Source organism: Cygnus atratus, chromosome 2, assembly GCF_013377495.2.
Source record: "Cygnus atratus isolate AKBS03 ecotype Queensland, Australia chromosome 2, CAtr_DNAZoo_HiC_assembly, whole genome shotgun sequence".
NCBI lineage: Eukaryota > Metazoa > Chordata > Aves > Anseriformes > Anatidae > Cygnus > Cygnus atratus.
This window is the reverse complement of record NC_066363.1, coordinates 142,043,892-142,115,980: the sequence shown is the minus strand read 5'-3', so window position 1 is coordinate 142,115,980 and position 72,089 is coordinate 142,043,892. Positions and strand designations below refer to the sequence as shown.

Sequence of the window (72,089 nt, the reverse complement as noted above, 5' to 3'; positions counted from 1 at the left end):
CACAGCAGGGCAGCTTGCGCAGGGCGAGGACTCGGCTTTAGCATTTTGAAAGAAAGGGGAAGGTGAGGAGGAGTTTCCTCGTAGCTAGAATCACCATGAAATGGATGTATTTTCTTTTTACTGAAGCTCATAGCTGACCTAAATGCATGCCCTAAATGTCTGAGACAGTAACTACTTACCAAAAAAAAAGCAAACCTGTGATAAGTAAAACATTTTCTCTTACTCATCACCTGAAAGGCCCATGGGACCCTACTCAGAGCAAACCCCTCCCAGCTACACACTGGCTTGGGTGCACAGTGAAGTTCCAGCTATGCTAATTAAGTCCAGTTAATATCTCAGTTAAGCATGGGCTGCATATGTGCAACGGACTGAGTCATTTCTCCTTGGGACTCTGTGCGCTGAATCCTTTTTCTTCTGCGTTACATGAAATACAGCACTTTTTTGTTGTGGTCCTGAAGAAGCCGCTGTGTGCAGCCCTCGGCAGGCAAGGCAGAGAGCTGGGCACACAAACCCCAGCATCACACCAGTGTGTGTAGCACCAGCCCTAGTTGCCTGGAAGCTGCTTTACGAAGCTCTGGGACAACTTTGAGAAATACCCCAAAAAAGCACCTGCAAGATATGCTCACTCCAGAAATACATATATTTATTTTTCATTTAACAGCGCCTGAAACTATTAGGTCAGCAAATAATATCGTTCCTGAAAGTGGAAAAAAAATAAGCCAAACCATTTTCCTTCCAAAGTCTGAAACAAAATTCCTAGGCTGTGAACATCGCCAATTTTTAACCCGCAATTACGTTTTTGCTGTGTTTAAATCTAAACTTATTGCAAACTGCGACTCGTTTTTTATTTACACCATATCAACTCCATACTTAAAACTCAGTCACTATTTCCAGTATGTTAAATTGGTTATACCAGCAGTGCTTTACATTAAGACCTTAAAAAGGGTTAAGGAACTATTTACAATAGGAATGCTCGTTGCAAAGGTTAAGCAGGGAGAAGTAAAAATGCAAGAGCTAGAAATGGTATCATTTGTTTTCAGAACACGAAATTGCCTATGGAAATACTCCACTGCTGAGCAAACCTTTCACAATGACCAGGGTAAAGGATGAGCAAGAGTTTCACTATTAAGAAACGGGACTCAGTAATAGGTCTGGCACTGCTGCATGCCTCCTGTCTGTGCAGGAGATGAAAAGGTGAAGAGATAACAAAGGACTGAAAAGGTGAAAGACACAGAGCTTTGTGCACACTTTCTCAGGATACTCTGGACAGGATCTGACCTAGGGGAGAAAAATTCATCCCTCCTTCAAGGTCCCCCACGTACACCATCTTTTATAAGGTCAGGCTTTACAGTACTAACAGCTTATTACTTTCACTTCTTTTTCACTTCTACATGGAAAATGCTATTATTACTAGAAAAGAATTTGCAGCTTTTCTTCCCCATCTGAAAATATTCTTCCTGATTTGAAACATAGGGAGCATGGAAAAGGTCCAACTACAACCTGAAATACACACCAGCTCCCACGTATTACCACAGCCGGGTACAGCTTTACACTTTTCCGTAATTCCAGAAAGGACCGATCAATTTTCCTAAGGCCCAAATACCTCGAAGGTCAAGAAAAAGGCAAGCATGCTTTCTATAACCAAATTTGAAAGGAATAAAATAATGACATAAAACCACATCACCTGTAAGTGCATTCACTCAGTAGCATACAGATGCTCGCTCATAACAATGAGCTGAGATAGGGGTAAGCTATAGAGAAGACCCTCATGTTACAGAAGGCTACTGGATGGAAAAATACAAACCCTATTTCTAGATAGTACTTCCAAGGCATGCCCAAACCCACTCATAAACCCAAACTCACTTCTTATTCATGCTGGGTGGACACAAGAAAGCCCCTGCTCAAAGACACAAAGCAACTCATTCTTGCGAGCAGCTGTATTGAGAGAAGGCCTGGGCTCTTGGGAGCGTGGGTCAAAGCATCCATCAGCACGCACCTGCCACAGGTGACCACAGTGTTACAGAACAGAGGTCTTTTGGTGCTTTTGGGATCCCTTCATTTGTTGTCAGTGGATGTTTTTGATCATGCAAATATCTGAAAGGAGGGTGTCGAGAGGATGGAGCTGGTCTCTTTTCAGTTGTGTCCAGTGACAGGACGAGAGGCAACGGGCACAAACTGAAGCACAGGAGGTTCTGGCTCAATATGAGGGGGCACTTCTGGGGTTGCCCAGAGAGGCTGTGGAGTTTCTTTCTCTGGAGATATACAAAACCTGCCTGGATGCCATCCTGCACAATGTACTCTAGGTGATCCTGCTCGGCAGAGGGTTGTACTAGGTGATCTTCAGAGGTCCTTTCCTACCTTGGCCATTCTGTGACTCTGTGATGCCTCTAACCAGCTTGCATGGAGCACCAAGGGTCCCTCCCCCCATGGCGAGCTCTGTTGTTGTGCTCAGGCATGATGACTTTAGTCCTGCTTTTACTGCATTGCTGGGAAGAGGGAGAGCACAGACACATAAGATTTCGTGTCATTATGAGTTTGCTCCTTCCCAAAAGACAGGAGCTTTTGCTGCTTTCTGTAGGAAGAACTGCAACTTTCATATGTAAAAACTTTGTTCATATGTGACAACTCAAATCATATCCCAGCCACAGTTAACAATCCAGCACCTACCTCCAGACACACAACCTGCTTAACCAAAACGTGTTTTGGGTCAATGTAAACTGAATGGAAATTCATACAGTAGTGTACCCCATATAATTACAGTGGATTAGATTTACTTTCCCATTTAGTTTACACTGTTGAGCATTCAACAATGCCACAACAACCTTCACCCATGAATAAAGTATGTTGCTGTTGGATCTCCTCCTTGGAGATCTTAAAGAGCAGCTTCCTGGCGCTGTTCCCAGCACAGTGATGTATGGTGGGTGAGCTCCTTGGCTGAGTTGGGTACTACATGAACAATTTAACCAGATTACCTGGATAATTATTTTCATAGCTTCACCTCTCCCAACATCCATATATACAGTTGTAAATAAAATTATGATCAAATAGAAGCTCTCGGTATGGGTTTAAAACAGCTTTTACTCCATGCAAACCTGATTACTGTGTTTTCTCGACAGTTGTACGGAAAAATAAGGCAGCGGGTGACACGGTGAGAACACAGCAATGTCTCTGAATGACTTTTGCAGAAAGATTCTCCTTAGCCTGAATCCTGCTCTTCAACTCATGCTAAAGCAATATTCCCCATTAAAAAACACGTAGGGTGGGAGAGAAAGGTAATACGGCACCAGACATAACACATTATAGAAGTGTATGGTTGCAGCCCTAACTGCATGACCTTGACAAGCAGATGACAAGGCTTAGCCCATTCTCAGCCTAAAAAGAATTAGGTTTTCTGCTACACTTAGGTCAAACCCCTCCAGTTCCCAGTGAATCCTCCGAGATATCATGAGCAGGCACAGAGAGACATGCAGCATATGGGCCACTATGCCACATACTCCACTGGGCATCTCTGGGTCACGTTAACTCACTGGTTTCACTTCTGAAGGTGGCACAAAGCTGGCATTCAAAAGCATCTTGGGTCTCAGAGCTTCACAAGCTCACGGGGGATTTATCCCCAGGGCTGAAAACTCCTGTACAGCTCGGCTGGAGGGAAGGCTACCTCGCAGTGAACAAACACAGCAAGTTCTGATATACTATACCTCATCAAGTAGATGGTTTATCAGGGCTTAAACCTCACTATATGCCATAAACATGTCCTTTAAAAGAGCCACCCATAAACTGGAAACAACACATCCTGCAAGGGGAAAGTGTGGCCTACAGTTAACTTATTTATTCCTATCTAGCATACTACAGACGTCCTGATTTTTACAGCATTACATGTTTTGAACCTTTTCAGTAAAGTGGAGGTTTCTCATTTCAGTCTAACTGCTGTTAATCTGTTCCAAATGTTAACATTGCAAATAAGGTCTGGTTACCATCTCTGCCCCAAGTCGATAATAGGAACAGAGCTGATCAGCATCTGGTTTAGTTCAGAGTACAACTTGCTGCCTAATACTGCAGAATTTGGGTTGGAAGATCGTTGCATTTCATGAACACCACAAAAAAAATTAAACTAACAACACTCACATACAGTCATGTGTCATTATTTATTGCTCTATAGGCTTGCTAAAGATGGAATATTGCATTACTAATTTTGGCAAATTCCGGCACACATAAACAGGCCAAAACCTCTTAACATAAATTATACCAGAGCTGCCTAATGATAATTAAAAAAATTCAGTTGCTTATTTTCCAGACTTAAGATGGAAAAATAGTTTAAAAATAAGACAAAATTTTAAATCAGTTTCTTATTTTGTCATGTACTTTAAACACTTGAATTGTTATGTGTCCGATTCATTGCAAGGTACTTGATAATACAGCACTTTGAATGTATAGAAAACCACAGTTATAATTACAAAATGTCCTAAAATGGATTTATAAAATACAAATTAGTATTTTAAGGGAATACAATCATTGCCCTAAAACTCACAAAATCAGGTTCACATCTACATCAAAATAAAACCTCTTGCTAAGTTAAATCAGAGCTGAATCTGACCCCCAATATACAGAATGATCCATCTGAGGATTAGCTGTGACCCCTCTAAGATTCTGAAACACTTCTTCGTTTTCCTTCAAGCACTTTTTATACTTTATTTGAAAAAAAACCTTTACTGTGTGATCTATCTTTTTGCAGTTGAACCTTTAAAAGATTCTGCATACAATATATTTTAATGACATTTTTTTTTCTTAATCTAGATGGCAGATTATCCTTTATAAACTCAATTAAGACTACAGGATCAAAGGCTCTTGACATGTATAGAAAATAAACCATGAATAAGTAATGAAAGTTTTAGGTTAGTAAGACATTCTAATTTATACCCATCAACTATTCATAATGAAGTTCAATTTGAACAACAACAACAACAAAAATCACCTCAAACACTGAAAGGCTTTTTTTTTTTTTTTTTTGTAACAAATGCACAGAATGGTTAAAACATCTGGAGTCTGTATAAAATGTACATGAATTCTGCCAAATTTACCCTACACTTCCCTGTCACCTTAAGTCCTGACTGCGGTGACCCACATGACATAAATTTCTTGTTACCTGTGAGAAGTGGCTCGACACAGAAATTACTTCTTTCCCCAGGCAGATGTAGCTGGTTGGTCAGCCAACTAGTAATACAATATTTATGATGTTAAACAGGATAAAACTGGTAAGTGCTGTATTAATTTCGTGGCAACACCTCCAAGCAGCGACTTTTTCAGCGCAACAGGTCTCATTGATCCTATTCTGCATTAGAGAAACCTGAAGCAGAAGAAGCCCAAGCTACCGAACTGCTTTCAGTTGCAAAGCCAAGTCGACAACATAACTCAGTAAGTGACAGGCTTCTTCATGCTAATGACAAACGATGCCATCGCCCACATATTAGCAAGATTTCTCTCATCTTAACAGATGGACTAATTCCTCTTCCACTCTGCAAGGGGAAAAATAATTCATCAAAGATCATTCCCAGCAATATACCTCTTTTCTGCATACAGATTTCATCAGAAAGATTTTAAGGCAGATGAGATCATACCCTCACAGGCTGAATGCCTCAGGAGGTAAGACACCTTCCTGATACCACAAAACCCAGCATTTACAGGTGTCTTTTACAGAAAGATGGACATAATAAGGAAACCTATTAACTTCACCTAGCTAAAATCACAGAAAAAATGAAACCCACCAAGCAGGTATGCGAAATGTTAAGCAGGTATGAGAAATAAACTTGTTTTAAAAAGACCTGTCGTTACTATAAGGCATCTTCCTTACCAGCACCAGCTATGTGCCTTTGCCCTCCAAGCCAAGTGACAACACTAGAAGCAACGTGCCAAGGTAATTGATTATCAAGATATGAATATGCATCCATGTGCCTGATATATTGCTCAGTTTATTCAAGCTATCACTTCAGCAGTTTGCTGATGTATTAAGCTCTCCATGAAAGAAATGCAAAGCGCCTAGGCGATGTTTCTTCTCCTTTCAAGCTGCCAAGAGAAGTAAGATTTATGAGGCTGGCCCATCTCTCCAGCTCCTACTGGTTCACACAAAAGCGAGGACTTCTTGTCACCTTTCTCTTCCTCTACACTCCACGGAAGTCATTTTCTATATATCGTTTACACAATACAGAACTTCATTTAAAAATACCAGAAGCACTGTTCCCTGATGTTTTTTCTTTTTGCATTCTTATGAAGGAAGGAGGGAAGGAGGGAGGGGAGGAGGGAGATCTCTGCCAAGCCAAAGTATTTCCTGGCGTCTCCCTTTGCCATAGCCATTACCTGAGCTGAAGCCTGCCCCTGCTAACATCTACACGTGTAACAGCTTTCCTGGGTTACTGTCAGTGGATAAAAGCCAGGATCCAGGCTCTGCAGAGACAGCAAGGAGTTTCTTCCCCTGGTGTATCTGCACTTGAGGACCCCAGGCTGAATTTGGTCCCTGTAGGTGGCTCCGTCTGTACTGCTCTCTCTCACATTTTCGCTTGGGGACTCGCACTTAACAGCCACCACTCCCGAGGCAGCCTCCTGCCTCGAGTCTGCTCTGAAAGCACAGCTTCTCCTCATTCTCCTCTCCTGGGACACACTTGGGAGATGCCTCTTCCTCATAGAGGGAGAAGATGATGGCTGGTATAGGAACCTTTTGCTGCCCAAGCTACACACAAACCCTGGCCCTTCTCCCCAGCTACTGCAGGAACAGAAAGCTGTGCACAGAGAAGGCAGGCAGGCAGGCTGCTCGGGATGAACAGCTCACCTCTGCCTTTTCAGACACAGGCAAAGTTCCATAAAATTTTTGATCCCAGGCAGCCTCTGGCTTTCCCTGCTGTCCGGAGCTGCCTCAAAGCTCAGCAGACCCATTCACGTCCTTACAACACAATGCACGTTAGCAAGCAAAGGGAGCAAGTACAGATTTCTCATTTTTCCTTTCTCTGTAAAGTTCCAGATTTGTTAAGAGAAAAAGATGTAAATGGCTAGTTTTCAATGCTGCCAAGCCACTGCATGTTAAAGAAATTGTAAAGTCCACGTCCTGGTTGTGAAATATCACAATTAGTGTTGTCATTAGAAACCATAAAAGCTCGATGATTTTCAAAATAATAAATGAAAAGAAAAAAATGGTTCACTGAAGCTTTCTCAGGGTTGGGTTTATTTTAGAGAACTTTTGCAAGAGAGAAACCCAACCTATCAAAGCTAATTGGCCACTCTCTCCTACTGAGCTCTTCCATTTTCCAGCCATCAGTGGGCCAGAGACTGACTCAGCAACACGACGGTTGGGTCACTTGCCGGGAATAAGAGAAATTCAAGTTCAAATTCTCTCTTAATCAGGTAGACGACTAAACTTAAACCTTGATCTCCTGCAGCCCGGGGAAATGAGTCAGTCATTAGGTTACTGGTAATCCAGTGTGGATTTCAACCTTGTGGGTACTGCTTTTTTAGCAATGAAAAGGTTTCTGTTTTTTTCCTCAAGTGGAACAAAAACACGTCAAACTTCAATTTTATTGTAAAACAGAATTCTTGCCTTCTGGCCAGTCCTCAATAATATCATTTCCCATTTAAATAGCCTTCTGTATTCAGAGTTCGAAGTGGGACCTCCCTCCCTCCCTCCCAGCCCTGTGGTGAAACCGAAGAGTTAGCTCCACCACTTTCTGCCGCTCCACGGGGACCTGATGGCAGGCGGGATCCTCCTTAACCCTCCTGCCCTTCTGTTTCGTTTACTTGAAGCGATCAGAAGTAGGTGAAGATAACCAACATCTGGCAGCCTTCTGATATTTTTTGTTCGCTGCCAAAGAACACACCCGCAGTCCTCACCCAACACTGAAAAGGAAACGGGACAAAACAACAGAAAAAAACCATCAATCACCCTGGAGCGGGTAGATGTCATCTCTCAGTTCTCGTGCATGTCATGGATGACCACAGTGTAAGGACAGAAACCCTGCCCCAGAGAACCACAGCAAAAGATGCAACTGGTGGGATGTAACAGGAAAGAGGCTGCAGGAATGAAAGGAGCATGAAGAAACATCCAGGCAGCTCCACAGCACAGCACAGCCGTTTTTACATCTTCTGTATTTCAAGTAGACCTTTTACTTCACTAACTTCTATCATTTTCCAGTCTCTGCAGCTGTCCTTGCATTAATTTGGTTCAGGATGTTATTCTTACTGCATTAATTACCAGTCACATCTGGTGCTTTCTTCCTATGGTTTGACACATAGATGGCCATACATGAAAATGTATTTTTCAATGGCTTACAAATACACAGACAGGGACATTTGGACAACTACCCATTCTGCTTCAATTTAAGAGTCTTGCAAATGAAAGATTAAAAAAAAAAAGTTGGTGCCTAAATTTAAGAATCAAATTCATGTCTAAGCACTTAAGCACTTGAATATGTGGTTTGATTTGGAAAAAAAAAATTGGAATCAAGAAAGTACCAGCAAGGCCAAATGGAAGCTGATGACTTGAAGAATTCAATCCCTTACTTCATTGTCTAAGTAGCAATTCAGAAATAGGGCCTCAGAGCTCATTTTAAAAAATAAAATAGAATAAAATAAAATATTTGTATGTACACTGGCTAGAGCTGGAGAAAATAATTCAGATCACTGATCCCGTCTGAACTGGCAAATCGCTGGAATTTTTTTTAAAAAGCACTATTCCTATTATAAAGGCATTCAGAAGATTGAATAACACAATTAGGCATAGAAAGAACATGCAAAATGTTGCTCCTGTCCTAAAGGCATGTATTACAGTGGGGTGACAAGCCCCACCACCCTGGCCTGGGTGCTTTCAGCTTGGAACCCACTCGAGACACTGATCCTGTACTAACATACCCCCCTCACCGGCCTGCTAGTCAAAATTCTGTTAAAATTCCCTTTCTGATAAGTAGTTAAACAGCTGAAACCCAGATACCAGCCAACCTAAATGAACCTTCTTCACAGAGGGCTTCCCTCCCCCGCCACCCCCCCACCCCCCCCCCCAACTTTACAGAAAGGGGCCTGAAGAAAAGCAGCCATAAATCTCTTGCTGGACTTCTTCATCCGATTCTCTCCCAAAGTGATGGCATTATGCATCGATTTGCTCTCAAGTGACAACACCTACATCTCTGCTTCACTCAGTAGATGGCTTGTGTATAGGAAAGCCCTGATGTTCCTTGAAACTACTCTGGTAATAGGCATAGCCCTTTCTTTCACATAGCAAATCAGGCTCAAAATTACTCGAATATAGGAGCTTCCCAAGAGGAGTGAAATATCCGTATTAGCAAAGGTTCCTTCCTCAGTCTGGGCAGTGCCTCCACTTAACTAAATCAGTTTACTTAAAAGCTTATTAGTTTCTGGCTCCATACAGACATCACATTTCTGGGAAGTTTTGATCAAAAAGCCTGGCATGGCTACAATTACAATATTGTTACAATTCACTAACTGTTCTCAGTATGTTCAGAACAGAAATTCTGTGTTCATTTTATATACAATTCATCTCAATTTCAGCCAGCACGACCAAGGTATTTACTTTATTTTCAGAATTTTCATTCTCTCTCTGAACCCTTCAAATATATTTCCAGCTTACAATAAAGCTTGCTAAAAAGTAATGCCCAAACAGCCCATAACTGTTCAAAGAAAAAAAACATAAAGGAATAAGAACAGGGATTAGAGAATTATAAGGACACAGCATCTACTGACTTTCAATAGGCCTATTAATATTTTTTCATGTTTTTCATTCTTGATTCTAAGAAGCAAAACAAACTGCAATGGCTGTCCAGGGGAGGAGGTACTGTTCTACTGGGTAGCTTTCTTATGTGCTGTCCACATCGTGATCTATCCACATTTACTGACTTCCAAAGCCTAAACTGAAACAAACTGTCTCAGACGGCCAGTGACAGCTTTGAGTGTTGTATCTGTACTTAATGGAATAAAAAACACAAACCATCTTGTCAGACACACCACTGTGTCAAGCTCAATTACCTAAATAAACACGAGTAATGGTTAATTTTACTTGCTGCTCACTTTTTCGAAACTGCTTCAGTGTCGATTTTTGCAGTCTCTTCCCTGAAGGACTACATCTGCCTGGTTTAAAGTTTCACTTCCAAACACCATGTCCAAAACTGAAAAGCTTGCTACAGAAGAAAAAAAAAAAGTATAAATTTGAGAAAAAGATCCTTCATTCCTTGGGGAAAACTGGCCTTAAACCTAAGAGGAGTCTTATTTAAGCAAGTACTGTCTATGGGCAAGTAGTATTTCTGTTGCCAATGCAAATAGGTCACGACCTGCAATGATGGAAGCCCATCAATAGTTTTTCCCAAGGGAGCAGTCACTCTCAATGTGTCTTTCTCCACTGACAGCCCTGAGGCAGATGACTCCGTGCTAGCCAAATGGCATGACGAGCCCGAACATCAACAAGGTCATATTGAAAATGGTTAAAATACATAGGGCTGAGGAGAAAGATTTTTTTTCACATTTTTTTTCTTGATACAACCTTACACCTCTCATTGTTTATGCAATGCAAAAATGCATCATACTTTGTGATTTTCCGCAGGGAAGACAACTACCGGACCTATGCTTACACAAGCTGAAAAGGTGCCTCTTCAGCCATCCCTGTGCCCTTGGATAAATGGCTTCCCGTCTGGAAATGTTTTCACTTAGTTTTTCACTTCATGCACTTTCTCCCACACAAAAGATGTCCCAGTGATCGCAAGAACTAAACTACAGACAGCACGAGTAACACATCTTCCTATACATGTGCACATTGTTCAGCATGATAAAATCCACTTACATTCTTTGTCAAGCCCCGACAATGAACTGAGCAGACTGCAGACACGTAGTAGGACAGGTCTGCTGTCTGATGCCCTTTCGGTCCAAGGCAAAAGGCTGTGCTTGACCTCTAGGTGCACTGAGTCAAGAAAGTGCACAATCTTCACAGACTCAGGATCAAACCAGCAAACTGACCCGCCTCTACCCTCAGGATTTTGCACCTAGCACTAGTGAAACTAGCAGGGTTGTACATCGGCATGAATTCTGCAAGAGTCCTGCTGTGCAGAGGCCAAGGGGGAGAAAAGTGAAGTGCAAAGGGCAGTCCCTAGCAGGGGCAGAGTCCTGCAGGCAGATTCACGCTGATTCAACCCTGCCAGGCTGGGTGGAGATTCACCAGCTGGGTCTCTGGCCACCTACTCTGTGGACTCTGGGCTGTGCTGTCCAGTCTCATTCAGCCCTGTTCAGTGGGCTTGGTGCCTGCACACCAGGAATGCTCTCCTGTGGGATCCTACGTGCAGATGAATGGTGTTCTCTTTGAGACTTGTCACAGAAAGTCCTACTGTGGCGTAGAGGTTGAACAGGCATTTGCACCGCTCTTTCTGCATCCTAGACAGGCATTTAGAGGATTGCGCCACTTTATACAGAAGGGAGGACTTTGTCATCACACAACAAACTAAGTTTACCTACGAAGTATACTGATAAAGATTTTTCATTTCACATTCAGTATCAGAAAAACAACTCTACCAGTTATGTTTTTGAAGACGCAGGTAGATTAGTGTCTCCTTATTTCCGAAAACTATTTTCTGGGTTAAATCCAACTTCCAGCTAGTGCTTATCAAGAAGATACAGATCTCTAAGCATCAGAGAGATAAGACCGAGGACTAATTTCAGATACTTTATTCTCCACAAAGACTCAAATATCTGTAATTAAACAACTGTTAGTCCTACAATTCTATTCAAGCACTGAGCAATGCGAGTAACAACAGGTCTGGAAACAGTGCTTAAGCAGTAGTAGTTTTCTAGAGGAAAAAGTCCCAACATCAAAGAACTGTTCTAATGCTCCCCTCTCCAATACCAATGTGAGTGAGGGTAGAACTGTCCTGTCCTTCAGGGTAAGCGCACATTGCACAGCACTGTCTAACTGAAATCTGTATGTTTTAGATTTCAATGGAGTGTTGGTTTCACAGCTGAATACATGGAAGCTCCTGAGTTACAAGAAGAAGAATTATTATTGCAAACCTGACTACAGCTACAGTTGGTGTTCTTGGAAGATGACTGTGCAAGTAACAAGAAGCTAACAAATTCATGCCAGTAAGTCAAGTTTAATTTGCTTTCCTTTTCCCCTCCCTTCTAAAGCTGGCTGAAATACAAGTTCCACAGTAAATGCAGGGACTAGCAAACATGGATGCCATCACAAATACAATGCTGCCAAGAGGAAGTCCTCCGTTGACTAATAACAGAGTTTCCAATAGCAACTGCAAGATATTCTGGGCACTGAACTGAAGAGATTTAGGGATATATTCTAAACAAGATGTGCTTTCTGCGACTAGAGAATATGCATTGTATAACATTTGGACAAAAGGTTCTTAAAATTCAGCAGTAACTTGTATTACAAAGGCAGAATCAGAGGATTTGCAGGCTCTTCGATGACCTTTACTTTAACAGATAACACTAAGCCCTCCTCATCAAGCCTGTTATTAAAGCACAGATGCACAAAATAAAGATACAAGTCATTGCTAAACTTTCAGCACTGCAAAGGCCTCAAATTTTTTCTGTCAACTGAGACAATATGAAAGCACAGCCTTTTATTTTGGAAAGAGGAGATGGCATGCTTGGTAATTTTTTATGCAGCATTTGTTGCTGTCAAAGTACAATACAGAACATAATCAAGTTCATTTGTTAACTAAGTAACCCATTCTTTGAAAACATACTCTCTAACGCAAGACAGCGTCAGCAACGGATTATAAAATCATTTACTAGAAGTGGAAAATGAATTTTGAAAAGATCACATTCTATCAGAGCTTCTCCTCTGTACCCTTTGCTTGCTCAGACTGCAGGGCATTTCACACAGTTACTTCCCCTGCAGATGCAGGAATTCCTTTTTTTTTTTTTCTTCTTCATTTGAGTACAGAAAAAAAATAATGAATCCCCCATTCCTGCAATTCAATAGTTGTATCAAAGGCCACCCGTGGATTTTCGTAAGAGTAATTTACTTTATCTTTGAAGTAAATACAGATTTGTCAGAAATATTTGCTAGGTCAATTTGTAAGCTCAACTATGTGGGAATTATGCCAAGATACAAGCACAAATCAGAGCGCTAAGAAGCAGTTTCAAAAGGATGCTAAGCACTAGTGAAAACAAGGAGGTTCTAAGCAATGAGATGAAATTTGTCACCAAATCACTGAAAACAACAAACAAACTTTACAGAGAAACAGATATATTATATGCCCAAGTCTCACACTTAAATTCCTTGCTATAGGTTGTCTCTGAATAAAGCACTATATGTGACTCTTCAGGAGCACAGATGAGTTCTGCTCTGCTATTTTTTAAAATACCTTGGAGTTACACACCTCTGCTGCATAATTCAAATTCATTGTATAACTGACTAAATATAGGTGAGCTGTTCATTATTGCAAATTCCACACAGTAAAATACTTGAACAGCATGAACAGCTTTCTACAAATCAATGTGGTAATTTTCAACAAGATGAAGCTTTACAATATGCATCCTCTACTATACTACAAAGTCAAAAGATCAACCTACTCAAGCTTCTTTGTGCTACTATATCTAGAGTACTACTTTCAGTAAAAAACATTTGGAAATAATGTCACAATTTAGACATAACAAAACATAGATTTACATTGAGGAAGGGTATATGAGGCAAAATCCCACTGGACAGAACGAATTCTGATTGCTGAACTGTTCTTTAGTCCAAGTAATTTTAGTCTACAGTACATCTTCCCACCATTTTTAATTTTAGAATGAAACCAAATTATTGGAGATGTAGTTAAAATAAAAACAAGACTAATGAGGATTTAAAACTCTAGATGGCACACTCATACAATAAAAGACTATAAATCTGAAAAAAATACATATAGATTCACCTATGAGACTTACTTGGTTTTCCACCTGAAATATACATAATCTATCTGCAAACACTGTTTTCAGGTCAGTTAGTGAACTGATGTCATAAAAGCATCTGCACCACTTCCCCAAGTTAGAACTGGGTAACTTAATACCATACTATGCAGGATTAGCAGTTTTATGTTTCAATAGTACCGAATTGAGTTAATTTGAGATTCTACATATAATTTACTCATGGCATAGCACCCGAATGTCACATGTCACACCATCATATTCACTGCTCATAGTAACGTATTTCATGGATAACAGGAACGAGATTGTATGTTTCCTAAAGACATGGATTCGTGCAACAACCAGTTACACATATTTTCAAGCTTTGAATCCACAGAGGTTTTTGTTGTTGCTTTGTTTTTGAGCAAGAATTCAGCTTTATTACCTCAAGTCCAAGGTCATCAATGCACTGACTTTAACCTACCTGTCGACAGAGCAGGCAGTATAAAATCTGAAACCCATTCAGCTTGGATGGTGACAACAATCACGAAAATGACACCACAATATTTTTATTAGAATTTGTCAAGGGTATGTTGCTGTCATGTAATATGACTGAAGCAGTGATAAATGAAACGACAGCTGTGCAACTGAATTGCCACAGCATGCATATGAACACCAGTGAGAACGATCAGAACTGCAGAATCCATGGGTTAGGGTGGCTGGCTAGTTTTCTGAGTAAATAAGCAAGCTCCTAAAAGACAAACATGATACAGACTTAGAGTGCACTAGATCCTTCATGCTAATGCCTGTAAAAATACTTGCATCCTCCAGTAAGTACAAGGCAGTAGAACAAAGTGTCTCATCCTTACAGCGCAGTAACACTCGGTTACTGCAGAGAAGCTTACATACCATAGCTTGCACCAGAGTGAGCAGGCAGCCATACTGCGGGTACAAAATCAGTACAGACCAGCATGCAGCCCTTTATTCAGATGGTTTTTAAATTCATGATGTGCAACGCACATACAACAAAGGACACACAGAAGGAGTAAAAAAAAAAAAAGTGCCTATGCATATACTGATTGGAGAATTAAGTGGACATGGAACCATTTGCCTGCAAAGCCACAGAGATCAATGTCTTTGGCCTTAAGCCAGTTCAAGACGCCCCTGAAACAAAGTATACAAAAAATTTTCTCCATTTCTACAATACAATACCAGATGCCAATCCATTAATAAAATCATTAACTTCTTCCTCTAATAAAGTGTATTCATGCAGGATAACCTCTTCTTGATATATGGTAAACAGTCACCAGAAAATTTACATCTGTAGCATGCTTTACTTTACATATTTCACTCTTAAATATTCAAATACGATAAAAACTTTTAACAGACATTATTCTACATATATAAATTTGTAACTTCCATTGGCAAGTCCAATAAATCACTGTGTATCTTTTAGTCATTTAACAAGTTTATTTCTACAAATTATGGCTTAAAAGCAGGTACTGTACATACAAAAATCTTGATACTGATGTGCAACTCATTATACTTCTTTATGCTGTCTTCGTTGGTAATTCATTCATTTCAGTGGGTATTTATCACATTTCTCATAGCAGCAATAAATAGTCATTTACTTCTCATAAAACATTATTTTAGATAGCCACATTAATCAATACAAAATTAATTTTTAACAGCATTTGAGTAACATAACCCATAGCTCATTGAAGTTTGATCAGGGAATCTGTGAATTTAATATTGCATGTCTTTGTGCCAACCTAAGACTGAGTGATTTGCAGGGTCTCCAACATGTCTTCCACTGCCTTCAAAGAGTATTTACTTTCTTTCTTACTGCGACCTGCAAACTGGAAAGAAAAAAAATATTTTTTTTTCATATATAATAAACTTCTGTGCATAGATCCTGTGCAAGAAATAGTTCTAAAAAGTAAGTATGACAAAAACAGCTCTAAAATTATTAACTGTATTTCCTACAAGCTCAAAGGCATGGCCTCTTTAATGTTTTATTAAAACACAGTGTTTTTACTACAACACTAGCTATGTTATCCTTCCCCTAGTAAGTCATGAAAAAATATAACAAAATCCTTAATTTCAATCATTTGCTCTGAATTTGGATACTGGGTACTAACAAATACTCCATTTGTAACAGTAACACTTATCTAATGACAGAGATCATCCTGTTGTTTTGTTTGCTCTGTAACCTTTAACACAAATTTTATTTGACTTGAATTTTTGATGTGATTCAATATAGATTATATTCATGATTTAAACAGTAGCAAGACTTGGATTTGATAGCTAATCAAGAAGCTCATCTATTTTCTATTTTTATTCCAGCACGACAGAGAAAGCTCTACTTACCAAAATCTACAACAGAACAATGAAGTCATCGTATAATTACATTTTATGGTTCAAAGTAACTGCGAGTAATGACCTTGTGTTTGATTGTAACCTACTGCTATAACATCTATTTCAGAAAGCATTTGAAATAAAGCCTGTCTTGATAACAAAGAAAAATACAGCTCAATAGATACTACTTTCCAGTGCTATGGCTTTACATTCCCTAAGATACATGCAGCCAAATTTGGGAAAGGAAGGGGAAGAAGGGTAGGAGATGTTGATTACTCCATGATGACTTCAAAAGGGGCTTCCTAACTGTACTGACAGCTCCCGTCGCTCATCAGCCCCATCTAACAAAGGGGATTTATTGACTAGGTTGGTCTTCAGACAAATGAAACTCTCAAGCATTTTAATACACCTGCATTAAAAAACAAGTTTTGCATTTGGGGTTCGGGAAGTGGTAAAGGAATTACAGAAGCAGCAACTATAACTTTCAGTTAGTAAAATAGCCAATTCTCTACCTAATTCTTAACATCTAAACACTCAATAAATTTTCAATTTCGTTTTTTTTTTTTTTTTTTTTTTAATTTCAAATACCACTGCTGTCTTGCACAGTTAGTCTTTGATTTATAATGTGTCCCTCCTCTCTTGTAATTAACTTAATTTAGCAAACTCTTCATGACCTGTTAAGAAAGATTAAGTCATCAGACCCAGGTAATATCACACCAGCAACAAGCTGCAGGTCCTGTTAACCTGCTTTTGACCCCTAGGCTACAATCTAACATTGGGATTCCCAATCAGTACCGGGTTCTTAAAGAAACAGCTTCGGTACAGTAAAGGAAAAACTATTTCAAATTAAATAATTAGGAGAATGAAACACAGCTATTGTGACAACAGCAGTTTGGGCACATATTGAAAACTCCCTATTTTCATACTTCTTGTTTTCAGAAGATGAACTGACATTCTCTGTTTTACTCTAGCAGCATGTACAAATCCATTCTCCAGGCTGCAGTTTCCACAATGCCCTGCAACAGTCAACTTCAGGGGAAAATCAAAGCTTTCATAGCATTCTCCCAGGTGAGAGAAGAAACCTCTGCTTGAATCTGAACTTAATACAGCATCTTCTTTTTCTTCATACTAAACAAGAACAAGATACTTGGGGAGGTCAAAACCCCTTCATACAAACAAACAAATGCAAAAACAGAACTCAAAATCCTCGACAGAAGAATTGTTCCAATTCAAAGCATTTCAGAGACTCAATAAAAAAGCACAGAAGCCTAAACAGACTGTGGTCAAACAGTACATTTGGCAGAACACACAGAAAGCAGGCAGAGGAAAGCTTGAAAATAAGAATTTTACCTATTTTCCTTGTCTTTAGGGACACTGAAAGCAAAACTGACACAAGACATTAGCTTAAAAATGTTACTTGTTAGTTTCAGGAGCTGCTGCCTTCATGATATTGACGTGTGCTTCAAGCTACACAAGCAAAACCAAACTCTGCGTCATAACAAACAGAAGTATACTTGGAAATCTAATCACTTCAAATTTGCCCTGACGAACAATTATTTTGTCTATTCTGCCATTACACAGCAATTTGACTGATTGAGCCGGAATCCATTTCTTAAAATCATGATTTAATTTTCTGTTTCCCAAATGGTTTGTAACAAAATCACCTCTCCAACCATAAATAACATGTGGATTGCTAACACAGAAGAATTTAGCAATATACCCAAGAAGCATGTATCTGGAAAATTACTGTGAGTAGGATCACATTAAAGATTTTTGTGAGCATTAATCAAACTTCCCTGCCTCTGCTGAAACGCTTCTACCAGAGGACATGCTAAACCAATTACCTAATTGAGGAACACTAGAGGTAGCCATAGTTTGTGTCGAGGTTAAAGGAACCGTGTGACTCGTGTCCTCAGCCAGGACAGTGAAAGGCTTCTGCACAGGATTGGCACCGACTGAATAATCCAGAGTTTCCCAGTGATAAAATAACACAAAACTAAGCCTGAACTTTTAACAACTCTTCAAATAATCAGTACTTCTGTAACATTTCAAATAAAAGTTTAATTTTGTTTTTTTTTTTTTTACCCAGTCAATTAAAGTTAAGCGGCCTAGAGAATGATGATGACTTTTTTTTTTTTTTTTTTTTTTTTTAAGAGCATGTGTTAGCAGCCAGGAATTCCAGCTCCAAGAGCAGCAGCTCTAGCTACAAAACCTTTCTGACTTCCTTCATAAAATTACATTTCTCCCAGATTAGGCACAGATGAGAAGTAGTAATCAGCACAAATGGTTACATATTTAACATCAAAATAATAATATTAACCAGGTAAAGCACAGATATTTGATGATCTTAAAAAAAAAAATCCAACCCAAATCCAAAAACTTAATTGGACTGTTCTTTATGACCACATCTTTCTGTAAAGAAACTGCTCTGTAGTCTGACACTGGTGAAAGTAGTGAAAAGTAGTAGAAAGTATTTTCTTTTTACACTCAAATACTCTCTTTTAAAATGACAATAAACTAAAATGTTCCTCTGATTTCAAACAGGAATGCACAGAAAAAGCAAAAATCATGAGCCAAAGAAAATTACCTGTGAGAGAATAAAAGAACCAGCAAAAATATTTAAAGTAAACTGTATGAAAAATAAAAAAATGCAACTATAGCCAGTGTTGGATTTGAAAAAATAGAGCAGGTTTCCAAAATTACTAAGCACGCTGTTTGTACTTGAAGTTCAAAATCCAGACTGAAAATGGGGAAAGATCTCATTGCAAGACAATTGCTCGAAACTAACTTTTTGAATAGCTTCATATTTTAAAGTCACAAATGCACATAGTTTGACTTGGCACCCATGTCAGGATTCAAAATGCATCTTATTCTCTAGAACATGACTAAAGGAAAAATTGCATTTAACAGTGTAAGAAGGTCCAACTAATAAAACACGTCAATGCCAAACTCAATAGGCTTTTAAGGCTCTTATTTCACTTTGCAAAGAACTTTGGATAATGCCTGGAAAGTGTGGAGGATTTATAGCGATAATATAGGTATCTAGCTTAAAACCTGGCTAGACAATCGTCCAGTAATGGAGGAAGGCTGTGAGGGCTTCCACTGGCACCAGCCACTGAGGTTTCATCCTTAGGTCCAAAAGATGACAATTTCCAACCACTCAACACACTAAGGGAGCAACAAATCAGTACTGACTCATACGGGAAACTGCCACCTACTACATCACCAAACACCATTTGCTGTAGCAGTTGGATGTTGCAAGCCTCTGACAAACACTAGAGTGGCCAAACCTTTCTGCAGTCATGTCAGAGTAACAAGCTCAATAGGGTTGGGCTGAGGAAGTCCTGTCCAGCTGTAGTCACTAGAGCTTCTTATTGTACTCCTCTGAAGATGAAAGGGGTGTTCACACCAGTTGCTTGCCAAATCCTAGGTTGAACAGATACACTTTCTGCATAGCTGAACTCCCCCTATGATTCCAGTCAGATATGGTGTTTGTCACTTCATGTTCCAAACAGCTAAAAAGAGCTGCTAAAGTGTGCAATGCATCACAAGAGTATGAAGTCACAAAGAAGTTACGACATTTGTTTTAAATATATAGTCGTGTTAACATGATCTGTTCTGGTAAGCGTCAACCAAAAGTTCTTAACATAGGTTCCAAAACAATTTCACAGAAACAATGGCATTGCACTTTCCAGTAAAAATAAAGAACAACAACAACAGAAGTAGTCATATTAGAGGTAGTGATGCTAACAGGAAAAGCTATGTGGAGGAAAAAAAAAAAGGCAAGCTTATCTGGCTGTGAGTCAAGTGACTGCAAACTATCATAATTAAACTTTCATTATAATTAGAACCTGGAGATGCATATTTCTAAGTCTTAATCGTGGTATGCCACCAACCCGCAGCCAATACTGACTTTACATTCCCATTCTGATGCACCCTGAAGGAGGCCATTTCCCAGAAACACTAATGGGTCTCTACTGGTGCTTTGAACTGGAAACCTTAGTCATAATACTCATTTAAAACATGTGTTCAAGGCCCCTCCAATCTAAGCAGATCATTTTATTAAGATGTAAAACATGGAATAATAGTTTTCACCCCAAATTCACAGATCTTTTAAAACCTATCTTGTTCTGTCAATAGTGAGTCTACTGTGTGTTCTACTCTTTAAGGTTTGCTTTGTTTGTTTGTTTTCTCTCATAAATCCTGCAGGACTTGTGTTTTCCATCGATATTGTGCTTACTGGAATGTCAGACATACTGAAGTCAAAAATAGTCCTCCTTATTTATGGGAAATGAGACACAAGTAGAATTCAAGAAATCAAAGCAAGTTACGTTGATATACACACATCACATCTAACCTGTTGAACGGTAGTTGACAAAAGTGCAGACAAAACTACAGAGTATGTCGAGAGTATCAGAAACCAATTATGTACTAACCTGGTATGCTCTGTTTATTTGATTAGCTGCCCAGCTGGCATATTTCATATTATCTTTTTTCATTTTTGCGCTTGCTTTTGGGTTGGATGCAATATGGCTTGCAGACTAGAAATGAAAGCATAAAAAAATAAAAGCAGTATAACTACAACATATATGTACATGAAATAAACTGAGAGTACTTAGCACCTTTGCATACAGAGCCCCAGTAATAGCAGAAACAGAAAAACTGGTAACTGGTAAACTGCATCCAATTAAGAATTACATAAACTATTTAAGCTATTGTTTGTTCTAATTAAGGCTAAAGTAGACTTAAGCTCAGTTGTGTACTGAGTTAAGAACAGAACCTGGACATAATCAGCCAACCCAATTTGCTTTTCCTAAAGTAAGAGTTACAAATTAGTTTTTCCTATTTGATTTCTTATCAGAGGAGATTAAAAATGCATCATTTGTGTGTCCAGACTGCCATTTTTTTCTTGTGACATTAGAAAAGTTTTAAAAGTAGGTTTTATACAAAAACTATGCCCATCTTCATTTGGAAGAATTACTTAAGAACTTAACTCATCTTGGAGACATTTCCACTTATACAAATAAATCCACTTTGTAAGGAATCTTTGCTATTCTGAGTGCAAAAGTACTCGAGTGCAAAGAACCTTACATTCATCAATGAAAACCTATAGAGATCTCAAGAAAAGAGCATGAAGCCAATGTCTACTTGAGTACTACATTTAGAATTCAAACAACTTTCCCCTATTGCTGCAACTACTTCCAGGAGTGAAAGCAGTGGAAGAAGCAGCCTCTACAAACTCATGAATGTTCTTTCTGAAGCCGAGTCTGCATGAATTAAATTTGCAATCTAGTATGCAGTCATGGCCCTAAGCTGAGGCACAATTCTCTACAGTTTCCTAACTTTGAGGAAGCATTACCAGTTTCCTCAGCAGATGCAGCCAAAAGTCTTTTGGAGAATTTACCATGGTTAAAGACTGTCTTCAGGGACTACAGATGCTGGGCATGTCTGTCAAGAACTGAAGTAGCAGCCACAATAAAAGCTGATCCTAAAGTCTAGAAACAACATTAAAAAGAAACTAAGAGCCAAAGGAAAGATACAGAAATAGCAATGGCAAGCTGAACTTGCAAACATCTCCTAGTGAAATCTGTCAGCCAGCTCCACAAACCTGAAGAAACTGACCAGTCAGTAGTGTACTTACAATGTGCAAATCAGGGTTTGTTCGTACAACTTTCAAGCAGTGACAAAACCAATTTTCTCAAATTCTTGGGTCATATTAGCTCAAAGTGGATAGTCAGATCATCGTGGAAATAACAGGCTCTAAGTCTACCTTACAGACTGAAAATAACAGGCAGGACATTAAGATCTGACAGAGGACAAGTCCAATTGCATGACATTCAACAAGGGTAAGTGCCAGGTCCTGCACCTGGATCATAATGACCCCATGCAGAGGTGTAGGCTTGGGGAAGAGTGGCTGGAAAGCTTCCCAGCAGAAAAGGACATGGGGATGCAGGCTGAAAGCCAGCTGAACATGAAGTGGCCAAGAAAGCTGATGGCATCCTGGCCTACATAAGAAATAGTGCAGCCAGCAGGACAAGAGAAGTGATTGCCTCTCTGAATTCAGCACTGGTGAGACCTCACCTAGAATACTGTGTTCAGTTTGGGGCCCCTCACTGTACGTGGGATATTGAGATGTTTGAGCATGTACAGAGCAGAGCAACTGAAGCTAGCAGAGGGACTAAAAACAAGTCTTACGAGAAGCAGCTGAGGGAATTGGGGTTGTTTAGTCTGAAGAGGAGGCTGAGGGCAAACCCCATTGCCCTCTACAACTACCTGAAGGTAAGTTGCAGCAAGGAGGGAGTCAGTCCCTTTCTGCAGGTGACAACGGATAGGAAGCAAGGCAACAGTATCAAGTTGCACCACGGGAGGTTTAGACTGGACATTAGTAACAATTTCTTCACAGAAAGGGCAGTCGACCATTAGACAGGTTGCCCAGAAGTGGTGGAGTCCCTACCCCTGGAGGTATTTAAGAAATGTATGGATGTGGCACCAAGGGACATGGTTTGGTGATGGGACACAGATGGTCAATGGTTGAACTTCATGATCTTGGAGGTATTTTCCAACCTAGATGATTCTTTGACTCTAATTACTAAACTAATGGCCAGTCACATTCTTGTCAATAGTTCTGTACAGGCTACAGATTCATTTTGAAATTCTAGAAAGTTCTATTTAGAAATTGGACTGAGAAAAACAAAAACAACATTTTATTTTTTTTTAAAGTTATAGTACAGTACTACTCTTCGGCAGTTCAACATCCTGCAGAGAAGAGTGTAACTGCAAATCCTTTTTCAAGAAGTTACCTTCATGTGTTAATTATCATAATTATGTGGAAAACATGGACAAAACTTACAGCTTAAAAGCACTTCAACTAAGGAGACAGACTACAACTGCAAAGATCTGCTTCTTGTAGTTGCAGAAAATACCCAATCTCAATGCACTTTATAAATAACACAAGCAAGGTGGCATCTCATGATGAAATTACAGTGGAGCACAACTGATCTCCTAAATGTGGGGACTTACAGCCATCCAAACTGCCTGAAGATGCATTAGTGTAAGTCACCTATCAATACTATGCGACTGAAGCCTCTGGCAGCACTAACACCCCGAACAGCTTGAGGTAAAGGAAATTTTAACAAATAATAATGATTAAAAATATTTTAAAATAAATTAATCTTTGATAAAGTTGACCTGAAAGATAGCTTGATAGCTAAAGACAGTTAACCTTGGAAAATGTCTACATCGATAGTCAAACTATGTGAGGATATCCATGGTGAAAACAAGAAGTTAAAAAAAAAGAAAAAGACAGTGTTTGAATTTACATATGGGAAGTACATGAAGGAGAGACCTTGCTTCTATAGGAAAGCACATTCAAAAGCAACTGGAAATTACAGTTTAAACTTCTTAATAAAACATTTTGGAAACTGATTTAATAAAGTATCATTACCCTATCCAGGATATGGGAAGCAAGATGCACATCCTGGAATAGAGGTGACAACTTCAATGTCTTTTTACTACTTTTGATCACTGGCATAAAATTATCCATACTCAATATTTAATAACAGTGTTAATAATCTAAACCACTAAGTTAAACCAAAAGGAAGAAAGCCCAGCAAATAGTAAAAGAAAATATACAAGCATAAAGATATTCAAAATGATAACATGGAAAATATATAATCAAGCTCACCATGTAAAGTCCAAACAAAGCTCTCATATTTCTGTTGTTAAGCTTCAGTGCTTGTGCAAAATACTTTCTTGATAGCTCAAGGTTTTCAAGCCCCCCTTGAGTGTATTTAACCTGTAAAAATGATAGGCTCTTGAAAGTTGCATGTCATCCATACCTCTAGCATTCGTTCTTGATTCAAAGATATTATGAAATTTCTTGTCACGTTTGTTTCACACAGATATTTCAGATAAGTTCTACCAAAGGCAAAATACTGGCCTGTGAGAAATGTTAACTCTTTTCAATAAACACAAAAATATTTACCTATAGAGAAAAAAGTCAGTGTTAATTTAATCAGTTGCTAAAAGAATAAAAAGTGATTATTTTGCACCTATTCATACTTACAATATTGGGATAGTCTCTTATGAAATTATGACAAACTCTGACAAACTCTGAAATTATGACAAATTCTGACTGCTATAAATTCATATTAACTCTAAGTTCCTTCAGCATAGGATACACCAGTACAGAAAACAACACAGTGTCTTTCATTAGCTATTCAACTGCAAAATAATGTACAAAATTTAAAGATCACTCCACTATTTTCTACCAGTTTTGCCTGTTATTAAAACAACAAGAAGAAAGATAGCTATTGGAAGACATGCGTCACAGATTTTCTACCACAAAATTATTTAGACTTTCAACTTTCACTGTTAATTCAATTTTATCCATTTTAACAAAACAAATCCAATTAATTCCACGCAGTTAAAGTATAGTTTAGGAAAAAAAATATCATACATCTGAAAAAATGAATACAAATGACTAAAAAACTTGAGCTAAAACTTCAGTGTCCTCTTTCTGCCCAGTGCTCTTTCAAGAAAATAATTCTTACTTGAAGGATTCCAAGATCTGGCTCCACAACAATAGGTAATGTATCATAACTTCCTAGATATGATATATAGTCTTCCATTACTGTGGAAAAATTTTACTTCTCATTTGAAAAGTACACAAACATTTCAACAAGAATTGCTCATTTAAAAGGAATTTTTATCCTCAATAGTTCCTGCCCTTACTCTTATTTATATATTAGTCACATTGAGCAACAAAACATTTTTTTTTAACGTGCAAGCTCTTTGAGAAGTTAACATTCTCTGTGTACTCTCTTACATCTCCTAGGGAAAATTAAAGAAACTATTTTTATTCTGTTTTCACCACTTCAGCAACATAAAAGCAGAATACATTTAAACATAATTGATTTTTCTGAAAATACTTACTTCAGCATATTGCTGACAATACAAGTGGTTGTGCGGATTAGTCATCATAAGCTCCTCTAAGCAGAAGGCTGCCTTTGCATAGCTGAGGAACATAAAAACAGTGGCATATAAAAAACAAAACAATACACAGCTCTCTCCCTCAGTTTCTCTACAGTGCAATAAAAGAAGCCTTACTTTTTTCATAAGTCCATGATTTACGATCAAAAGAAATGCTTTATTTTTAAATGATATTTGAAACCACAAATCACTACTTTTTACATTATAAACAGTGAAAAATATACAAAATGTAATTGTGTAAGTATATATGGAACAGCTTATGGAAAGCATAAAATTTAGCCATTTTTATTAATAAGTGCCATTCTTATTAACAAAAGTAATGAGTAGCATCAGCTATTATGTACTAGAAGACACCTAACACAGACTACAACATAGTCCATGTTTTTTTTTTCTACAAGAAAATTCAGCTACATGATGATTGATATAGCAAGCTATAGATCAGAGCATTTACACTGTTGGTTATCTATCTACCAACAGTCAACCACAGAAATGCGATCAAAAAACATAAGGAAAGTTCTAAAAGTCAGACAGTCCAAATACATGCAAGAAAATAGCATTATACCAGTCCAAACTGGCAACAACTTATCGTTGCAAAAGAAGAGGCGGCTAGTACTTGTTCTTTATATGAAAGCTTTCAGAAAGAATTACAAGACAAGCTTATAACAACTTTGTTCGAGTTAATAAAAATCCTAGCTTCACAATATTTTGACTAATAGGGTTTCCTGCAGAATTTGCATCTTCTACAGACATCTAATAGCACACAGAGCTTAAATGACAGGAGTCCAAAATACAGAGAGACAAAGTTTATAATGCCAGTGTTGGTAGATACTTAATATCAGAGTAAAAGCAATCTAGCAAGTATGAGAATATTAAACTACATAATCAGCCAAGTCTTATTTCTTAAAATAAACTTTTTTTTTTCTTTTTCCTATGAACGTTGTAATGGTCAGATATATATATCTCAAATGAGATATATCTTATTTGGAGATAAAAGAATAGTAGCTCCACTCTCCAAAACAGAAGCCGCAGTCCTCCTATCAGGACAGAATGAGGACTATGTAAACCTTGTAAATGTAGGCGTGTTTATTAACAACAGTAACAGCACGGTGATTTCACAAGCAAAAGAGAATTTATGAGACTGATAAAAGAAGTGATGAAATATTTCCTTTATTTCTAAAATTAATATTTAGTTGCTTTTTTAACCAAGACTGCATTTTTTCTCCAAATCAAAATAACTGTAATAATACAAGATGATCATAAAATAAAACTACAGTGAGCAGAGTCAACTTTTTCAACAAATTGGAGAAAGTTCAACTCTTTTTTTTTTTTATTACAAACCAAGGCAAATACAAGCAAAACCAATTTCCTTCTCAGGCTTTATTATATGATTTTGTAATAAAGATTACAGAAAAAAAAAAAAAAAGCTGACAAAAGCTGTAAAGGAATACGTATTCCGTTTATTCCATTATAGCCATATTCCAGCTCCAACAGATTTGACAGCTTAAATATATTTCTAAATATATATGTATACATAATATTAAATTTCTATTTTCTTGGAAAAGTTGGTGAATTTCTCAGAAGAAATGGAAATCTCGGACATCAAAATTCTAGATTAATCCCAAAGTCAGCATTTGAAAGAGTTTAATAATTATTTTTGAGAATGGGGTGGAAGGAGAGACAATGGGGAACAAATTTTTCATCGCAGTGAGAATGGCTATTTCTTGAGAATTTGATTCTTTTACTACCCTCTAGAAAGGAAGGAAGGAAACAATGTGATATAATTTAGGCTGGGCTGAAGAACTAAAGTTGGGGGGAAATACGCCTTTGGGTGGGGGTTAGAATTAATGCCGTGATATTAGAAAACTTGCACTAAGGCTTTGAGCTAATCCTCTCACACTGGGATTTCCTCCTGTCACTACAGCAATAAAAAAAGCTAACAAAAACATTAAATATCCAATAAGCAAGTTACTACAACATTCAGCATTCTTGATTGCACTGGGTTTTGTACCCAGGCGACCAAATTCCTCTAACTCTGGATCCATGTTTTATTTATTTATTTTTAAAGGTTACTAGAAGTTCTTGCAGAGGTAGGCTAAGAGAAAATAAGAATGTTACATACAAATGATGTGATAAATTGTTTTTAGAGGTAAAGAATTTAAAATCTATAACTAGTAAAAAACATCACTTGAATGAAAAATTATAGAAAATGCATACTGCTCATTGCCACACTTAAAACATTTCTTTTAAAATAGTGGATTTAAAAAAATGACTGAGACATACAGGTAATTAAGTAAATTGCTTCTGTTTAAAAATCAAGTATCTTGTTAAAGCACTAGTAGTCAGATAAGGCTGATTCTGTGTTAATTATTTCCTGACAAAGCTGATATTGGAAATAAGACTGTATACTTTCTAACACTAGTCCTTCAAAACAATCACCAAGGTCTTTGATTTGCACAGAGAGCATTTCAATTTAACAGTTTTTATGTGGACTTAGCAAACAACTTACTCATGCTCATTGATGTAAAGTTCTGCAAGTTCATGCCAAGCTTCCTGGTCTCCAACAAATCTGTACAGAAAAAGGCAAGAGAGGAAAAAAAGTAAAAAGAATGTGTGAAGGGATTCTGTAAATGACCAGCCTGGAAGCAAAGCGTAAATCAAATGCAAATTCCATTTTAATTAAAAAGATTTATCAGAATAGCAAAACACAATCCGTATTCTTGTGAGACACTCACTGTTCCAGATACTCATTCAGCTCTCGGATGGCCTCAAGATTTTTCCCCTGGGCTTTTCGAATGGCAATCTTACGCTTTCTTGCTGCCTATGGGTTGACATTAATAAAGGATTAAGGTCTCATAATTCCCTGGGTTTTTGTAAAGAAAGCAATTTGACTGTGCAAATTATTATCTCAATACCAGCGGAATTCCACTGCAGAGCAACTGCTAGGTTGGAGTTTATAAACATACCCTATGACATCCCACTGAGAGATTGAAAACCTCTTCTTACAATCACATTATGTATGCCTTTCTTTGGAAGTACAAACTGTATGCATTATTTCATTCAAATAAATGACTGTCCAGATTCCAATAATTACAAAACAGCAGGGGACGCTAATCTTCAGCCATTCCAAAGACCCCCACCTTGCCATTCACAAGGTCCATGACTACAGAGGAGAGATGGGGACTGGGTTTTAGAGAATCCCACAGACGCACCTTGGTTGCCACTTTATGGCTTTCAGCCACTTTTAAAGATTCTTGTCAAAGTGCTGAATGCCATCTTTTAATTCCTGTTGAACATGCACCAACTTCATAAGCAAGCTTCTCACCACTTCTGAAGCACAAAGTAGGCTTTTCAATGTTAAGGGAACATAAAGCAGCCATTTCAATGGCAAAAGCAAAGAGTACTCCAATACGTAGGTAGAAAATGTGTTTCAACATAAAAAATATAAGAACAAAGAGTTAAAAATTATACTGGCTAGAGAGTTTTAATAGCTGATTATTCTAAATTTCAGTCCAAAATTCCAGTTTCTGAAGTTTTCTAGTTACAGTTCTCTAAAGGCAGAAAAAATTCCTGACTCTATAAAACTCCCTACCTCTAGGAGTTTTAAATCAAGGTGCACTTCAGGTGTAATTCAAAACAACAGACATCCGTCTTGCTAGCAGTCTGACACAATTTGACAGCACTACACCTCCACCAGCCTGAAAGTCATCAGACAAGGGGTCTGACAGAACGGAAGGAAAAACAAATTCCAGCACAAATTGCCCCAAAGAATGAACGCCATCTGGGACACTGCTCCATGAGATAATATTCATGAAAAATTTGTATGCTTTTCCTGTGCCATTGCTCATTCCCCTCATACCTCTCAGCTCATTTCGTACTGTATGAAGTGGTTACACAGCTGGGTACAGCCTTACAGAAGCCTTGACTGCACGGGAACAGACACCTCTTCCACAAAAACTCAAAACATTTTAATCTTTGACATCAAGATAGCTCTGAAATTGGTTTCTTCACGATGTACCTTCCTAAGGCAACAGTCACATTAACCCTGTTGGGGTTTCTGTATTTTTACGGTATTTTAAACATGACTGTTCTTTTATGTAATTTATCTTTTAATCATCGTTTGACAATGTTAATTTCTCCTGGAAGAGCACTGGAGCACATCATTTACGTAAACTAGTTCAAGCTGGTTAGTAACCCAAGAAACCAGCATAACTAGAAGTGCTTTTAATGCTAACTGTCAGCTCATTCTTTCCTTTGAGCTCGTCCCCTTCACCTCCCTCACAAACACATATTCAGCTCGAATTCAGTGAAAATGACTCGAGCTAAAAGTATTTCACTCTTCTGCTTAAACACAATGCGGAGGTAGAAAGAAAATCCGTAGGCAGGATCGGGAGACAAATGAGGACACAGGCAGCGCGGCGGGTTTACCCACAGTCACTCCGTTATCCAGCACTGCTTTGTCAGACTGCAACCTGTGAAATTACATTCATCTTCCTACTTTTACTGGGAGACGTTTGGCTAAAATCCATAACCAGCTCAGGAAATTTTAACTGCTGACCACATCTATCACTCTAACAATAATATACACTGCTTATTTTCTTGAAGGCTTTTAAAATAAAGATAATAGCAGGATTACACTTTTTTTTAATCTTACAAGAATCATCTCACATGTTTATCAAATAGCAACTACTACTAAACCAAAAAAAAACAAACCTAAAAGACAAAAAAAAAAACAACTACATTGCTCCCTATCATGTTTTATGAAGAGGTGGTCTCCAAGCATTTCATAAAGCAGGTCGTTATCCCTGCCCTGGGGGAAACGCTGGGGCAGTGCCGAGCTGCCTGCCCAAGGCTGGGATTACATAGCTCGGTGACCTGCTCGCTGAGCAGGAAACCTGAAAGCAGGGAAAAGTGGGGATAACAAGTATACGCAGCCAAAGGAGCACAGCGTGCAATTACAGCTTACGAAGACACAAGTTTCTTTTGCAGGTGACAGACTAGCTACTTCAAAATGTAGCTTGTAAATTGAAAACTCAGTTGTTATTTGCAAAATTATAAGAAAAAAAAAATCGTAACACTGGAATCGTCAAAAATAACCTGCGTGAGAACTGAAATCATCTGTTTAATATATAAAATCAATCAATGCATCCGACAACTTAATTTGCAATGACAACCAGGCACAGACTACATGTAAGCCATCCTCCCTCTTCATTTCTAACGAAACTCCTTCAATCGCATGCAAACAAAGTCCTCCAAAAGCGTCTGCAAACAGATTCTCTCCATGGGTGCTTTATTTCTTGACCACAGCACTCCCAAATAATGTAAATCACTGGAGCCTCAAGATGTTAATTTACAAAAAGCTACAATTATTTCTAGTCACAAACTTAAACTGATGTTTACCTATAACAAGCATGTCGTGTCGTGTAACCAAATATTGAGGATACAAGGATTAGCCATAATTACCAAAACCTGATGGTAGCACTTGAGAGTGAAATTAATTATATGCCCATTTGATTGAGTTTATTTGCTTCTAAACTGCACACAGTATTTCCTCAAAGTAACATTTTTTATTTCATAGTTGAGAAAAGTAGTATTTAAAACTTCCCACTTAATTCCCCTTATCAAAAATAAAACAGCATCGGGGCTTGAAATCTGCACTCACTTCAACCACAAACACACCTTCAAAACTCCTGGGATAAATTAATTTATTTTAGGAGAACTCTTTGTAAACTAAGACACACTGACATTCAAAACGGTGCTGACATTCAAAGGAAAAATCTGGGAAATGGATGCACAATGTGTTTTGGAGTGACAGAGAATTTTTGAAGGCATTTAAAATTGCTGGGAAGAAATCAATGATGCTGTAGAGTTGTTTTTTGTTTTGGTTTTTAAAAAGTAATTTACAGCATTTTTCAATCACATAAATAAAATTAATACAAAAATGTTCTGAAAACATTGCCAAGAGACATTCACATAGATGTTCAGCAGAAGAGACTGAAAGTATTTGGATCTGTGACTCCTAGGAGTCATAAGACTGTTCGAAAAAATAAAGACCTAGAAACAAAATAGTATTGCTTTTATCTGTATTCACAAACTACTCCTCTATCTCACTTTCTAGCTTTTCTTAAAAGACCATAAAAACTATCAGTTAATTTTTTAAAATAAAGACTGAAATCAATATGATTCCAATAGTCCCTGCTTTAAGAAAAACAAGTATGAAAAGGCCTAACACCTAAAACCAGACCTGGGCAATTTTGTGTGTTGTAAACTTCTCATCTTTCTTTTTTATTTTTTTTATTTTTTAATTTATGCTGTCTCTGACCCTATCCAGGTCCCTGTGTGCATCAGTTTCCTCCTCAGTGAACTGGGCCTCACGTGCAGGATGCTTCCTGAGCATCTTGAGGAGAGTAGGCTACATAATGACAAACATAGCATCATTTTCTTCTTTATTTCCATCAACTTAAGCCAACTGTTTTACTGCGCAGAACCACTACCAATGCTAACAACCACTCCACCAGACAAAAACTAGTCACTTTTAAGAAAAAAGGCAGACTCCCAGCAGTACTGCAGAAGATTTTCATACATGCCATTCGTTACCTGCCTTAATATCAGGTGGTTTGAAAAAAAGGTCACGTCATATATTTTATTAAAATTTCAGGACTTTGTTTAGTGTAAGTCTCACATTTCAAAATATAAGCTCATTTTTGTGCCTTTCTCAGCTCATTTTGACCTACTGCAAGAGACTAAAAGACTGCGGAATGCAGAGTACAAACCTGTGCAATCATTAACTTCAAGTCCACTAAGAATTGTCACAAGAGACCTATTTTCAACTACCAGATTTGAGATTACTTTGAAATCTATGTAGTGTACTAAAACAGTTGCAACAATTATGTTTAAAAAGATAGCAAAATAACATTCAAACCTTACATCTCAGTTCTCCACTTCACAACGATATGACTCTTAAGAACTAGTCTGATACGAAAATGAACTCAATCTCCTTCCACCTTAAATTGAAAAAGGAAAAAAAAAAAGAAATTTCTATGCTGCAACAAGATATGCAGTGTTTGACCGTGCAGAACCTATGGCATGGAATTCCCCCTATCAATTTTCCAGGGTTTAAAACAAAATACTGAAATGGTTATTGGCTGATTCTGTAAATCCAGCATTCTTAATGGAAAGATATATGCCATCTTAAAGAAACACTTATACCGTAATCAGTATCATCTGGCCTAAGGTACTTTAGTATGTCACATTTATTAAACAGTGAACCTTTCCAAGCTATTTCTTTTAAAGACTAATAATCCCCAATCTGGCACAAGAACTAATCCTCCATTTGTCATGATTCTTTTTAATTAGCATTAAGTAGACTCAAAGTGAAGTGAGGATTTGAACATTTATCAACTTCTGCATTTGATTAGTAAAATATACCAACAGAGAGTCTAAGATCCGTCTAATTTCATGGTTGCAAATAAGGTACTAGGAGGAGAATTGTCAAGGACTGACACGTCTAAGAAAGGAGCAATTTCCTATTTGTTTCACTGCTGCAACGTTAAACAAATTATATATTGCAACTTAAAATAAATTCATAGTTTTGTTTTTGTTAAGGATTTAACAACTTAGAAAAGGGTCACTTGGTCTGAGTTTGACACATTAAAATAATTTCCTTCAAATTGGAGTATGCAAATCAAAAGTGTAAACAACTACAACAAAGATAAAGGGAAGGAATTACATGGACGTCAAAAAATACCACATAATTTGAATACAACCACCACAACAAATATACTGTTACCAGACTTTTTATTTATTATTTATTTTTTAAAGTTAACCGAGGAAGACAGTTAAATCAGGCCAAATCTTGCAAATGAATCTATGCAGGCACAGAGCTACTGACTTGAAACTGCTACTTTAGGGATAACGTCGAGTGTAAGTAGCAATGGTCAACACAATTTTTTACAGGGTTCCAGAGAGGAATCCAATAAACTCATGTCTGCCACCAGCAGACAGAAAATTGGTGGACGCTATAAAGGCTAAAAACTCATGCCTGGAATTGAAAAACATTAAAAGTGTTATATATCAAAGAAGAGTGAGCAGTTAAGGCAAACAAAAGTAAGGCTTCCCAGATCTACTGGAGGTCTTTGAGAGAGTCACCAATGGTCTGGATGAATAAAGATCCATTTAAAAGTCAACTTTGACTTCAAAAAGAATTTCAAAAAGATAGACACAGACACAGACACAGATTTCTAGGTTGGAAGAGACCTCAAGATCATCGAGTCCAACCTCCGACCTAACACTAAGTACTCCACTAAACCATATCGCTAAGCTCTACATCTAAACGTCTTTTAAAGACCTCCAGGGATGGTGACTCAACCACCTCCCTGGGCAGCCCGTTCCAATGCTTAATAACCCTTTCGGTAAAGAAGTACTTCCTAACATCCAACCTAAAACTCCCCTGTCGCAACTTTCGCCCATTCCCCCTCGTCCTGTCACCAGGCACGTGGGAGAACAGACCAACCCCCACCTCGCTACAGCCTCCTTTAAGGTACCTGTAGAGAGCGATAAGGTCGCCCCTGAGCCTCCTCTTCTCCAGGCTGAACAAGCCCAGCTCCCTCAGCCGCTCCTCGTAAGACTTGTTCTCCAGACCCCTCACCAGCTTGGTCGCCCTTCTCTGGACTCGCTCGAGCACGTCCATGTCCTTCCTGTAGCGAGGGGCCCAAAACTGAACACAGTACTCGAGGTGCGGCCTCACCAGAGCCGAGTACAGGGGGGACAATCACTTCCCTAGACCTGCTGGCCACACTGCTTCTTATACAAGCCAGGATGCTGTTGGCTTTCTTGGCCACCTGAGCACACTGCTGGCTCATATTCAGCCCACTATCAACCAATACTCCCAGGTCCTTCTCTGCCAGGCAGCTTTCCAGCCACTCATCTCCCAGCCTGTAGCGCTGCTTGGGGTTGTTGCGCCCCAGGTGCAGGACCCGGCACTTGGCCTTGTTGAACTTCATACAGTTGACCTCAGCCCATCGCTCCAGCCTATCCAGATCCTCCTGCAGAGCCTTCCTGCCCTCGAGCAGATAAGATCTCTCACTGGAAGCTCTGGAGGAAACTAAAGTGCCACAGGGTAAGAAGGGAAGGTCTTTGTGTGGATAAATAAACAGCTAGACTATATAAAGCAGAAAAAGATTGTCTACTAGTCAGTTCTCTTCACTGAGAATCCCAGAGTTACCTGTACTAAATATTGCTCAGCATTGTCATAAGTGATCTAACAAGGGAATTAACAGAGATGTCATCAAGTTAATTGATGATAATGAGTTATTCAAGTATAAAAGTAAACTACAAAGAAAAACATTCACAACAGAGAATGCCAGCATGAAAAAACAGCCCTTGAAATTTAATTCATATAAAGGGATATATACAGGGTAAAACAATACTAATTTAACATACGCAGAGAAGTTCTCTGTATTTGGACAGTCAGAAAAGAGATGCTGGAGTTGCAATAAACAGCTCTATAAAATGTCAGTTCAATGTTCAGAACAGGTCATAAATAAACAAAATAATTTGCCCAAACCCCCCTCAACAGTGATGCTGGAATTATCAGAAAAGACTACAGAGCAGAACACATCAGTAGTATCATTTTGTCATTGCACAATTCCATAACGATCTTGCTTTTTGAATACTAACTGCAGATCTGTGCTCTCCTTCCTCATCTAAATATAGAACAAAAATCAGAAAGGATGCTAGGAACAGCAGCAAAGTTTCAGGGTACAAAATGGCAACAAGAACTGCTACACAGGTTAGGACTTTCTCTTTCCTCAGCTTAGAGGGAAGAAAAATGCAAAAGATCCATAAAATCATAAAGAATGAATAAAGTGAACAGAAAACAACTAAACAAGTGTTTACCATAACAGAAAAAATAGGGGCATGAAATGAAATTGTTAGGTTGAAGGTTAAAAAAAAAAATTGAAGATGTGCCCAATCCATGACTAAATGGTGAGGCTTCATCATTGAGTGATATTGTAGACACCATAATTATTACAAATTTATACAAGTTCAAAAAGCATCTCAAAAAAAAAATCAATGCAATGAAGAGCTATAAAATATACCGTTACCAATTCTGGCACGGGAAAACCATAACATGAAGATTAATAGAAACTGGCAGGGCAGAATAGAGTACACTGCATGACTGCCCTGTTCTTATACACTTCTTCCAGTATCTGCTATTGGTCACTGTCAGAACAGTACAAGCTAAATGCACATTTGGCACAATTTCAGTATAGTCCTTCTTCTGTTTTCAGATACTTAATTTCACGGGACAAAATCCCCACCAACATTAAAAAAAAATGCTACAACCACAAAAGTAAAACATAGGAAAAATGCTAGAAGATACCCTGCTGCTATCTCACTTTGTTGATATGATTCATCAAGAAGCAAAGGAAGTCTCACAAAGGTCGATGATGTGTGTCAGAAGTGTCAGTAGATGAATACATTTCTTCAGGATCCATATAGTGCACCCCCAGCTTAATCACCAGATCTCCTTGGGGACTATCCGAAGAAGCAGCTGCAGCATTTCATACCTCTCACTAACTCCACCCTGTGTCAGGCACAGTGCCAAACTTTCTTTGTCAATCCCCCTTAAACCTACCACCATACAAACCTAAGTGTAGGACTAGTGGAATCTTTCCTGGAAGGGCTAGCAACATATTTAATGAAACATTCACATTGCTTCACAAATTTCCTTTATTAGTAGGGATTTCATTTGGTAAGCAACTTTACTTTTTTGAAACTTAAAAGACTCCAGTAGATCAATGTACAAATCTGCAAGAGCTTCAGAGAGGTCTCTGTCTGCTCAAAATGAATGTACGGCTACTGCCAGAGTTGAAAAGAATTATCACTATTCAGATGATAAATAGATAGACAGTGCCCAAACAGTGCTCGTTATTCTCACCTTGTTTGATAAAGGAACTGGAAAACAAATAAGTTACCTATATCACAGAATCATTGAACAGCTTGGGTTGGAAGGGACCTTAAATACCACCCAGTTCCAACCCCCTGCCACGGGCAGGGATACCTCCCACCAGACCAGGTTGCCCAAGGCCCCATCCAACCTGGCCTTGAGCACCTCCAGGGATGGGGCGTCCACAGCTTCTCTGGGCAACCTGTGCCAGTGCCTCACCACCTTCTGAGTGAAGAACTTCCTCCTAACAACTAATCTAATCTCCCCTCTTTTAGTTTGAAACGATTCCCCCTTGCCCTATCAAGTCAAGGTAGTAGGTAGTAGTAATATGTAACGGTACAAAATGGTAGGAAGAACAAGCTCAGATTTAATGATATATAATTCCTGCTTATTTACATGATATACATGCCTAAGACTTCACTCTTTTTTTTTTCTAGTGTCTGGATTCCCATCTCTAGATGGCTTGACTGGAAAAATAATCTCAAAATAGTGTAGAGAAGTGTTAATTCATATGACTCTATGCACTCACTTGTGTTCATTCCTAAAAACAGAGCTGTTCTGGGTGAAGCCACGGTGTTTCTGGGTTCTTAAAGTACTTCACTATCATGTTCTGAAAATTCCATTTTTAATTCTTCGTTCAGTGGAACAAAATTACTAGACCCATGAAGTTAATGAGATTATTCACATGCCCTAAGCTAAGCAAGCATATACAGTGTCTTGTTGTATTAAAAGCTTAGCTGAAAAAGTGTCAAGAGAAACAGCAGAAGGATTACAACAAAAAAGACTTCAGATTTTCCGTGGATTAGAAGACAGAACTGTGTCTTATCTCACTTTCCCCTTTTGCTGACTAAGTACTCTGCAATCTTCTTGATGGTTGAGTTGAAGAATCGGGACAAACTGCAGCTGTACGAGGATGACAGTGGAGCAGTTTAGACACCAGCCCAATTCTTGGACATACGAACTTGATTTCGTTTCTTATTATCAGCCTTCTTTGAACTCCTGGACAGGCCATATCGAGAAGAGCCCAGTTCACAAAAATATTTAGCTATTTAGTTACAAATAGATGGGTCTTCATTTAAATTGCTCCCCAAAAGGAGAAATCTTTGCCAGGGTAAAGTAATGCAAAAAGGCATTCAACAATCTGATATAGACATATACACATAGTTTAAAAATTACTCATTTAATATCCATTACAGAATTGAAATTAATGGCAAAATCGGAGAGCTGTCTACTTTGAAACTGAGCCCTAAAAAATTCTGCAGAGCTGTGCTTTCATCTGCTCTCCATATGTAAAATGACAGTACTGTTTCATCTCACATGGATGCTGTGGGACAAATGAGAGGAAAAAAAATGCTCAAGACACTACTTCTTCTGTAAGAGCCTCATCCCAAGAAATTACGACTTAAGCATCAGTTAGAAAACATGGATATATCAATTCCAAGCAAATTTCCTATCAAATTTTACAAAAGCAATTTATCCAGAACACAAATGCTACTGTAGTATCCATAACACTAATAAAGATATTGAGAACATTGTGAAAATGAAGTTACAAATTAAAAACACCTAGAGATTGAATCTGGCTTTAAATTTCATATTATGAAATCATATCAAATTTTAGCCTTTATTTTCTTAACCAATACAGCTCAACTTCACTACACTTCAAAAGACTACTGGTCATTTCAAGGGTGTGCAGATTATCTTCAGGAGGTATGACGTATACTATACCTGTGTTCTCTTTAGTGAAATAACAGAAATTCCATCCTGCAGAACTGCAAGTTTTGTTACTTGCAACGTTCAAATGGTATATGGCTTCATGATTAGAGCTAAAACAGTTACTGACAGAACTAATATACACCAGGTACTATAGGGAATAAAGACAACTTGCACAAGTAGGTCTCAAAGCTGTTTATTGACAGCAGAAAATATGGTGCCTCAAGGCAAAAAGTGGTTTTTATTTAAAAAAAAAAAAAGGGGGGGGAGGGGGTAGTCCAAGACACAAATGCCAGTACAGATCTGTTCTTATCTCCTACCCACCCTTCAAGCCATCTGTTCCCCTACATCTGACCCGACCTTTCTTCTTAACTAACCACCTAACCTGTCCCTCTCTCTTTAGCCCTCACAATTCTGCTTTCCTCACTTTTTATTCAGTTCCTTCTGAATGTCTTTTCCTTCTCCTACTCACTGCTGGGGTCCAACTCGGGAAAGAAAGGAGCCTCCCTACTTCTCCCTACTTTCTGCCCCTTTCCCACAGTGCTACAGCCATGAGGAACAACTTCTAGAAGTCCTGCTTAGTTTCCGTAGCCTGGGATAGCTCATGCTCAATACAAATGGGATTTTTAGAAGATGTATTTAATAAAAATTCCGTCAGTCTCTACTGAGTACATGAAATGAAGACTTTCAAATGCCTGTAACTAAGCCAATTTGGGTGTTTTTTCATAGTATAATACAAGTCACATTCTACCAAGTGCTCTTTTCCTGTTGGTATCCAACGTTTTACTCCAAAGCAGGATGAGGTCTTCTCAATGAAATAAATTATCAGCAAAAACAAACAAACAGAAGTCCTTCCTTTCTGCTAAAAAACAATGCTCCCCTTATTTTGTTCTGAGAAACAGGCTAAGTATGTTTGTCTACAAACAACTCAGTCACTGTTTGGCATCAGTATAAAGATTTTCAATTGGATACTAAATTAAATTTTAATTAATAAAAAAGGACCTAAAATGGAAAATGTTATGCAGCCTTAAAAACAGCTACAGCTTGAATATGCTTGCATTTCAACGCAAATGGACAGGAAAGGAAAAGGTTGCCATTCCTACTGTATTAAAATGCACGCAACTTGTGGTTTTCACAAAGTCACGTTTCATTCACGGATGTTAATCTCTTTAGAAGGGACAGACTGTTACTCAATGCCTACAAGATTTGATGAATGAAATGTGATCTCTGAAATGACAGCATTAACATTGCTCTATTGTCAAATGAGTCATCTTTTTCAGCAAGTAAGCCTTGAGTGAGGTAAAACACGGAGAGATGACCATCTTTTAAAAACAAAGGCTACTTGCAATTCTATCCTGAGATCCTCTTAATTTCAGAGTTTCATACAACAAAACCTGATCTGAAAGCATAGGCTTTCTTGAACTAATTGGAGTTCAAGGTTCACTTAACGTAACAGAAAAGCCTGCTAAGTGTTTAAAATAAAAGATTTTCTGAAAAAGCTTTTACCATTCTTCACTGTAGTTGAAATTGTCAGTTGATGCAAAGTATGATTTTTACACTATTCGTGTGAACAAATGTCTATGTTTCACTCACAGCACTTGCCAAAATGTTTAATATATATAAGCAACTCCATGTGTCAGCACACCAGAAGAAATTTCTATACAGTAAGGTGACTGCCAAGACAAACTGAGCAACAGCTTCTTTTTTAAAATCTTGAAATACTTATTTCCCTACAGCAGCCATATGTGTGCATGGAAATAATTAACAGGTAAAAGACACAAAGAAATCTACTCATGTCAATTTATCAAAACTTTCTACTTAATTTTCACTTTTGACATGCAAGACTGAGCCAACATATCCTACAGTTATATAGCAAGGAACTTTTGCACTGACTTCAACACTCTTTGCTTCTGGTCTAAGATTTTCAGAAATGTAATAAATGATGCAACTGTTTTATGGGTCTTTATGATTTTCTTATGGAGGAAATCCAAATCAGGCATGTTACTTATTTAAATATATTATTTTGTTTTATAAAAATATCCTACAAGCCACTTACTCAGATAACATTAGCCATGTTGAGTCAGGTGAAAAGTAAAAGTGCCAAAAATGCACCCTTCGAAGTTCTGTGGTCTATGGACGTCATTGTAATACGGTGCTCCATTTTCCAGTGGCTTCAGCAGAAGGTCATAAAATGTGCACCTAAGTGATCTATTCTTGCGTAGATGGTTTCCATCTTATTTTAACAAAACTTTGAAGACTTAGCATCTCTGAAAGCCTTTGGTCATACACTTCTAAAATATGTCAAAATTAACAGCAGTCAACTACACAGCTTGTGCTCAAACTTCTACTCAAAAACACTACAGACTTTCAAAGAACAACTGCAGATCACCTATATTTGTCTTCCAAAGCAAAGTTCAAGAAAAACTGCTTTAGGGAAAGAAAAAATAAGAGTGAGGAGCTGCAATAGTTCATTTTATCTGCACACCAAAAATGGCTAAATCACTGCTCAAAGACAAAGACTTTAATCTACTACTGTTGTCTGAGTGTTCAACTTGGTATTAACATTTCAAGATGTGTTTTCTTAAACTATATTTATTTATTTACTTTAAATGGTTTACTTCATATAAGTGCTGACACTTTATATCCAGTTCTGGCATACCTTAGCTACCCCAGTTACATGTTTCTATTCCTCAATAACAGACCTCATCAAATAAACCAAGTGCAGAAATGCTGAGGTTCAAAAAACACCACTGAAGGTTTACATGAGACTGCCAAAGCATCGACAATAGCTAAATTATTATATTTACATAGAAGTCATAGGTCCAGTTCCTCAAGACCAAGTAACACAGACAAACACATGCCACAAATGGACAATGAATAGTAATAATTGTTAACTGACATTGCACCATATGATATAAAAATTATGGAACTCTGTATTTTCTTCATATTTCTAATTTTATCCTTGCTGGGAAAACCAAAAACAAACAAAAAATAAGTTGTTTAAATACACAGCTACAAGTTAGACTTTTATTTTTGCATGTAATAACTCAAGGTGGCTTACACAACCAGTACTCAAAAAACCCTTAAAAAAAGTGTAGTCTGTCTCAGACTTTGCTTTATACAGCTGGCCAGCTTAATGGCATTTTGTTTCAAAAGCTAATGAAGCGTTCCAGATAATAAATCAAAATAACTCTAGTATTCAAGCACTACCTGAGTGCATTCATACTTAATCTTCAAGTAAGATTAAGCTTTAGGAAGACAGAGGACACATGGTGGACCATCTTTAAATACTAAATATTCAGGGAAAATGGAAAAGCTGAAAGGCCCAATATAAGTCCTATTAAGCTTGCTGGAAAGGTTAACAGTTATAACCTTGTGTCTTCTAAATTCAGAGTTAAAGAAAAGATTAAATCATACCTTCTATTCTTGAAGAGAATCTCATTTGTTCTAACAAACATAACATACAAGGTTATTACACTAGGAAACTAAAGGAAAAAAATACAGTAATACATGCAAACTCATCTCCACAGTGAGACCATCATCAAAATGTTATCAAACAAACCACTGCAGTTCAGAAAAATCTCTTGAACTTACTGTATTAGTTGAATCTTCTTGTAAAATTCGATCATATAACTGTATGGCATCATCATACCTGTTCAAAGAAATAATTCATGTTTATTTCTGTTAAGACAGAACTCTGACTTTCTGACTATCCTATATTTATGCAAATTATAATCATGCAGAATTTCTCTTAAGTGAGTGCTGAATATGAACTGCAATATTTTATGTCACCAAGTTAAAAACAAAATAAATGGCAATTCATTCATGGAATACTGTTTCAGCAACAGCTTACAGGTTCTACACCAAAGTTGTCTTACTCTCGTCTGTTCTCTTCTTCTGTACCCAACAGGTCAAAACACCACATCCCAACTCTCTCCTTCTCCTTTCCCAAGGAGCAGAAACCCCAAAACTTCAAAGGTCATCCAAAATAATGATTTGTCACCTCATTATTATAATTTAAAACTTCATACAAGTCTTTTCTATGATTTTAAAAATCTAAGCTTTAATTTGCTTGTTTAGCTAGCCCTGTACAGAACTCAAACTGGACAAATGAAACAATTCAATTCAAAACACATTTGACTATACAGCTATTGCTCTATCACCACGTAACTAGGGCATACTTCGTCTCTTCACGTAGACAAGTAGTTTGACAAGCAGTTTTTCAGAGGTACTGCTGATTTTGCTACACATCCCCTCCTCACCTCGTGCACCCATTTATGTACTCGTACTCGCGCTGTTTCCTGAGCACTGCCGCAGTTTGCACAGCCAGCTATGAGTACAGTACTGGGCACTGCACAACAATACTTCTCCAGTCCAGTTACCATAAGGTGTAGAACAACTTAGAGGCAAATCCTGTAAAATGTTATATTCTTGCTTCCCATTAGCTGCTATTGCATCCAATGTCTTTTACAAGGCTGAACAAAACGGCCATAATCCCAGTTTAACCCAGTCGATTCCAGTCAAGTTACAGAATGGTACTCTCGATCAACGTCTACAAGGTCGTTCCTTCCTATCTCTTCTTTCTGCTGAGGAAGGAAGGATCTTAACAACTCCTGGAGTCACTCAGAATTTAATAAGAAGTGCACGATCACTGCTGCCTAGGCCTCCCTAGGCTTCTCTTGCAGTCCCTGGGGACAGGCAGGCCTCTCCAGGGCACAGCTCAGAATACCAACAAATGCATTCCCATACAAGACAACCTAGAGCTAAAGCCCTTCTTTCTCCTCCGAGTTCTAGAGAAAACCCATGGAGATGAAACCTCGACTTTTGTTAATACCTCTGCTGCCCTGATAGTCCAGTCTCAAGGACCTAAACTAACAGCAACATTCTGTCAAGAATTTTCACATGCACTTTTGGAAAATTGCAGCTCAATCCCACTTCACAGCTGAAACAACACACGGTGTTTTGCAGCTATCATCTCTTACAAAGACCTACTCTCACTCAGTAACGTCTTCAACATAGTCACCTAAGCCTGAACATAATTATGATCTTTTGCACTTTTGGAGAGGTTTTGGGAATGGGGGAAAATGTGCTGCCAATCTCTCACTGTTAGAATCGTTAAGGAAAAGACCTGGAAAAGACCATTTCCATTAATGGAAAAGATCTCCAAGATCATCTGGTCCAGCCATCCCCCTTGTAGGCAGAAAGAAAGCTAAGTTTTAAAGGACATTCTTCAGGAAGATGTGTAGAGAGTATGAAATGTGGAACATTTAGTTGCACCAACACTGCTCCTATGGCAGTGGAGCCCAGTTATCCTCTCTTTTTGTTCCAAGCAATGGACCTTCACTAGTGGCTCATATCAAACTACATTTTCAAAGTTCATTTTGCAAGAAACATCTGCTAAATACATAAATTATAATAAAGCATTTAGGAGTTTACTTTTAAATTCCAATTCCCTCATACCAAGATGGGCCAAAAACTCAAAATCTCATTAATTCTGTATGCAGAATGTGGCATGGAATAGATTTGCTGGAGTTCAAAGGCACAGGAAGCTAAGACTCTTGCTCATACTTTTGGCCACACTCTGCAAAACCCAAAACAAGTGCCTGAGAACAACATGTTGGCATTAAGGAAATAATCAAAGGAGGAAGGCAGACAAAAGTGGTCAACCTCAAGCCTTGAGGTCATTCCTCTCGGAAAACTAAGTTCTTAGCTGTTCATAGAAATTCCTATTAAATTTTGTATGTTATAACCATTCTATAGGATATTTCAAAAAAGGTCACTCTAACTTTAAGTTTCTGCCATTCTATTCCAGGTTTGGTGGAGGTGTTTTTTTTTGAATTGTTTCTATGAAGAAGTCTATAGATTTAATTCTTATTAAATTCCACTGGATTTATTCACACTCAGAAAATAAACAACAAAACCTCTATTTTGCAGTAATTGGGAGTACAATGAAGCAAATAAATAAATAAATAAATAAAAATAAAAGAACTGTCACTCATTTTCACATGCTGCTCCAAACCTGTAAGATGAAATGTATACCTCACAGGCCCTGCCAAAAAAACGCCTAGTGTTTTAGTGTATAATAGCTTAAACTGTCAAGTAATAGATCTTTTTAATCTATGAAACCTGATGAAAGATTGCAAAAATGTAACATTGTATAGTACAAGCAAAAATGCAATAAAAATGTCTAAACATAATATGATCGTGCACACCATTATTTTCTTTAAAGAAAATGCACAATATTGCTTTGCCATGTGCTTATTATGCCTGAATTCCTCTTTAAGAAATAGCATGCACCTTTCCATACAGAAATTACATTTTTTTTTAATCCAGGTTTTACCTTTCCATAGCTTCAAATCTCATTCCAGTTAATCGCTTAACTCTGTGGCTCCCAGGAAACTGCCTTCTTAGTTCCTGAAGACAAAACTGTACAAATAAAATCAAAAATACTATTGTGAACATAGTTATCTACACCGAAGCAGGAAAGGAAAAAAGCCCTTACCTGATGAATTCAACAGCCTGCAGTGATTAAAAGCAAATATCAATTTTTGAAATAATAAAAATTATTGATAAAGAGAAGTTCAGTAACTGAAACTTTGTCTGTAAGAAGACTAATTCTAAGAAATATTTTCCATACAGTTTGTTAAATCATCAAGGCTTCCTGGAAATAGTCGTTTGCCCAGAAAATTAAACTCTTCTACTAAAACTGTTCATATACTATTAAACACTGCAGTCTACTTAGTTTCCTCATAATAACACAAGAAATTAAAAAAAAAAAAAAAGAAAAAAAATGGTAAGAGCTCATGTGATAATTCTTTAATAAAAGGATACCTCATAACGGAACAAACTATGCTACTACTATGCTCTGTGTTTATTTTTTAAATAAAACTTTGAAATCCAAAGAAAATGTTCGTCACTGGCTTGAACCGAGCCCACTGGCAGAGGAGGCATAACTTCTACCTCCTGAAATCAATGAGACACCTGGGCTGGATAAAAAAAAAAAAAAAAAAAAGATGTTTGGTAGAGGGATTGAGTCACAACTTCCCCAGAGCAAACTGACTCTAACCATATTACAAATGTGGCTAGATAGCAGTGCAAAGTTTGTAGGCGACTCATTACTCTTCGATATAAGACAGAATAGACCCCAAGCTCTTCAGAAGACCAGTGGTTTGAATTACATAAAAAGCTTCACACACAACCCTTCTTTTCAATAGCATTTAGTTTATGCAACTGAGCTTATAAACCTGTTCCTGAGATCTAAAGTTCTGGCTAGGGCCTATCCACATAATCTGTTCCATCATCACATCCACTGCTTAAAGGAAAAAATACGGACAGTCAAGCAAATTGGTAAAAATTAGCAGATTGTGCCCCACTATCGGCAGATAGACTTGCATCTAGAAGAAAGACATCAACAGCATAAGAAAAGCTGATGAAGTAGCAGGAGTACTGTGAAACTAGAACTGTTCATATTAGAACTGACTACAGGATCACTATCCAACTACATACAGAAGCCACAAGACCAAAATAAACTTGTGTAGATTAAGAAAGGCATCAGAATCACTAATGTGACATGAAAAGCTGTGAGACAATCTCAAAAAACTTGCTGCAATACTTTAGAAAGCAAAACAAAAAAGCCCTCTATCTGAATTAATTACATTAGGTCTACCTTCAGATTGTTCTGAACTCAGAAGTGCTGAATGTCATCTTTTGAAATTTAACCTGTAATCCCCATAATCTTTTATGATAATATCTATTTTTGAAATACTGCATTTTTTAATAAGAGATTATCAATTCTTACAGAGAGGACTGGTTCTGCACTATGTTAACTAACTACTTTTCAGTTTCTCTCAGAAACCCAGCAGTTACAAGGGCAAATCTAATTTATATGTGAAACTTTAATTAGCAGTTAATTTTCTTCCTGATTTTTTTCAGTCACATAGGTTTTTAACTTTAGAAGTCTGACAAAAGTAAAGAAATATAAACCTGAACTTCAGCATGTAAAACACTGCTAGTGCAGGTGTCTGCCAGCAGTAAGTAATTTCCCTAAAACACATGCTTAAAAAAGAACCAGGTAATTGCAGTAGCTGCATGCATTATACATTGTCATCACGTGCATGACAAAGAGGACAAGTCATAACAAGAAAAAAAAAAAAAAAGCCCAGATAAATAACTTTGTGAAATCCATCTCAGCCTCCTCATTTGGAGCAGATGAGACCCATTCCCCTAAGCAAAACGCATCACAGCTGTCAAAAGCTTTTCTAAAAAACAGAAGTTCCAAAGCTGCTTGTCTACGGTGGGGCTACAGCTGCAGCAGAAAGCCACATATGATGTTGACTTGCTTGAATTAACTACTTATAATAAGTCTATCAAAGAAAAAAAGAAAAAGTATCTCAGTTTCCCTCTAAGCTTTTAACCTCCTTTCTGAGCTGCAAATAAAATGCTGCACTCCCTGTCTTGAGCAATATACCTTAGAGGGCACAGAAACTGAAATTCAAAATCCCTTTCAGGGTGAGTAAAAACAAGTAGTGTTTCAAAACCAATCTTTCAACACTGGCTGCCTCAACAATTTCATGAAAGTCTTCCTAAAAAGACCCTGAAAATAAAGACCAAAACTGTTTTAGATATAAATCAGAACACAGAAACACATTTATTTAAACAGTAAGTCTGCTTGTTTTTGTTTAAACAGACAGTTATATGCTACAAATGCTTTCTTTTGGGACACAAAAGAAAGGGAAGTTCAGTGGGTTCACAACAAGTTCAATGAGTTGTGCTGTGTTTTCCAGTGTACTCCATTTTACCATACACATATGAAAAATGAGATCAACTTGTCTAGTTCTGCCTACTTTCAAATTGCCCTTCTCCCAGTTACATCCTCTAGTCTGACCCCTTGTATATTACAGGCCATTAAATTTCACCCAAATGACACCACATGAAGCTCAAAGACTTCATGTGGTGTCTTGCTGTCTGAGGCAGAACAAGGCACTAGAAGAGTAATTCCCATGAAGGACCTGAACTTTTGAAAATATCTTTCTTTTTACTTTGAATGAGCTCAATGTTGTTGGCTTTCAGGGCACAAGACAAGCCCACGATTTTTTCTCATTCGTTTGTGAAGGACGTATGAAAAAATTATTAAAATTTGACTGCAAAGCATTTTTTTTTTTGCCTTTTTCAGTTCCTGCCTTTAAAGGAGCAGCTAAGGTCATGGTATTTTTTTTTTTGGGTGGTGGTGGTGATGGTGGTGATGGTGGTGTAATTTTTTATTAAGAATTCTAAGCAAGCTCATTTTATCTGAATTGCTACTTGTATAATTCAAATAAATTTGCATACAAAATTACTAACACCAAATGCCCATTACCAATATTTATATTAAAACCACTGAATAATTTGAATTAGAAAGGGCCTTTGGAGGTCACCTGTGCTAAATCCCCACTCGTCACAGAGCCAGAAGGTGGTTCACGCCATATCACAATATTTCTGAGCATCTCCAAAGAAGGAAATAATACTGCTTCTCTGTGCCATGTGTCCCAAAGTGTTCACCATCTTCATTGTCACAAGCTTTTTTCCTAATGCTGGAAATTGGAATTTCCTCTGTTGCTGCGTATGTCTATCGCAGTTGTCCGCTGATGCACTTCTACAAGTCTGTCTCTACTTTCTTTATAACTTCCCACTACACATTACATATGCAGTCAGAGATTTGAAGATCGCAGTAAGATCTCCTCTTCACCTTCTAAGGACTTAAACACGTATCTCTCGGCCTTTCTGTATACATTATGAAGTCCAGCTCCTTATTCATCTTGGTGGCCATCTGCTGGGCTTGCTCCAATAAGGCAATGACTTTGTCAGCAAGGATAGCCAGCATGACATATAATATGATGTGTGTGACAGGGCATTTTACCTCAAAACTTTCAAGAAACAATATAATTGGAGAGGTTTTTAATAAACAAACACACTCTGTACAATATGGCAACTTCAGTATTATTCTTGACACGTAGCCCATGCCAGAGTAGCTGTAAATATTTTCATGGCTATTGGAAGAGACACGATCTGTCTAAACAAAAGTCACACATTATAGAAGGTGGGTGGAGGTGGTTTCTTCCCAGCAGTCTGTTTCTTGATACTCTGCAAGTCTAAGCTATGAAGTTCAGAATATCCTATAACTGTCCAAAGAGCTATCTGGAAGAAATACCCAGGAAAAAAACTTAAGGTTTGAGAGAAAAGTCAACTGGAAAACTTACCAATGCCAAATCATCTCGACTGCAGTCCAGGGCAGCAATCATCACCTGTTCATATATTATCCAAACTGGACATAAAAGAGATATGAAATTTAGATAATTGTTGTTGTGTTTTGTTGTTTTTGTTTTTTAAGGTTATGGGAAACACCTACAGTGTAAATAAGGTTAACGAATTCTGTCTGTTTATCTTTCCCCTACTACTCCTGTGGATCACTACTGAAACAGGGACATTTAAAGAAACTGCTGGAATTAATTAAAATGCATTTAAGCAGCTTTATTGCTTTCAGTAACATAAAGTACCTTTTGACATCTTGAAAGGCAAAAAAGCTCTAATCCTCTGCTATTCCTAACATTATAGCTGCAATCTTTTAAATAGATCCCATTAGGACATGCTCTCTGATCAGACCTGGAGAATAGCCATTTCTGTCTAGAATGAAAACAATTTTTTCTTAACTGCCAAAAGTCCTATAAATACTGTCTTCTTCCTGGAGTTGAAAAATGTCTCTAAATCAATGACAGATTATATTAGTTCTGTTCTAGGCCTACTGAGTTCTTGAATGTATAGAACTTAATACAGCTACAGAAACGATAGAAAAGTCATGCTATGGCAGAAGGAAATATGTAACATAGGTGCTGCAATTACTGACTGCATTAAGTTGCCTGTAACCTTTCTTCCTCGCTGGAACTATCTGTAAGACATATATTCTCTTTTTACTATATAACATATATAATTTTTTCATGAATGTAAAAATACATACATACGGACAAAATACAGATAACATATATACAGATTTAAATTTTGTGTTAAGTTAAAAAAAATCAAAATACAAGAGTACATTTATAGCTTATGAACAGCTCTCCTCATTAGAACAAACCTCTGCTTTGATACTCTATCCCTAATACATGTCAATGTCAAATATTTCACAAAAGAACATTTGTAGTAAGAAGTTTAAATAACCATTTCAGCGGTAGGTATGTGTTTTTCTAATGTGTATTAAAACTTTATTACTTAAGCTTAATAAAAATTAATACAAAGCCAAGGGTTTTACTCTTCTACTTTGAAATCTAGCTCTGTAACTTTGGTCTACTGATTGTCCATGTGAATCCCTACTTTTCACGAAAATTATGAAGTCAGTGATAAAACCCTCGCCCTTTAGGCTCAATATTCATTTAACTATTTTTATTTTTAAATCTCTTCAGTAATGATAAAATATTTTTTTTTCTTTTCCAATTACACTGGATGCCTTCTGCCTGAGGACGCAAGTTACAATGATATTGAAATAAACCTACCCTACCGCATTTACTATTTTGCCTTCTGTATGCATTCTGGAATTAAGCACTGTAATATCCAGGGGTTTTTTTGAAAATACTTTAAGCAACAAGATATCCATCATATATAACTCAATCACCTTTCATAGCTATCCAATAAAGAATTCTATGTGAGCTGTAGGTCTCGTTGCTACTGCTGGTTTGTTTTTTAAACTGCACAAAGTTGCCATTCTGACAGTACTTTTTTTAAAAAAAAAAAAAGCAACCCAATTACATAAATAACTTTCAGATACTTTTATGCATTTGTTGAGAAACTTAGAAATACTGCAGCTACTTAACCTAATGAATCCTGAATGTCAGGTTTATGAAACAACGAGATACGTACATCATGAAAAGGTCATATTCAACACTGACAAGAAAGGAATGACAAGTAGTGACTTTGCTTGTGTTACTTAGGACAGGGGTTCAGCAGGGCACTGGTAAGATCTGAGAGGAATACCAAAATCCTCAATAACCCCTCAATAAACTACAATTCTCATAAATTATTAACAACATTGTAATGAGAAAGTAAAACCAAAGTTAGTCTTCATTTTTCTTCTATAGCAGAGGGACACGATGACAATTCTTCTGCAGGTGACTGTATTAAGCCCCTCCTGCCGCCTACCAGCAAGTGCATTTCTCACAGTTACAGTGTAAGACAAGTACAGAACATTGTCTTCAGGTACTGAACCTCCAAACACACTTCATGCTTCACTGCTATGCAGTCTTTTACATGATATATATAATACATGATTGATTCTTTGGGTAGATTATCCACATATTTTTATCTAAAGCGTATAACATTGGCCGTGGCTAAGTTCCTGAGAAGTGAAAGAGCTTCACAACAGAATTACTGCCCAGAGGTTCTGCATGGCAGAACCAGAGCAAACTACTGACATGAAAGTAATCCTACCTGTAGGAGGTAGGCCAAACAAAGCCAACACCAAAAAATGCCTCACTTAATAAATTAATGAAGCAAAACGTTTTTTCTGAAATAACTATGTGAATTCTGGAACACTGCAGTTAGGTATCCAAAACTAAAGTTAACTTACTACAGCTGAACAAAGTTATTAGAATATTATAGCTTATATTAGTAAATACATTGTATTATTGTGGCTGCAAAAATCCACTAGGTTCTATACAACAGCAATTAAGAAAAATTCAAGAACTAAAATAAAAATGTATTAAAAGAAAGTCTATATAAAATTATCTGAACTATAAAGAAGGGAAAATGAAGAAAAAAGAATGAGCATTAAAATAAAAACCTGCCTGTGTGACACTTTGTTATACTTTGTTTTATATTATGCTTATAGTACAGAGTGCTATTGTACAGCTGTGACATGTTTCCAAACAACTCTTTTGCAGTACGAAACATCACATGCCAAGTTTCTGTCTCCTCCTGTCTATGAAGTTAGTATAAGGCAGTTAAAATAATGTGAAAATAATAATTGCACGCATAGTGAAAATCTAGAGTTAATCTTCAACTATAAAATCACAAACATAATGATATAATAAAAATGGCCTTAGTATTAATTTCTGCAGTTTGTATGACTTGATTAAGGAATAGTTTTCTCTGTTATAAAATTATCCTTTTAGACGTTTGCTGTGCTGTTGAAGAACAGAAAATCAGTCAAATGACAGCTACATAGAAGAATTACGTTACTTCACATAATGGTCTAACTAATAGTATAGCAAACTAAGTGTTCTAGCAGGTAATTTTTCCATCTGTTTTCACTGCACCCCATATTTGGGAAACAAAATCTCGGAATTTTGGCAACCTGATATAATAAAAAGTTAATATATATTTTACCAACACCAGCAGATACACAAAGGCAACACGGAGGTATAATACAGAGTCTGAAAAGAGAAAAACAAAAGCAGACAAATGCATAAAATCTAAAAGCAATGGATGCTGTAAAAAATAATGTTTCCTTACTGTCATCTCCAAGCTTAGAGGCATATTCATTAATTAACTCTTCTCCAACATCCACTATCTGTTCACTGTTTCGGTAGTTTTCTTCCCTCCATTTTCTCATTTTATCACGCATATCTGAGGGTAAAGAGGAAAAGAAATCAGAAGAAAATATTGCAATTTCCAGGTAGTAATGGAATTTGAAATTTATTTCTTGAAAATACGCATATGAAGAACGGTTTAGAGAGCAATAGATCTAAAAAAGTGACTTCCACTATTAGAAGAAAACTACAAGAGAACAGGTAGATGTACTAGACCTCTGGAACTGTACCTCAAACCTTGCTTATGCTGTAATATAAATAATCAATTGAACTTCTAAGTTTGCAGACTATTTAGTTAATAAAATATGCACTAGAAAAAAATACAAACACACACACAAAACTGACCCCCTGGTTATCCAATAAATATTATAATTTAATGGACGTTACTCAGTGTTAGGAAACACAAGATTCAGGAGTTTTCTTCCAAGTACTATTACACTTACATTTACACACCATAACCAAAATTGCACTTCTGCTCCATATACTTTCACTTGAAGAAAGAATGAGAAAAACGATGAGAACTCAATCACTGCTCATTTTTATCAGCATAGCAAAAATGTTATAAAATTCTATTCCAAAGAATCTGCACGCTCGTACCAATGGGAGCTGCAAGACAGACGTGGGAACAAAGTGTTTCTATGCCAGGGAAGTGCTCAGAGGTGAAAACTCTCATTGCTCATCTAGATAAGATAAAGGCAGTTTCCTTTAGCTTTAGGATTTTTGTACTCTTGGAACTGGAAGCAAACGTTAACCATGAACAGGATCTCCGAGTCCACAGGCATACTCAAGGTCATCCACAGAGCACCACCCAGCCTAGGTTTTATTCATCCTTTGGATGAGAAAATTGCTAAGAATGACTTTGTGCACGTATTTACACTTCTATACATGTATGTGTCCCATACACAAGAACACATTCTGGGGGCACTCAAGGAAAACAGTTTTTACTATTAAGTATCGGTTTTACTCGTAGGAAGGTAACACGAAAACCACTGCCAGTATTTTATTTAACTTTACAACAGCTGGAAAAACAAACACAATGGTAGATCTAAACACTGACAGCTTTTCTTGCACTTCAAAACACACAGTTAACATAACTGACAGCTAAAAATTCAGCACTGACTTTTCTTCCATCTACCTGAAGTCATCTCGGATCACTCATAACACTGTTATTCTGGTACATTTTGTGTTTTGAAACTTGACCAAAACCACCACAGGGTTATGTTTCACATGCATGAGCAAAGTTAAACTGTTCTAGACACATAATGGTCCCTGGAAATTCAAAGTTAGACAGCAAGAATGTGAGAGAACACGAACAGTCACAAAACCTGACAAGCTACACGCATAAAAGCAGATAAGCCATCTGATTCCTAACTACACATGTACTTGGAAATTATCGATGCCTCCATTCCAGTGCAGTTCCAAATTGAATAGTGTCTAAATTATGTACTAATAGAATGTACATCTACCATTCCTCAACCAGTTACTGAATTTACCACAATGGAAAAAAAAAAGAGCATAGTATATCAGATGATGACTGAAAAAATGAAGTAAAACTAGATGTTCTCATTCATGTGAATCCATCAAAAGGCTCATTAGTTTTAGAAGTACTGAATTCTAAATTAAAGGTAGAAGAAAATACTGAAAAATATAATAAAACTTATCAGGACTTTTTAGAATGTTGTCAATTTTTTAATACGAAAGCTTTCAAAAGAGTCAGGCAATAATAATTTCAGTCTTGGAGGCAAAGGTACACACGGTACGTAATACAGGGTTGGACAACAGCACTCTGGGATTAAGAAATGTCTAGCTTTAATTACAATTACTCCTCTGTCATGTATGCGGGTTGGTCTTGAGCAACTAATGAACCTGGTTTAGGCTCTCTCTAAGTCAGCAAGCTCTGCCTATATGAACCAAAACATTTTAAGTTCAAAGAAAGAAGCACACTTGCCGTGAAATCTGTTGTTCCCTAAAAACGTGCACACAGTCTAAAGGAAGCCAAAGGAAGTAACCATTATTTTATTTTTGTTTCTGTTAAGGTGTCAGTTAATTTGGCCAGATACTAAGTAATCCTTCTATAAGGACTCATACTTTGTTTAGTTGGACCAAAGGTTTCAAGTCCTCAGTATGGAAGACCTGGTCCTTACCCCAGTGCCTGACCCAGAGCTCCCACTTGCAGGAAGAAGCAAAGGAAATTCAAGCGGGCAGTGCTGGTGCTGCCTTCAACTGCAGCGACTCAAAGCAGCCTCAACTCAGATCTCAAGATCTCACCTTTGCCTGCTGTAATCACGTAAATTCATACATAAAATCCAGAGTAAACTGATCTGTCCTTTGGTTATGACAAAAATTAGGAATACGTAAAAGCAAGCAAACACACCATGGAACACACACATACAAAATTCATCATCATTTAATTGCACGCAGATGAAAACAGAGATAAAATGGTAGGCTGATTTCTATTTCTGAGAGTCTTTCCATACAAAGTAAATGTGAATTCAGAATCTAAGTCATAGCAAGGGAGCAATGTCGTCATCTCAAGTGGATGCTTCTAATGACCAGAGATGATAAAGTCAAAGTGTTCAGTTCTAAAATTAATTTGGTATTTTCTTTGTTAGATACAATGTTCCCCAATACATTCATTTGCAAGAAAATGGCCTCACGTACAGGCAGTAAAATTTCATTTTATAAAGCATTTAGGTGATATTTTAAAAAATTACAAAGAATCACTTGAAAAAAGTCTCACATGAACCTGTAACAAAACCTCTTAATGTACCTCCACTTTAGCAATTTTTAATACCGAAAATAGTAACACTACACTTAAGCAACAGTCACCAGAAGAACTACTCAAAAGATTGCAAAATACTCTTTTAGCTTGTTTCCAATTTATATTAAAAGAAATGTAGTTTAAAGCATAAACCAGCTCTCTTTTTTCCCCCCTCTTGTTTTTGGTATTCGGTGAAGAATGATGGACTGACTGCAACAAGAGCTGCCCTGAGAGCACGTCAGGGTCTCCAGAGAGGACTTCTGTGCAACAAAACCAGCTTCTAAAACAACTTTACATGGGTGTATTTTTCTGAAAACTCCCACTCATGGGCCAAATTCATCTTTACTGTGTTACTGAAATCATGCTGAACATTTATGAACGGTCTCCACCAAGTTGTATCTGGCTTAAGAGGGCTTACAGAAGGCGGCTGCACATCACCAGTTAGCACTGACATGCTAACCTACAGCATCAGGCTGCTCTGCCAGGCCTGCAGTTCTTGGCTCCCTGCCACTCCATGGAGTTTCTAATTCTTGTACATGAAAAGGAGACAGGAACGATAATGCCATTTTCCATGGGATAATTAGCAACAATGACCAAAAAAAAAAAAAAAAAGCTATTACTTCAGCCTCAAATAAATAAGCTGTAAAATACATATGACGCATGCCCACATTGCACTTACCTAAAGTACAATTTAATCACTGTTGAACACCCAACTTTGCCACAAAGAACACAAGTGAAAAATGAAGCAAGGTACACAATGTAATTCACATGCCTCACATTCATTCTTCTCTAACCCCCTAATCCCTGTTTCATCTCCGAGCAACATGTAATTAAAGCCATCCTGTTTAAGAAGGACTTATAATATATGAAGGACACTTTTCAGATAAATACCAACCATAAACCTGGTTGCAAAATCAGGCACTTTGTTCGGGTTCTTACTTAGGGACTAGGTCACAACACTACCGGGATCATCCCATGAATGAAAAACCTCTTTGTACTGGGGATCTGTTGAAATACACATGGAGTAGAGAGAAAGCCTTCTTCTCTGAGAAGAGTCTTTGTGCAGTCTGTTGCAAGAATTTGTTCGCTTGTTAAGAGGTGCAAAATCAAGTAAGAAAGAGGAAAAAACCACCACCATTTCACAGAATCATCTAGGTTGGAAGAGACCTCCAAGAGGACCTAGTCCAGCCTCTGACCTAACACTAACAAGTCCTCCACTAAACCATATCACTAAGCTCTAAATCTAAACGTCTTTTAAAGACCTCCAGGGGTGGTGACTCAAACATGTGCTTCTGAAACAGACGTAGACCCTTGTACCAACACAGGTCTTCCAGGTCAAGATGCTCAAAAGGCTTGAGCATCCTATACCCGACCTGCAGTCTGACTTGGAAGACTCCTCTGGAGATATCCAAAGCCCGCCTGGATGCCATCCTGTGCGATGTGCTCTAGGTGATCCTGCTTGGCAGGGGAGTTGGACTAGATGATCTTCAGAGGTCCCTTCCAACCTCGGCCATTCTGTGATTCTGTGACCTTTACATTAAAGCCACGTTGACTCTGTAATACCCTCAGCCAAAACAAGGCAAGGCTACTTACAGAGAACATGTGTATAGCCAGTGCACATTACTGGTCTGCAAAACATCCTACTTCTCTTCCCAATCACTGACACTTTAAAAATGAGAGGAAAAAATATAAACATCTGATTTTATATTTGAAACAGTTTATATTCAGGCAAAGGAAAAACGGAAAATGTTATTTTCACAAGCTGTTTTCAGAGCAACTTTTGGGAAATCCTAACAATAAAGCTAGTAATACTCCACACAATTTTCCTTCCCATGCAGTGGCCTCCCCACGAGTTTCTATTTCAGTTGAGCTTCACAACTGTTATTACCTTCTCACAAGACACATGAAAGAACTGGCAAGCCATCTTTTTCCAAAGTGCTAACTAGCCTAAGGACATCAAGGTAATGCAAGTGAGCATCAAAGAGAAAACTAGCTACAAACAAACCACCATGCATGCTGGCAAGGAAGTCCTCTTTTTCATCCTTAAGCATTTCTTTTCTATACCAGACAAAATATTTTCTGAGATTAGTGCAATTTGACATGAAAACTAAACATTTCAAATTCCATTTTGTTTTACTTTGCAGTCTTCTAGAAAAAGGTGCTGGCTACTGACATCTGCTAAAATACATCCCATGCAGCGTTCCTCCTCTTTCCCCACTCTACAAAACCAACCCAACCAATAATCTGTGCTGAGAATTATTGTTAACTTTTTTCCCCCAGTTGCTCCATTAGTTTTTCATAGATTAACAATAAACAAACAAACAAAAAAGATCACACTGCTTCTCCCTAACAATGCATTATCTTCTCTACCATATAATATTTGCAACTCATTGGACTACTTAGCTAAAGGTTATTCCTTTATGGACAAAACTGTATAGAAGGATTAACTTTTTCCTGATGGGAGACTAACGGGCTCCAGTGCTATATGGACTTGCATTTGAACATGTGCTGCTTATGAGATGAGCCACTCACAATTTAAGGTAAACCATAATAACTACTGCCATAAAAAATCATTACGATCAAATGGATAGCAGAGCTATAAAAATCTGTGAAGCAGGCTTTTCAAAGACTTGACGTTCATCTTCAAGATCTAGCAAAATATGAGATAATTTTCAGGCATTCAAGCCAATAGTGGGTTTCTTAGATTTAAAGGCTCTTGCCGTTTTATCCTAAACCCTGACTTAAACTAATTTACCACTTCTGAGGCTTTGACTAAAAGAAAAAGGGTTGACCACAGGTACAACAGCAAATTGATCAAGTATTGACATACTTTGTCGCAACAGGTTTAGGGCAATGGAAGAAACGGAGCAGCCTTTTCTTTCAAATTGAACCACCGGCTTCCCCCTCGCACAAACAAGGGCAGAGCAATTGAGAAAAAAAAAATCCGTTTCTGGCCAACAGCGGTCACATCCACCAGGAACTTTGGAAGGAGAACAACCTGAGCAGCAGTTGCAATGGTTCAGAGCTGCAGCTCCTTGTAGAAGAGCTTAGGACAATGCACCAAAAGAAGCCCGTGTGTAGCCTGATGGCCAGGAACAAAATTATTTTTTTCTGAACTGCTCTTACCAAACTGATAATGGCCATGAAGCATAGCTTAAAATATGGTAGGGAAATAAAGTTTAGCTGGTGTTTATAGAATTTTTGAATAACATGAGTGGTGAGGAACATGTCGTGGGAAGAGACAGTGGCACCAGCCAGCAGGGCCTGGATCCAGCGACCTGTGCCTCAGGTTGCACCACCAACAGCCTGACTGGTATCCTGCTGTGATCTGCAGCGCCCTGGGCCAGCAGAGCTTAAACACAAACCTGAACGAGTAATTAAATTTGGTTAGAGCTCAAAAAATAAAAAAAGCGAACTGACACGAACTGCTGACCCGGTTCAGTTGTTGTTTATTTTCTTGCAGGCGCACGAGGGGGAAACAGCAGCGATGCCCCCCAGGGGAGCAGGGGGTCCTTCAAGCACAGGGGGGACCCGCGACCCCCTCAGGCGTGCCCGGCCACCGGGGCCAGCACGTCCCGCGGGGACACCCCGGCCCCTCGCGGCTCCCCCCCGGTGCTGCCGTGCTCCAAGCCGGCCCCCCGAGGGATGCCGAGATCCTCCTCCTCCGGCCACAACGCCCCCTGCCAGAGCTGCTCCGGTCTCCCGAGCCACCCGCCCCCGGCTCCCGGTTCGCGGCGGTACCTTCCCAGGTCACGTCGTACATCTCCGAGACCTTCGCCATCTTGGCGGCCGCCCCGTGACGCGGCGCCGTGACGGCCCCGGCCCTCATTGGCGGCGATGGCGGCGGCCGCCCGCGGTGGGGCGAGGCCGGGCGGGGCGAGGGGGCGGCCGCCGGCGGGACCCCGCCTGAGGGACGGCGCTGAGGGGTTGCTGCTCGCCCGAGCATCCCACCAAGGGTCGCGAGGAGGCTGTACGGCGATCCGCCGAAGAGCCATTCTCGGCAGAGAATTAATAAAAAGAGGGCGCTTGGCCTCTCGTGGTTTTGGTGTTTGTCTTTTTTTTCTTCCCCTCCGCCATTTGGCCGTGTGTCCTCCCCCAGGGCCGTGTACTGAGGAGCTGCCAGATGCCACTAGAGCCACCGTGTCTCACAGAAACACGGCGAACAGCTCTGCTATCCCTGGCCACTGTTAACACGGCTTCCATGCAGGCCCGCCAGGCAAATGGAGTGACCAGCTCATCCAGGCTTCTTCATCAAGGCACCAAAATCCATGGGTCAGCCCCAGATGTCACCAATCCTACTGTCCCACAAGCTCAAACATAAAGCCATACTGAGCTAGATCAAAGGCCCACCCAATCTTGTTTCCTGCAATGTCCAAAGCTGATGCTAAGGAAAATTACAGGACAGAGCAACTGTAAAGCAGTGCTCCCCTGGTCTCAGCAAATGTTAGCCTGGGACATCCTGAATCAGATGCCATTACTGTCTGTAAATAAACTTGTATCATTTTTTAATCTGTAGATGCTTTCAACATCCGGTTCAGGTGGCACAAAGCTTTACAATTTAAACACATGCTGCAGGAGGAGGCACCCGCTTTTGTTTGCTTTAAGCTTATTAACTACTAGTTCGTTTCATGCTCCCAGGGCTGGTTTTGGAGAAGACAATGAATGGTGGATTTCTGTTCATTCCTCAAACCACTTGCTGTTTTATAAACCACCAAGATGACAAATTTCAGGTGCTGAATCAGAGGAGTCCTGAGATGCCGGTGACCCACAGGCTGTGATGTGCTGCATAAGGCCACCTCTGTCCCTCTCTATCCTTCAGTTCCATAAGTTGTGCAGGCCACAGACTATGTGGATGGAGGTTTTTGCAGTAACGTAAGCTCTTGATTTCAGCACAGCATAAGAAATAATTGTAACTCCACTTCCAGAGCAATATAAACTAAAAGGACATTCAAAAATGTTTTAACCTCAGATATGTTAAATGATTTATTTATTTATTTATTTATTTCAGAAAATATCACTAGAAACTTACTTGTTTCTCATTCACTTTCAGCTCTGACAAGAGCTTTTCTAGGAAAGGCATCAGACTCCATGATCAAATTCATCCCTAGCTCCATCAGTAAATGTGCCCTACTATCTGAAAAAAAAAAAAAAAGTGTTTCTGTATTTATTATGTTGCTTACTTTGAACTACAATAAACTACTAATTCTTAATACCAGCTACACTGTATTTATGTGTAATGTCTTTGACAGCTGAAAGATCTAAACTAGAAACTAGAATTCAAATGATCGTCTAGAAAGACTGCATATACCTGATTTTTCTTCCCTCAGAGGTGTTCTTTAATATTCTTCTAAATCACTGAATTGGAAGGACCACTGTTTAGACCTTGTACAACAGTGCAGTCTTTCCAACTAATTCTACAATGCCTGTGTCTGTGAACACTTCAGAAAACCTATATGTATTTATTCTCATAGTATTCCTGTAGGGTAGATAAATCTTGCTCCTGTTTTACAGATAGAGGAATTGAATACAGAAAGGTTTAGTGCCAGGTCCATAAAGGATTTAGTACACACCTGCTCTGCACATTACAGCGTAACACAGACATAACTGAGGTAAACTGAGAAATTAGCTTGCAGAGGGCAGTGCTTCAGGATTGCTGAGCTAGCTGTAATGCATAATGTGGGAGACAGACAAAACTTTTAAGCATACAAATCAAAATTTTTGATCCCTTTAAAAGCCTTGTCAGCTGCCACCTGATGATAAATGTACTGAAATTTGAGAAATGTGTGTTTGAAGTGTTTGCGAGGGGTTCTGACTCACTTCCCTGGACATTGAGCTTTGTGCTTCTGCACCTGCCCAAAACTTTCTGTCTCAGCAGGACATAGGAAATTGTGCCTCACAAGCGCTTGGTCCAGTTACTGTTCTCAGAGATAATTCTGACCTCTCTGTTAGCTAGATTTAGACAGCTCTCCAGTTATTTTGGATTGCTTCCTAAGACATGCAGCCCTCCACCTGCATTGTGAGAGGAGACTGGATCCTGTAGTTATGCACTGTAAGTGTTGCCTACTGCATTTTTTGGATGTAGTCTTGAGCAACTTGCCTAAAAACACACACGTTGTGTTCTGCTGAGTATAAAACTGACCCTTCCACTGCATTCCTCTCTTCTTACTGTGGAAGAGAGAACCTTTCATACTCACTAAGAGCAGGGAATTATGGTTATGATATCCATTTATGCCGGATAGTGTTGTAGTTGGAAACAGAAATGTTTTTGGTATTAAGATTTTTCTTCTTGGAAATGAGAACAGTGGTTTTGAAAACTGTTTTGTAATGCCAATGAGCTCCATCACTTAAGTCAAAGTTGAAAGCGTTTTGCTAATAAAGCTTAAAATGCTCTAAAAAGGCAATAGTCATGTGAAATCTGTTTTCTGGATCTGACATGTTCTGCTCTTGTGCCACTTCTGCATGAAACAACAGGAAAAGTAGTGATCCAAATTTCACATAATAATGTTAAAGGTGTTTTGAGATGACCGATTAAAAAATGCACAAAGCTCACAATAAGCTTGTTGTATGTATCACAGCTAATATTACCTATTACCAATTTAAAAATTAAAAATGCATCATTTTTTTCTCAACTTCTTATTAAAAAAAAAAAAAAAAAGAACACAAACCTGTCTCTTTTATTTTGAAATCCATCAGTCAGATCAATCATAATTCAGTCAGAGTGTCAGAGTTACAGTTCGGAGAGGTGACACATACCAAGGAAGAAGAACATAGTAATTGAATTTACAGTGTACCAATGTAGAAAAGCATGGATGTCTCCATCCTGTGTATGAGATACAAGGCATATAGAGATATTTGGGCTCAGTACCTAAAGGATCTAGAACCTATTTTAGTTAGTAATATCAAGGTTAATTCTGTATTGTAACAATGGTGGCATCTTTCAAGTAAACGACAGGTAAGAGAAGACAACTCTGGGACATCTGTGCCACAAGAAAAAATGTACGTGTATAGGATCCATGGAAGCTGGGAATTGATAAGGTACATATTTTACTTTGTCTTTGATGCCAGCCAAATGATTCCTGTGTTTGAACAGTAGTTCAAGAGTGTGGACAGGCTTCTCAAAGAGAGAACTTACAGATATTATTAACTTGTGTAGTGATGGTAAAGATGAGTCCCAGAAAATAAACTAGTGGATGAATATAGGAAATTCAAGCCATTTGAATAATATGAATTAAGGACTCTGTATTTAACACAGCTGCCTTTGAACCTGATCCTACCTGACACTTATTTATTAAATTTGGAACTTTAGACGGTACCATACATGTAGTTTAAAATTTCCCAACATGAAAGAAAAATAGGTAAGAACATAAATTAACAAACTTCCTGAAAGTGGATTACTCTACAAGGCAATATAGAGAAAAGGACATTTTAGCGTGCTTTTTAGTTTTATCACACCATCACCATGAGTGAGAAATTCAAATAAAAATTTTGTATGTCATCTTGATTTTTTTTTCCTTATTTTGACTAGAATGAAGTATTATTATATATTTGGAATATATATATCAGAACTGTAACATTGTGAATTTCTAGTTCAGCCTTAGTATTTGTGGTCAATTTAAAATGAATTCTTTCTGACTATCAAAGTAAAGTACAAGAAAAGACAATAACCACAGGAGGTTTTTATGCTTAAGAGATCAATCTTCCTAGCTATTGACACTCACAAATAAAGAACACTCCCAGAATTACATCATTCAGCACGCCATGAAAAAAGACAAAGAGGAGACAGTTTGGGAAAGCTGGGGAAAATGAGAAATATAAATCAACTTGATGAATCGACAACACTAGCAATCCTTAAGCAAGTCAAACAGTATTTCCTCCAAAACATGGTTCTCTAAGCCATATCCTGAGAGCCTCCTGAGACTGGTTTTAACATTGGCAGTGAACACTGCAGATCCAAGTTTCTGAGTTCATATGATAAGGTAACATGAGCTTCATTTTTAGAATTTACTAGCTCAGTATACTCAAGCTTGAAATCGCTGTCCCAAAGACAACTCTCTGCATGCTTAATTAAGAATTTTTGTATAGTCTTAACTAGATCCTGTGGGCATTAATTAAGTATAAGAATCCATTAATAGTAATAAGTTGCGGAAGCTTAGATTGGGTGGGAAGTGTTGGGAGCTGTTAACTCCTATGGCTAGAATTAAAAAATCGGCAGTAACGAGTGGCCGCCGGCGGGAGCTCTCGGGAGGGCAGGGCTGGTGCCTGGGCCCCACGAGGCTGCTGCCCTAGTTTTGGTCCTAACGAGCAGGAAGAACGGGGCCAGCCCGATGGGGAGAGCTGTCCCAGCTCTCCCCACCAAAGGTGCTGGGCGCAGGAGGGAGGGATGTGCTGCGGTGACTGGAGAACCTAATGCCATCGGGGAGGTGGGGGACATGGGATGCAGGCTGGCTCTCCTGTATAACCTGATGCCTTGTCTGCTTTGTGAGAGTGCCTCTCCCAGGGCAGGGAACACTGCAGTGCTCCAGAGCTGCTGGCTGTGGTGGGAGCAGGTGGGGAAGAGCCAAGGGGAGGCTTAGGGTCGGGGTCTGCAGCTGAGCGGGGCCCAGGGACCTCCATCCACGGTGGTGGGGCCTGCAGGCAGCTGTATGCCTGTAGGCCTGCGGCTGAGGAGGGTCGGATGTTCCCTCCTGCCTTCATCTCTCCAGCTCCCAGCCCAGTTACTCATCTCCTCATAGCTGCAATAGTGTGTCACGGACATTTGGGGTCTTTCTTGTCTGACTTGAAATAAATTGTACTGAAGTTAAGGGAATTGCAGCGCTCTCCCCGGGCTCTCAGAATGAGTCTGCTCTCTGAATGTTTTTTTAACACCCTCCTGACATCCTGACCATTTAAAACATCTTCTCATTTCTGAACCTCTTGTCTGTCTCACAAGGAATTCTCCTGTGGTTTCCCCCGATCCTTATTTATTAATTTTATTCAGTTTTTCAGTTTTTTCTTGTATCCAGCTATGTCTCATTATTTCCGCTATGTTCCTAAGATACTTTTGTAAGGACAATCTGTAGCCTTGGAGGGGAAATAATCTGTCTGTAGGGCAGCATGTTTTATTCATGGATACAATGGTTTCTGTTTCTACCCGTAAAAAAAAAAAAAAAAAAAAAAGGTAAGCCAGAGTGGAAACAAGGGCTGATTATCATATCTGCCATGACAAAATGATGGTGAGAGCCTGTCAGCAATAGCTAATCCATTCTCACTTCAGCAGAATCAGAAGTAAAATCCATGCCATGCCATGAGATAGGCATGTTCTCACTCTGAGAGAAATTATAGTTTTCTGTCTGTTTCAGAACACATTGGAAAGGTGTCCTATGCTCAGATGAGAAAATCAAAATAGAGAAAGCTGATGTAACTTACTTAAACTCAAAAGTGGAATGAAGGACACATCTCATATTCATGCACAAACTACCTAATTTTCCAATTTGAAAGTCCTTTTCCCTGTTTCTAACCGTATCACTGTAAAGGCTGTTCAGTATTGAGCCACGTTTGTCTTACGTGCTGCTCAATGCCAGGTCCTGCTGTGATTAGGGAAGGTTTGTGGGGTGTAAAATGTCAGTGTTAATTTTTCTAGATGTTTCAGCTCTTATCCTCCCTTGACTTCTTAGAAGCTAATTTTTCTAGATGTTTCAGCTCTTATCCTCCCTTGACTTCTTAGAAGCTTAGTGGCAACATACATCTTGTTATTCATCATTCAGCGCCTTATTTTCCTAACAATGTGTACCAGGCTGTTTGGGCAGCCTTTATGAGTTTCCATGCCACCAGTTAGCTGCTGCTTTACCAGTCCAACCAATTGCTGTCACACTTGAAGCTGGTGTTTAGAAAAGTACTGTCCGTACCTGAAGGATGGGGAGTGCTGGAAGAGGTACAGTGACCACCACCATTGCAGTCAAAGCAGCTGTAACACACAACAGTATTTGCAGCAGCCTCCTCAGCTGCATGTTTATCCTACCAGGCTGCAGAGCCATGAACACACCAGCCATATGAAACAGCTCAATGGGAAATCATAGGAAATTCATTAGAGGGCCAGGAATGCCTTGACTACATGCTTCACTACAAAGAGCTGAGTTAGATACTTGCCAGTCCTCTGAGTGCTAATCTTCTGATTGCTTCATCCAGTTCTTCTTCAGCATGGGGCTTCTTATGGGGGACAGAAGCAAAGAGCTGAAGATCAATACTAGAACATGGGTACTGCAATGGCAGAGCTTTGGCACTTACACATGTGGATCTCTGAACCTGCCCAGTTAGGTGGCCTGGGTGGTTCTGTGCAAATCCTTTCAGCAGTGCAACTTCAGCTGCATCCCTAGCAACCCTGCAGTCTCAGTTTCTGCCTTCTTTGATTTTGGTGAAAGAATGTTGGGAAATTTTCTCATGGACTGATAATGAAAACAAAGCTAAGGAGGATTCTGTCTTTCCTGGGGTGTCGCTAGCTTTGATTTGGGTTAGAAACGTTCATGGATGATTTGCACAACATTTTTCCCACTACCCTAACATCTCCCCTGCCTTGCCACATCCCTGGCAGTATGGCTGCCAAATGAGAGAAATAACAGTTTAAAAGCACAAGCCAGGCAGAAAATGCCTCATAATAATCTAAACTGTGATTCTAATTACCATGACATTGTTACACACTGGAGCTGTTACATAAGATTTAAAAAAGAATATACAATACATCATTACAATCTGCATGAGTGAGTGTTAATGGACTGCAGCTTCAGAAAAAAATATAATCAAAACAAGGCTGTGATTTTGCCTGCAAGTCATATGAGTCGTTTTATGGAAACTGTTCACATTAAAAGTCAGCAGTAGTAGTATTCATTTCACTTAACTTTATATACATACAGATGTCTATATACAAGCTATTTATCTCAGGGTTCATTTGTAGGTAGTAGAGCCAATTTTCGGGGTGCCTCTCAACCTAAAGTAGGTGCCCAAGGCCTAATCTAAATCACAGCCTAAAGCAACCCTTTCTTTCCATTAAGTATAAGGGGAATCAAGAGGATTAGCTCAGATGCAAATGTCTTCACTCTAAATGCTTATGTTTAGTTACATGGATTCTCCCTAAAGTAATATTGAGATTCTTGGAATATTGGATCTGAGGAATATTGGATTCTCCCTAGAGGAATAACTGAGCCTTGCTACAGCCACTGAAAATGAGAAAGAGAAAACAATGCTTTTAGCATCTCTCTCACACAGGAGTGAGTCATTAAAGTTCCCAAAGTTCCTGCGAGTTATCTCACTTCTCCCTCTCCCTTCCCCTTGGTGATGTTCAGGAAGTGCCAATGTTCTTTCACTGTGGTTAAGCAGTGACATTTGCAAGTTTTTGTACATCTACTAATTGGTTGGTGAAGGCAATAATCATAGAATCAGAGAATGGTTTGGGTTGGAAGGGACCTTAAAGACCACCCAATTCCAACCCCCCTGCCATAGGCAGGGACACCTCCCACCAGACCAGGTTGCCCAAAGCCCCATCCAGCCTGGCCTTGAACACTTCCAGGGATGGGGCATCCACAGCTTCTCTGGGCAAAATAATATAATAAATTCCATTTTTTCAAGTAGATATATTGCAGTCACCAGACTTGCAAAAGAGTTTTTGAAGGAAGTTCTTCACCAGTGTAAAGTGCCACCATGCTTTGCCAGCCAGTAACCTGTGAAACGTGTATGTTCCTGACTAGATGATCAGCTTGAAAGAGAGCAATGGAGCCCTGGCTAGATATAACAGATATAAAACACAACCATGTTCCACATACAGGAAAATTGCTACCACTAAGACATATCACCAAGTCAAAATTGGTAAAGATAATTAAGTGTGGTAAAAGACTGCCTGGGCAGATTGTGGAGTCTGTCACTGAAGGGCATTAAGAACAGACCATTAGGGGATGGATTTCATGTTTGTATGATTTCCTATATTTTTGGTATAGAAAGGAAAAAAACTTACCATCTGATATGACTACAGTCGCTTTGCCTTCCAACGTTCACCTCTTAATCACCTTTCATGGATATCTGTGAGCATGATAAAACCACAAAATGCAAACTGTAGCTTTGTAATGTTGAAGATATGATATAAGAGGGAAGAAAGAGAAATATATGCACTTAACTAAAAGAAAAACAAAAAGCAAACACAGCTAATAGACTATTTTTAATTTGCATTGAAAGCACCTGGGGTTTTACGGGGTTAAGTTGCCTGCTGATCAGCATGAATATGCCACTGCTGCTGCAGATGGACAGAGAGTGAGCACTGGTGGTCATTCCATGGGAGCTGAACAACCTCAGCAACTGTGAGGCCAAGGCCGTCCTCTCTTCTTTCACTCTAGTTCACTGGACAAAGGATGGGAAGGAAAAGTAGAAAGCAAAGGGGAAAGACAGTACTTCCGGGGGGGACAAACTCATGCTATACTTAAGATTAGGCTACAAGGCTTACGGGAGATCACAGAATCACAGAATCACAGAATCGTCTAGGTTGGAAGAGACCTCCAAGATCACCTAGTCCAACCTCTGACCTAACACTAACAAGTCCTCCACTAAACCATATCACTAAGCTCAACATCTAAACATCTTTTAAAGACCTCCAGGGATGGTGACTGAACCACTTCCCTGGGCAGCCCATTCCAATGCCTAACAACCCTTTCAGTAAAGAAGTTCTTCCTAATATCCAACCTAAACCTCCCCTGACGCAACTTTAGCCCATTCCCCCTCGTCCTGTCACCAGGCGCGTGGGAGAATAGACCAACCCCCACCTCGCTACAGCCTCCTTTAAGGTACCTATAGAGAGCGATGAGGTCACCCCTGAGCCTCCTCTTCTCCAGGCTGAACAAGCCCAGCTCCCTCAGCCGCTCCTCGTAAGACTTGTTCTCCAGACCAGCTTCATTGCCCTCCTCTGGACTCACTTGAGCACCTCGATGTCCTTCTTGTAGTGAGGGGCCCAAAACTGAACACAGTACTCGAGGTGCGGCCTCACCAGAGCCGAGTACAGGGGGACAATCACTTCCCTAGACCTGCTGGCCACACTGCTTCTTGTACAGGCCAGGATGCTGTTGGCCTTCTTGGCCACCTGAGCACACTGCTGGCTCATATTCAGCCGACTATCAACCAATACTCCCAGGTCCTTCTCGGCCAGGCAGCTTTCCAGCCACTCATCTCCCAGCCTGTAGCTCTGCTTGGGGTTGTTGTGCCCCAGGTGCAGGACCCGGCACTTGGCCTTGTTGAACTTCATACAGTTGACCTCAGCCCATTTATCCAGCCTATCCAGATCCTCCTACAGAGCCTTCCTACCCTCGAGCAGATTGACACACGCACCTAACTTTGTGTCATCTGCAAACTTACTGAGGGTGCACTCGATCCCCTCATCCAGGTCATCGATAAAGATATTAAAGAGGACTGGCTCCAGTACTGAGCCCTGGGGGACTCCACTACTGACCGACCTCCAACTGGATTTGGCTCCATTCACCACAACTCTTTGGGCCCGGCTATCCAGCCAGTTTTTAACCCAACGAAGCGTACGCCAGTCCAAGCCACAAGCAGCCAGTTTCTTGAGGAGAATGTTGTGGGAAACGGTGTCAAAAGCCTTACTGAAGTCAAGGTAGACCACATCCACAGCCTTTCCCTCATCCACTAAGCATGTCACTTTGTCATAGAAGGAGATCAGGTTCGTCAAGCAGGACCTGCCTTTCATAAACCCATGCTGACTGGGCCTGATCGCCTGGTTGCCCTGTAAGTGCCGCGTAATGACCCTCAAGATAATCTGCTCCATGAGCTTCCCTGGCACTGAGGTCAAACTAACAGGCCTATAGTTCCCCAGGTCTACCCTCCGGCCCTTCTTGTAGATGGGCGTCACATTTGCTAGCCGCCAGTCGACTGGGACCTCCCCTGATAGCCAGGACTGCCCATAAATGATGGAAAGCGGCTTGGCCAGCTCTTCCACCAGTTCTCTCAGTACCCTCGGGTGGATCCCATCTGGCCCCATCGACTTGCATACATCCAAGTGCTGTAGCAGGTCGCCAACCATTTCCTCGTGGATAGTGAGGGCCACATCCTGCTCCCCATCCCCTTCCACCAGCTCAGGGTACCGGGTATCCAGAGAACAACTGGTCTTACTGCTAAAGACTGAGGCAAAGAAGGCATTAAGCACCTCAGCCTTTTTCTCATCCCTTGTAACTAAGTTTCCCCCCGCATCCAGTAAAGGATGGAGATTCTCCTTAGTCCTCCTTTTTGTGTTGATGTATTTGTAAAAACATTTTTTGTTATCTTTAACGGCAGTAGTCAGATTGAGCTCCAGGTGAGCTTTGGCCTTTCTAATTTTGTCCCTGCACAGCCTCGCAACATCCTTATAGTCCTCCTGAGTGGCCCACCCTCTTTTCCAAAGATTATAAACCCTCCTTTTTCTCCTAAGCTCGAGCCACAACTCTCTGTTCCACCAGGCCGGTCTTCTTCTGCGCCGGCTCGTCTTTGGGCACGTGGGGACAGACCGCTCCTGAGCCATTAAGATTTCCTTGTTGAAGAGTGCCCAGCCTTCCTGGACTCCTCTGCCCTTCAGAACCACCTCCCAAGGGACTCTGCCAACCAGTGTCCTGTACAGCTCAAAGTCAGCCCTCTGGAAGTCCAAGACAGCGGTTTTACTGGTCCCCTTCCTGACTTCGCCAAGAATAGAGAACTCTACCACTTCATGGTCACTCTGCCCAAGACAGCTCCTGACCACCACATCTCCCACCAGTCCGTCACTGTTTGTGAACAGAAGGTATAGTGGGGCACCTCCCCTGATAGGCTCTCTAACCAGCTGCATCAGGAAGCTATCTTCCACGCTCTCCAGAAACCTCCTAGACTGCTTTTCTCTGGGTTGTGTTGTGCTTCCAGGATATGTCTGGGAAGTTGAAGTCCCCCACGAGAAAGAGCGCTGATGATTTTGCAACTTCTGCCAGCTGCCTGTAGAACTCCTCATCCGTCTCCTCATCCTGGTTCGGTGGTCTATAACAGACCCCCACCAGGATGCTTGCCTTGTTGGCCTTCCCGCTGATCCTAATCCATAGGGACTCAACCTTATCATTCCCAGCCTCAAGTTCCACAACATCAAAACACTCTCTAATATAGAGAGCCACACCACCACCCCTTCTGTGCTGCCTGTCCCTTCTGAAGAGCCTATAGCCAGACATTGCAGCACTCCAGTCATGAGAGTGGTCCCACCACGTTTCCGTGATGGCAACCACGTCATAGCCTTCCTGCTGCACGATGGCTTCCAGCTCCTCTTGTTTGTTACCCATGCTCCGTGCATTAGTGTAGATGCGCTTCAGTTTGGCCATTGCCTTCTCCCCTGGCCTTGCCATTGTTGCCCCTGGCACAGCTCCAACAAGCCTAATTTCAGCCCCGTCCCCCTTCTTACCTAGTTTAAAGCCCTCTCAACGAGCCCTGCCAGCTCCTGGGCTAGGATCCGTTTTCCCCTTAGAGATAGGGACCCGTCTGTGGTCATCAGGCCGGGTGCCGATTAAAGTGCCCCATGGTCAAAAAAAACAAAATTTCTGTGTTGGCACCAGCCTCTGAGCCACGTGTTAATCAGGTGGGCTTTCCGTGTCCTCTCTGTACCACTCCCTGCCACTGCAGGGATAGATGAAAACACCACCTGTACTCCTGCTCCATCCACTAACCGTCCCAGTCCCCTAAAGTCCCGTTTGATAGCCTTCAGGCTTCTCTCTTCAATATTATCACTGCCAGCCTGGACTATCAAAAGAGGGTAGTAGTCAGAGGGGCGAACCAGGTTGGGAAGCTTTCTGGCAACCTGGTTCACCTATCTGACTATTATTCTCTTTTGATACTCCAGGCTGGCAGATGTTGCCTGCCTACATCCGGTCCTGTCGTCTCATCTCTGAGAATGCAGCAGGTCTGCAGCTGTGCTGGGGCAACTGTTTGCTGGTTCTCATCCAGTTACTATAGTCAGGTGAAAACTAACCTAACAAGAGCTTTAAAAAAGGAACATCATTTGGTCCGGCTTGGGACCAGGGATCTGGTCTCTCTGTTATGTCAAACATATTGAAGAAGCAATGCACTGTGGACAAGGATAGGAAAAAACGGCTAAGGATTTCCTTAACTGCGGAATGATGAATCCCTTCTGTTGTGGAACTGCAGCCTGATGGTGTGACCATTCTTCTCTTGAACTTTAATTTTATACACACTTCAGTTTTGGAATTATTTTGTGTTTCAGTTGTGCTGAGTCTCATTTGCACATTATTTTAACATTTAAAAGAAAACACTTGTTTGCTTTTGGCACAGCTGACTGTGGGCTTGTTTAACTTTCTTTATCACATGTATTTGCCAGTTTAATAAAATTCTGTGTTTGTTGAACTATTTATTGCTATAAATGCAATTGCAATGAAACAGAAAGCCTCAAGACATTACTGAAATATTACAAACCACCAAGCAATATGTAGAAGCCTCAGAAATCATTTTTTGTGATCTCAAAATTGCAGGCAGAAAACTCCAATTAAGTCAATACTTAATTCAGCAGCAAAATCAGTGTTTTATATACTTTGAGACTTAGAACTTATCAGGGATAACATCTGCCCTGTGGATCAGCATCTTCTTCAGTGCAATATTGCAATGGTAGGAGCACTTTCAGTCTGCAGAATAGCACTGAAGTTAGCAGGTGAGTTCTTGAAAGGGTAACTATGTGTGGCATGAACGTGAACACATACATTGAATGCCATATGGGCTAGATTTATTTGGCATATAGACGCAGAGGAGAAAAAAGTGTATGTGTTACATTTCACATAATAAAACAGGTGTTGTTGCTTTTTGTAAAACACTTTTTGCCCTTCGCATGCATTTCTGTGAAGGCAGAAAAAGTAAGCAGAAAAAAAAAAAGTAAAGAATTTCAATAACAAAGGTGCTATAAAAATGCCATTGACCATAAAGTGATCCTGAAAAATTTGTAATCATTATACACTAAAGTTCCAGTGTGGCTTTCCTAGTTTCCCTAGCCTATTGAAATAGGACCTGCATTGCTCTGGGGAGTCCTTACCAGATTTTCAGATCAGCTAATGAGCTCATCAGTATCCAGGTATTATTCAAAAAAGAAAAAAAAAAAAGCCTCCGGTTTCCCATATATTGCCAAAGGTAACGCAGGTCATCATCATATGTATAGTGTTTGTAATATTGGCATCCAAATGACTCTGGAGACCATGCCTTCTTGCCTCCAGCCTTCTCAGTAAATAATCCACCACCATTCTGCAACCATTACTGGCTGTAATGCTGTGCAGTGGGTGGATGCACTTTGTGTGTATTTGGCTTCTTAAGTCCTGGCAGGAAAAAAACAGATGGAATGCCTCAAAATAACAGGAGGCACCTGCACCCTGATGCAGATGTTGTTAGTGGGAGAGAATAAAGATCTCAGCTTGTCCAAGGCTCTGTGTGTCTTATCTCCTCTAAATACACATGTTGTGTATCTTGCCAATGCCTCCCAGGCTGGTGCTCATAAGCTTGCTCTGTGGTCCTCAGGGCTCTTAAAGAAACTGCTATGTTCACTTGTTCACTGGTTGCTTCAATGAAAGGTCAAACATCAAGTATTGTGAAGACTGAGGGGAAATCTCATCAATGCATATAAATGTCTGAGGGGAGGGTGTCAAAAGAATGGAACCAAACTATTTTCATTTGTGCCCAGTGACAGGATGAGAGGCAACGGGCACAAACTGAAGCACAGGAGGTTCCGGCTGAATATGAGGGGACACTTCTTTACTGTGAGGGTGACAGAGCACTGGAACAGGTTTTCCAGAGAGGTTGTGGAGTCTCCTTCTCTGGAGATATTCAAACCCACCTGGATGCCATCCTGCATAATGTGCTCTAGGTGATCCTGCTTGGCAGGGCG

General features: G+C 39.2%; 1 protein-coding gene across 1 annotated transcript; it reads right to left on the bottom strand.

The window, feature by feature from the left end:
* Window positions 1-15,328: 15,328 nt before the first annotated feature.
* EMC2 (ER membrane protein complex subunit 2) lies at window positions 15,329-58,066 on the bottom strand. Its single transcript, XM_035546321.2, has 11 exons — window positions 57,941-58,066; window positions 51,362-51,475; window positions 48,121-48,185; window positions 44,226-44,311; window positions 41,480-41,537; window positions 27,960-28,045; window positions 27,734-27,793; window positions 25,171-25,252; window positions 23,921-24,031; window positions 20,673-20,777; window positions 15,329-15,737 (listed from the first exon to the last, which is right to left on the bottom strand). Exons 1-11 carry the CDS (start codon window positions 58,026-58,028, stop codon window positions 15,651-15,653), a joined length of 942 nt encoding a protein of 313 aa, XP_035402214.1. The 5' UTR covers window positions 58,029-58,066; the 3' UTR covers window positions 15,329-15,650.
* Window positions 58,067-72,089: the final 14,023 nt, after the last annotated feature.

Excerpts from the sequence above, each read along its gene's own strand:
- EMC2 (XM_035546321.2), bottom strand. The coding sequence starts at position 58,028 with ATGAGGGCCGGGGCCGTCACGGCGCCGCGTCACGGGGCGGCCGCCAAG. Across the intron at positions 48,186-51,361 it reads CTCTAAGCTTGGAGATGACA|TTTGGATAATATATGAACAG; the intron begins GTAAGGAAACAT and ends TTTTATGTCCAG. Across the intron at positions 27,794-27,959 it reads CTGAATGAGTATCTGGAACA|ATTTGTTGGAGACCAGGAAG; the intron begins GTGAGTGTCTCA and ends TTTTCTGTACAG.